General features: G+C 48.6%; 1 protein-coding gene and 2 long non-coding RNA genes across 3 annotated transcripts; all 3 read right to left on the minus strand.

Moving 5' to 3' along the window:
- Positions 1–9,403: 9,403 nt before the first annotated feature.
- LOC144949502 (uncharacterized) lies at positions 9,404–15,536 on the minus strand. The gene is made up of 5 exons (XR_013640283.1): positions 15,512–15,536; positions 14,477–14,516; positions 13,792–13,932; positions 10,517–10,620; positions 9,404–9,612 (listed from the first exon to the last, which is right to left on the minus strand). It is a non-coding gene; the product is annotated as an uncharacterized LOC144949502 (long non-coding RNA).
- A 642-nt stretch (positions 15,537–16,178) lies between these two features.
- On the minus strand, positions 16,179–19,296 carry LOC144949503 (uncharacterized). Its single transcript, XR_013640284.1, has 3 exons — positions 18,850–19,296; positions 17,533–17,625; positions 16,179–16,717 (listed from the first exon to the last, which is right to left on the minus strand). It is a non-coding gene; the product is annotated as an uncharacterized LOC144949503 (long non-coding RNA).
- Positions 19,297–36,046: 16,750 nt separating this feature from the next.
- RABIF (RAB interacting factor) lies at positions 36,047–42,406 on the minus strand. The gene is made up of 2 exons (XM_078879702.1): positions 42,118–42,406; positions 36,047–38,618 (listed from the first exon to the last, which is right to left on the minus strand). The coding sequence occupies exons 1-2, from the start codon at positions 42,238–42,240 to the stop codon at positions 38,358–38,360; spliced, it is 384 nt and encodes a 127-aa protein (XP_078735828.1). The 5' UTR covers positions 42,241–42,406; the 3' UTR covers positions 36,047–38,357.
- Between the last annotated feature and the right edge of the window lie 29,683 nt (positions 42,407–72,089).

Genomic DNA, 72,089 nt, shown 5'->3' on the forward strand with positions numbered 1-72,089 from the left:
CCCATTAGCATAACACTAACCTCTGTGACAAAAGGCGAGGGTCAGCGGAAAGGAATTGATTGGGTGAAGTGAATAGCTGAGGCCGTCCAAAATTGAGTGGTTTTGCTAATGCACACCACCAGATCGGCCCCCAAATGCGTCGTAACACAAACACCCGGACATGTTTAGTGCTCGCACAGCCCTCTTGCCAATCCGCTGCTGGACAAGGGGCCTCCCAATGCCACGCAGGTCACGTGGGATATTTGACCTCACTTTAACCACGCTGGCTATCGTGGTGAGGAGTACCGTAAGGACGTTGGTGCATTCTGCAGTACAACATTGAAAACTAATTTCATTCATCATCATCACGATCCATGGGCAGATAGTCCCGTTGGTGTCCTCTGCAACATTTCGTTATGTTTCCACTTTCCTCTCTGTCTAGTAGTGCCAATATGCTCAAGTAGTGGCCACATCTTTCTGGCACCAACCTCTTACGATGTCGTCGTCAAACCATTCTCTGCTAGGTCTCCCTCTCTTTGTGGTGCCTTCCATTTTTTTCCAAACACATTTGATTTTTTTTCTGTTGTTGTCCATCCTACATATGTGTCCATTTCTTTAGACCTGCTTTTGGTGTATAGTTTGTCCTTACCACGCACCACCGATTATCACGGTTGGTTACGTATGGTGCAAAAGAGGTTCAACATACATACATACATTTGATTTTACTTCACTGTCCTATGATGCCTATCCATCCTTGTGGTTGCAGCCTATAGCGCCTGTGTTGTTATGGATGGTGGTTATTTTATTGTTTTATTTTTATTATTTTATTACTTCCCTTCTACGTGACTTTACCGAAAGAACCAAGAAGTTGGTTCTTTCGGTAAAGAAAAAAAAATCTTTTGGTAAAGTCACGTAGAAGGGAAGTCATCATCAGGTGTGAAATCTTGCTGTGGATTTCACACCTGATGATGATTGCCTGTGTTGCAGTCGAAATGTCGTGAGAATGTTTTATTGTTTTATATTTATATTATTTTATTATTTCCCTTCTACGTGACTTTACCGAAAGAACCAAGAATATGAATCCCTGCAATCACGAAAGCTTTAAATAAAAATGTATTAATTTATGTTTTCACACCCATTGGTATACAAAACATTTAAGTTTTAGAGAATTGGGCGGTCACGAGACATCTGGACCATCCTGTACATGTGTAATAAAGGAATCTCTCTCAGATGTCGATCTCCGTTGTCCTTTATTGGGTTCGTAGAATCTCGATACCACGGCGTCTCGCTCAGGCCCACGTCCCGCTCGACGACCTCTCCACAGCCTCGGCTGCTCCGATATGCAGTCTCCCTGCTGCTCCAATATGCAGTCTCCCTGCTGCTCCGTTAGGCAATCCTTGCAGCCACACCGCTGCTCCGCTATCTAGCGTCACTGCTGCCCCGTACACAGCTAGCCTCTCACAGCCCCGTTAGCTCTCTCCGTCTGACACCGATGGCTGACGGTGTCGACGTCTCCCACCGCGTGGCGACCGCGCCACTCTCTCCGTCTTGCCCAGCGTGGCCTCGTGTTTCACTCCGTCTCAACTCCCCCTTCCCCTTCCGGTTCTCTTCCTAAATCCTCTCACCCACGTGACCCTAACTCCACCCACTCCCCACGTGACCCAGACTCCGCCCCCCCTAAATCCTTGCTCGTGTAATGTAGTAACTTGGCGGGAGACGACTTAACGGGTAGCACACTTTTATTAACACCAACTTAATTACACGTATGGCCAACTGTAGCCTAAACTGCGCGGTTCCCCCGGCTACACACCCACTGGCTCTTCCGCCCCGTAGCTTCTCGGGAACCCACCCCAACTGGGGTATGAGTCTTGCCTCTGGGTCCCACAGCCTCGCCCCACATGGACGTCAGACCGCGGGTCCCACAGTCTCGCCTCTGAGCCGCACAGGGCCCCGGCCCTTACAAGGACAGTGGGACTAGGGGTCTCAGGGCCCTATCTCTCCAACTCCGTCTTCGATCTTCACTGGTTAAACAACTCCCCGAGTGCTCCCGCGCGTCCCCCTTTATAGTCCTCCGCTCCCGGGGAGGCGGAGCCCATGCGGACGTCGCTGAGAGCACCCACCCCACTTGACCAATCACCACGCGCTGCCCCACGATCCTTTTTCCCATCTTGTGTCAGCGCACACAACCACGCACCACGCGCTGCCCCGTGATCCATCACTGTCAGCGCGCGTCACCACTATACCACGCGATGTGGCCACACCCGGCGCGCTCACACACGCGCCCCCCTTGTCAGCGCGTACCGCCACTACACTCGCATTACACGACCCCCCCCCCCCCTAATGAAAACCCAGCCGTCCTCGGCTGCAATAATTACAATAAAATAATGCGAGCAATATTGGAACCATCTGGCATCACTGGACAACGGAGAATATAAGAACGATAACAAGAACAACAAGAACAATAACAATCAACGAAAGGAAAGGGATTTGGAACGCGTGCGGGTCGCCGGCCCGTCCCGAACGGGCGGCGGTCCCCCCACAGACCGAGAACGCGACGGGGTCTTAAGATCAACGGGAGTAGAACCGCCCACCGCTGTTGGAGGCCCGTCAACGCCAAGGTCCCGTTCCCCAGGGAGACCCAAGTCCGGGGTCTCTGGCAACCGTGTCTGTGGTGGGGTTGGAGGGGCAGCGGGGTCAAGTGGCCCCGTCGCCGTGGTAGGCCCACCCAGAGCAGGATTCGCCACATCCACCTGCGTCACGGCTGGTTCGTCTGTCCTGGTGGGTCTTTTCGCGCGACGTCCGTGGTCGAGGCCTCCTGCTGGGGCGGCCCCGGGATGCGAACCCAACAGTCCCTGGCGAAGTGGCCCTTACGGCTGCAGCGGAAACACTCCACGTCGTTCCGACGCGCGGCACCCCCCCTGTCCCAACGCTCCCGCGCCGGCGGCCCGGACCTCGGCCCCGTACCCCCCCGAGCAGGCCACTGGGCAGAGGCGGCCGTCAACTCCTGCGGACCCTTGTCGTCAGGAACGTAGATCGCCTTCGTAGGATCCAACCCCGTAGCACCGCCTTCAACGATGGCCCACCCCGTCCAAGCTGACACCTGCTTCCAGCGTCGGAGATTAAATTGAGCGTCCAAGCACTTAGCCACAGCACGGGACGTCAATTTATCATGGCTGCACACCGGCATGGGGATCCCCAGGTCTCTAGATAATTCGAGCATCTTGCCCAACACGAGGGGCCCCAACAAATCGGGCTCCGTCTCGGGGTATGCCGCCATCGCCAGTTCCAGAACTGCGCCTCTGAAGGCCACCGGCGATTCATCAGGCGCCCGTTGGCGCTGAACAAATCTCCGATGGGCGTCGTCCGGAGGCTCGTACGAATCCGCCATCTCCTCGAAGACACCCTGCAGCGTCTTCTTCTTGTCGGCCTTGATGGAGCGGAAGAACCGGACGGACTCGTCGTCGAGAAGTGTTGGTAAGACTTCCAGGGCCTCCGCGTCCGTCCATTTGGCGGAGCGTACGGCCGCTTGAAAACGGCAGGCGAATGCGCTCCAATCGCCGCCGATTGAGAATTCTTTGACCGTTGTTAAATGACGGCTGCAGGTTCTTGCTCCTCCGTCCTCCTCCAATGGTGACACGCGCGGCAGCGACAAGATGGCGTCGCTCCGCAACGTGTGCAAGATGGCGGCTTCCCGCGGCGGAGGGCGCAAGATGGCGGCTTCCCGCCGTTCCTCCTCGGCCACGCCCAAGATGGCGTCTTCATGCCGCGTGGTCGAGAGGGCTGATGGCGACGGCAAGGCCCCGGCCCGTTGTTCCCCGCCGGGCCTCCCCGAAGTCGTCGCCGGCGTCACAAGGACGCACAATTGCGCCAACACCGTCTTCAGCGCCTCCAGTTGCGCCGCCACCTGTCGCCATCCGTCCTCAGCGTCCAGTCGCGCGGATGGGCCCACCGAGGCGGCCACGTCCTGCACGGCTGGAACCCCGCTCGTCCCCGCTCCGCTTTCCTCCTCCATCGTGGGTAGCTCCACCGCTGGAGGGAGGTCATCGTCGGAAGATGTTGCCGAAGATGGTGCAGGGACGGTCTTCCTCCTGAGCTGTTTTGACATGCCGTTTCACTTCTGACACCAATGTAATAAAGGACTCTCTCTCAGATGTCGATCTCCGTTGTCCTTTATTGGGTTCGTAGAATCTCGATACCACGGCGTCTCGCTCAGGCCCGCGTCCCGCTCGACGACCTCTCCACAGCCTCGGCTGCTCCAATATGCAGTCTCCCTGCTGCTCCAATATGCAGTCTCTCTGCTGCTCCGTTAGGCAATCCTTGCAGCCACACCGCTGCTCCACTATCTAGCGTCACTGCTGCCCCATACACAGCTAGCCTCTCACAGCCCCGTTAGCTCTCTCCGTCTGACACCGATGGCTGACGGTGTCGACGTCTCCCACCGCGTGGCGACCGCGCCACTCTCTCCGTCTTACCCAGCGTGGCCTCCTCGTGTTTCACTCCGTCTCAACTCCCCCTTCCCCTTCTCTCCCTAAATCCTCTCACCCACGTGACCCTAACTCCACCCACTCCCCACGTGACCCAGACTCCGCCCCCCCTCAATTCTTGCTCGCATTACACATGTGTTCAGCGAAAATACGTGAGGCCTTAACTCGCCCGGTGTTGCATTTGTTGGCATTTACAATTGCACAAAGTGGAGGTTGCGATACGCGTTTGAATGCACGGCTTCAAAATGCAAAAGTTATCTATCTGAAAGACCGTTGGCGAAACATTATTAACTCGGTGCACTGAAAAGTTCTATCGCCCCAAGACTTTCAGAGATAAAGCAACAGCACAGATTGGGGCCACCTTGTACATGAATGGGAAAAATAGTACTTGGCAAGAGCAGGTTGTCGGCTTTAACAAATATATTATTAATACATTTATATTTGCATGATTAGGGTGCTTGATAAAACGTCTCGGCATCTCAAAGCGCCGTTCATCTCGTCTCAGTAGTACAGCAGTAGAGGGGCCGTCCATAAATGACGTCACGCGATTTTTGACCCCCCCCCCCCTCGTCACACGGCGTCACAAAAAATCAGACCCCCCCTCAAATATGACGTCACAAAGCTCTGCCCCCTCCCCCGCCCCAAAAAAAAATAAAAAATGCTTCTTTAAACTATTGTCATTGTAGTGCGTATATAATGTGGCGCTGCACTCTGATGTTGTAGGAGAAAACACTTATAAAAAAAGTCTATTTAATTAAGTATATTTATTTAAAGTTGCGCATTTTGATGTGACGTTACATTTCTCAAACTCCCCCCCCCCCCTCGTCACACATCGTCGTCACAAATGTCGGACTCCCCCCCCCCCCCCTCAGGTGCGTGACGTCATTTATGGACGGCCCCAGAGCAAGTAGGATCTCTGACCCATCAGTGTGGTTGCTTGCCGCACACAGCACTGAAAAATAAATTAGAAAATTAAGACAGGAACCTCCAGAAAAAAATATTGCGAATGAGAGGATCTCCTTGGGGTAAAATCCAATTATCCGCAATGCTTAGGAATACAAGGTCGTGGATAAGGAGATTTGCGGGTATGAGGAATTGTGTGCGAATTTAAAATGTGTTGCCCAATGTTTTGGTGAGGTGAAGAATGAGGCTTTCCTGAGCATCGGTCTTTGTTTTTTTGGTTGCATCAGCGTGACCTCGCGTGACCCCACGATGCCGCAGAGGATGAGCAATGTAATCTTCGTCTCAGTTCTGTCGCACGATAGGAACGAGGAAATTGAACCAAGTACAGGTAGTCCCCGACTTACGACGGTCCGACTTACACTATTTAGATCTTACGATGGCGATATGACAAAATTGTAAAATATTTTACATTTCGCGCGGCATAGCAGATAGGATTGTGTCCTGAAAAACTTTCTATTAAATTGCAGTTCATATAGATAGGCTAAGAATTTACCTTGTTTTTTACTTTACATTTTACTGTGCAATACAGTATTGTAATTAATACATACAGTATATAGTTTATACAGTACGGTACTGTGAATTTCTCTGTTTTGCTAAATTACCACCATTCTTTAAGACTCCTGGGTAGGCTAGGCCATCTTCGACTTACGATATTTTCGACTTACGATGGGGTCGTCGTAACACATCTCCATCGTAAGTCGGGGACTACCTGTATATATGCGTGTTGAACTTCTTTCGCACCGCACGTAGCCAACCGTGCTAATCAGAGGTCTGGGGGCAGGACAACTATGGGTGTCTGTGTATATGGGTCTCTGTGAGTCGATCAGTCTCTGTGCTAGTCTATGTAGAACTTCTTTCGCATCGCACGTAGCCAACCGTGATAATCGGAGGTGCCGGGAATCTCCCTCAAAGCGGGATATTAAAAAAAAAAGGAAAATGGGTTGAGGTGTAAAGTGCGAATAGTTCCACGTTCGAATCACTAAATTCAAATGCCACCCTTTCTGCAAATGATGAGGAAAATCCCATCCATCGCTACAGGAAAATACGCCGTACAATGGCAGGCTGGAAAGAGAGATTTCACAACACGCAAAAGATGTGCTGCTCACAAACCGCAGGTCTGACTCATCCGTACGCCCCTTGCTGCATGCCATGAATTCGCCAGTGCTGCTCTCAGCCTTGTCCAGACCACCGGTTCAGTAGAACTGGACACGCAGCTGTATTTGGCTACAGACCCCCGACCCCCCATGCGTTATTGCCATAGGCAGCCCACAAAGCAGCGCGATCATCGAGGTGAGATGGGGTTTTGTGAAGTCTGTGATCCCAATTTGGTGTCCGACAGATTGGGGAGGTGAAGGAAAAAGAAATGTGGATTGCAAAGAACCCATACACAATATAAAGAATTAAAGTATTTATCTCGTAAATAAATTAACAAGGTAATGATTTATTAATACAATTAAATCCACGCATTCACTCACATAAGCAGTGTTATTGTCTATCTTGTAAGTTATTTTTAAACCTTGTGGTAAATTTGTTTCACATTGGCAAGTGTTTTAGTTAAGGAATTTTCTCGAGAAACATCATGAAGCTACCTTAACTATAATTTACTTTGTAGTAAAAAAAAATGTGAAAAGTAGAAATATAATCACAGGGCCCTTAAAAGTTAAACAAATCTGGTAGATTAACACCCGATAGAAAGCCGCATCAATCACAAAGCTCCCCAGTATAGGCTTCGCAGACTGTTGGCGCAAGTGCTGTTAGCAAACACCTATGAAGGCCAGCACGGTACACGAGGGGGTGGGTGGCCAGCACCACACCCGGCCACCTTTGTATCCCAAGTGGCGATTTTAACACACTGTACCAGTTACTGTACTCATTTGAGGCTGAGTCGACCTAGGGGACGCCCAGCACCGGTTCACTGGTGTGTTGGTGGCCGTGAGCAGGACCCGAACTCATGTCGCGGGAGTTGGTAGCACAGCAGACTCACCGCTCCCCACAACCCCGCCTTAAGCTACAGACAAAACCCAGCGTGCGTTCCCAACCTACATCAGCCCATCAGCTGGCTGCCGTAGAAAGCTGTGGCCCCATCTTGTGTTGGTCTCGCCAAAGTGCAGGCAACAAAGCCGTCTCGATCGACTGGTACACTCTCCAGCATTTCCGCGAACGTATGTAGATGTTGCTCACGAACTACTCTACCCCACCGTATGAATAAAGTCGAGGACTTTCACACACCTTCAACATATCAAACCTCGGGCTCGGCAACGATGCTTGTGTGCACACGTGATCAGAGCAGAGTGCCGGGCGGTGATAACGCAGCAAGTTGGTACAATAGGGGGCACAGGTGGTGCATCCTCCAGTCAACCCATGGCACCTGAATCTGTCCCGTGACCTCCTGCCGGCAGCAAGCCTTCAACACTTCACGTGGCCTCACAGTGCACCGAGCCTGGCACAGACACCATGTTGGCGTCACCGCCACTTAGGTGACAAATGGTGATTGTTTTAAGATAAACTTAAATGTTTGTCATGTGAACTCCACTCTTCTACAGCTGTAAATCATCCCCTTCTTGCAGGCAGGATTGGTGGACTACACAGCGATGAGGCCATCGCTTGCGTGAGATGCACACCTCCAGGAGAGTGATGTAGCACAAAGAGTAGGAGGGAGTACAGCAAGTAGGGTTGGATGCACCGTGGGAGGTTTTCCTGCCTAAAAGGACATTTAGAAGGTGCCTTGTCTCAAAGAAAATTGAGATTTTTTTAAGTGCAGTTGGTGGATAGAATTTTAGGTGCTGTCAGGGCAATATCGCACAGCATTACAGTTTTAGGAACCGAGGGAGTTGAATCTCCCAAGCCCCAAAAATATTCAAACACAAAAATGCATACCATGTTATCAATATTCTTGGTTCTTTCGGTAAAGTGACGTAGAAGGGAAATAATCAAATAATAAAAATATAAAACAATAAAAATTATCACGTTTCGACTGCAACACAAGCAATCATCAACAGATTGCTTGTGTTGCAGTCAAAACGTCGTGAGAATTTTTATTGTTTTATATTTTTATTATTTCCCTTCTACGTCACTTTACCGAAAGAACCAAGAATATGAATCCCTGCAGTCACGAAAGCTTTAAATCAAAATGTTATCAATACTTGAAGCAATGATCAAATGGATCAAACGTTTTTACAGAAGGAATGGGGCAGGGTTATTGGAGGATTAATGACACAAAATTAGAAATGACAACTCAGATACATTGTAAAAACCCTTCTAATTTATGTGCAGAAAGCAATATGTATCATACTATGAGAATAACGTTTTGCTGGCTGGCTGGCTGACTTCCCAGCTAGGGTGAGTGGAGGTCACCCACATCCCACAGCGTTGGGGCCGGGTTCGAATATGGCACTGAAGTCGCGCCTCCACCCCACCCACTCTCCACCCTAGCAGTGTCCGACATCATACTAGATGAGAAAAGTTTTGCTGACTGGCTGGCGAGCGGGTCACGTACAAAGGACGTGCAAGGATGCTAGTCTAGTATAAAATAGAAAGATATCTTTCTTCATTTTACGGCAAATTATCAAACACATTTCCTCACACAAGTCTTTTTTCTCAAGATTCACTTCACTCAGTAGTTTGTTTTGCGGTGACGAAACGCGAAATTCCGTGCCTGTGCAAATAAGCAGGGAAATACTTAAAAGTTACAAAATAACGCAGAACACTCACCGGAATGTATGAAACGTACGCTGCAATTGAAACGAGAAAATAATTCTAAACTCAAGCAACGCATGCGGTTTTCACAAGTTTAAATATAAACCATTTATTGTTTTGTCACTTCCATGAGGCATAAAACAATTGTGTTCCAACAAAAAAACACAAAGCAAGAACCACTACCAAAAAACTGTAGCTGTAATACGAAAAAACACGGCACTTTGTATTGCCAAGAAAAATGTAACTGTTGCAGCAAAGCATTCGGCAAACTTACGGTTTCAACAACAACTTCGTACATTTTCAGTTCTAAACTAGGATATGGGATTCGAACTAAACGACAAAAAAACGTGAGTCAATCTTATCCACAAAAAAGCTTCACCTTTACGGGAAAACGTGACAAAGCAAAGCGCCACACCGATGCACACTGGTGTGGACCAAACGGTGCAAGTGTTCAAGAGCTCGAGTCTTTGATCTTCAGTGCATGACCATGCTGTGTTGGAAGACATCATAAAAAAAATATATATACATCAATTACATCAACTTCAAGAAAGCCACACACTCTTATATCAGGAGTAAACTACAGCAAAACACGCTTTGTTATCTGTCACTTTACCATTCGGAACGCTCTAATAACCGGCATGTCATAGACGACAATACAATTCTTCCTTCACGTATCCGTAAAAATTCCAATAGCCATCCGACATCTTGCCGTGCGCTTATTGTAGATCTGTTGTTGTTTACGGGATCTTCAGGATGCTGCAGGAGTGGTGGTGCTAGCGGCAGACAGTGCATACAGTACTGCACTACTGAATACTGCACTTTAAACGGCCCCACTGCTTCTCTGCAATCAACTTAAAATGCTCTACAACTCACCTTTATAAAACAGTAGATTATTATTTCTTATACCATAGTTGAAATGTAGGCTTAGTTTATTTCTTGAAAAGTTGTATGTACTTGGTAAATGTATGTTGAACTTTTTTGCACTGTACGTATCCAACCGCGCTAATCGCAGGTGGGGTGAGGGGAAGGACAACAAATTAAACACAAAAAGCAGTGCTAAAAAAAAATAGTTTTCAATCTAGATTTAAAAGTGCATAGGTCTAGTGGCTTCCTAATATGGGAAGAGCGTTCCAGACGGGCACAGAAGTGCATCTTGAAGCGTGTGCTGCAGCGAATGCCTTTGTTCAATAGCCAAAAGCCGCTGCGAGGCTAACCGGAGTTCGCGTGATGGTTTATGCTCCTTGATGAGATGAGCAAGGTATTGTGGTTAATTTACGGCAAGTACTTTGTGCATAATAAGCGAGACCTCATGTAATGTATTAGTTCGGCAACTGAAAGCCAACGCAGCGCGGCAGCATCATCGCATGACGACGGGACTTGATGACGACGCTCACCGGCTTGTCAAGCACCACGTCGTACTTGGGCAGGGAGCGCTTGACCCAGCAGAGGGGGCTGTACAGATAGTTAAGCAGAAGCTCACGCGAGTAGACGATCCTGCCTTGAGAAGGCAATTGCACACGCACGCAGCAGCAACAGCAGCAGCAATACAGAAGGGTTTCAATAGAGAAGTTCGGTGAAAAATCTCTTTCCGCAGCCTCTTTTGCAAAAGCATAAGGCTCTATGCTGTGAGATTTCCAAATGACATGATGCCAATAACACAACTGGCATAAATTGTGAGAGATGTTAACTACCCCGCCTGGTACTGTCATGGATTCAATCCCGATCCTGACGCCTGTATTATTGGAGTTTGTGCATTCTCCCCGTGGTCGTGTGGGCTTTTCTCCAGGTCCTTCGGTTTTTCTCTCCACATTTAGAATCAATGTGCGCTTAAGAGCATTTGACTGCTGCTATACATTTCCACATGATAAGCCACTTCATTGAGCTATCACTTGTGGCCAGGTTGCTTCTGGAAAAGAGCCATTTAGCGCAGTGGGCCTTACCTGGTAAAATAAAAAAAGTTTTAGTTCATATATTAAAATAATAAGTGATCGCAAGGTCACATTGAAGCACATGCTGCTAGTCATCGCACTGCTTTGTAACACGAATAGACAGTACAGTAAAGTATCACAATTTTTGGCAAGAGCTATTGTTCAGATAACACAGAAAATATTTAGCAAAGTTTAGTTAGTTTTTAAAACATTTTGAAATAATCCTATGCTGTTGTTATTGCGTTGTTTCTAGATTTGAAGCTTTCGTGACTGCAAGGATTCATATTCTTAGGTTTTTTCGGTAAAGTCACGTAGGTAAAACATCAAAATACAAATAAAATAAAATAAAAAATCACGACGTTTCGGAGGCAACACAAGTCTCCGTCATCAGGTGGGACCGTCACAGCCGGATTAGCTGCATCAAGTGAGACAATGATTCAAGATGTAATCCCTTAAAAGCAAGTTGAGGAGGGGAGGAGAGGGGGGGGGGAGCTCATCAGAATGTGGTAGCCAATGAATGGAACGTATCGGGAGGGAGGGGGGCGGGGCTCAAAGGCGGCACGGAGTGCCACGTACAACGCATCGGGAGGGGGAGGGGGGCGGGGCCAAAAGGATGGACTGCGGCTTGGACGCGGTTTCTGCTGCACACGCCAACGCATTGGACAGAGAGGGGGAGGGGAGGCCTGATACACATGATAGAAAAAGAACGAAAATGCCCATGTTTATACCAATGAAGAGAGTACTGTTAAACATTGGGGATGTTAACACTCGGTAAAGTAAAGTAAAATAGTGCCTGTCAGATAACATGGTCCAAAAAAGTGTAATTAAGTCTTTTTTGCGTGGTTGATAACATCTTTCCAATGATTACTAAGTTTGTACCCATCATCACGGTTGAAATTATGTCTGTGTTTGTATATTTGTATGGCTTCGTGTACAAACCTTTGATGGTAGCCGGGAGGTTTGCAGAGAACTTTGGTCTCGGAAAAGACAATTTCATGAGAGCCCACCGAGTTGTAGCAATGATCGGTAACGGCCGAAGAATCAGTTCTGCCGTGTTTCAGATCTGACTTGTGCTCGCGGACACGATCAGAAACATGACGTTTCGTTTCTCCAATGTAGCAATCACCACAAATGCAACTCAATTTGTAGACTCCAGGATACTGTAAGTCAGGAACGACATCCTTCACAGATGGAATCAGATCACGGATTTTATGCACTGTACTGAATCGGACTTGGATCTTATGTTTGTTTAGAATTTTGGAGATCTTTTTGGTCACGCCAGCTATGTATGGTAACGTGATAGTTTTGGTCGGAGTTTCATGTGGCTGTTTCTGTGTGGTGGGAGAGACAGCTTGGCGGATAGTACGGTCAGAGTATCCGTTCATCCTGAGGGCCCGATGTACATGTCTTAATTCACCGGTCAGGTGGTGTTGGTCAGAAATGCCATGGGCTCTGTGGTATAGCGTTTTGATGAGATAATTCTTTTGAGCTGGGTGGTGGTGGGAATCCGGTTTCAAGTAGGAATCCGGATTCCCACCACCACCCAGCTCAAAAGAATTCTCTCATCAAAACGCTATACCACAGAGCCCATGGCATTTCTGACCAACACCACCTGACCGGTGAATTAAGACATGTACATCGGGCCCTCAGGATGAACGGATACTCTGACCGTACTATCCGCCAAGCTGTCTCTCCCACCACACAGAAACAGCCACATGAAACTCCGACCAAAACTATCACGTTACCATACATAGCTGGCGTGACCAAAAAGATCTCCAAAATTCTAAACAAACATAAGATCTAAGTCCGATTCAGTACAGTGCATAAAATCCGTGATCTGATTCCATCTGTGAAGGATGTCGTTCCTGACTTACAGTATCCTGGAGTCTACAAATTGAGTTGCATTTGTGGTGATTGCTACATTGGAGAAACGAAACGTCATGTTTCTGATCGTGTCCGCGAGCACAAGTCAGATCTGAAACACGGCAGAACTGATTCTTCGGCCGTTGCCGATCATTGCTACAACTCGGTGGGCTCTCATGAAATTGTCTTTTCCGAGACCAAGGTTCTCTGCAAACCTCCCGGCTACCATCAAAGGTTTGTACACGAAGCCATACAAATATACAAACACAGACATAATTTCAACCGTGATGATGGGTACAAACTTAGTAATCATTGGAAAGATGTTATCAACCACGCAAAAAAGACTTAATTACACTTTTTTGGACCATCTTATCTGACAGGCACTATTTTACTTTACTTTACCGAGTGTTAACATCCCCAATGTTTAACAGTACTCTCTTCATTGGTATAAACATGGGCATTTTCGTTCTTTTTCTATCATGTGTATCAGGCCTCCCCTCCCCCTCTCTGTCCAATGCGTTGGCGTGTGCAGCAGAAACCGCGTCCAAGCCGCCGTCCATCCTTTTGGCCCCGCCCCCCTCCCCCTCCCGATGCGTTCCATTCATTGGCTACCACATTCTGATGAGCTCCCCCCCCCCTCAACTTGCTTTTAAGGGATTACATCTTGAATCATTGCCTCACTTGATGCAGCTAATCCGGCTGTGACGGTCCCACCTGATGACGGAGACTTGTGTTGCCTCCGAAACGTCGTGATTTTTTATTTTATTTTAATTAATTTTGATGTTTTACCTACGTGACTTTACCGAAAAAACCTAAGAATATTGCGTTGTTCTTTTTGGTGTTGTTAAACACGAGGACCTATAAGGAGGGAACTGTACCATTCTTTGTGGGAATGTCTTCCGGATCTGCAACGTGCACCGGTGCCGTCGCCAGGCTCAAATAGCCGTAAAGGGAGTGCAGCGGCGACGCGAGACCCGGCGTATTGCGGGACGCGCGGTGCTCACTGGGAATCGCAGCTCCTGTACGTCAACACACATTTACGAAACAGTCAAAATAAATAAAATTACAATGAATTCAACAAGGGGGTTCACTGTGCTTTACGTGATATGTAAAAACACACAATACACGTAGAACATGAGAATATATTCAGCATTCGCTCATTATCCCATCAGCCCATCATCAACTCTGGTGATGACTAAACAAGTAACACTTTGTGGGTAGTCAACAGCCACTCTTCTTTACAGTATAATAGGAATAAAGTTAATCATTTTTACAATTAGCATAAGGCCAGCAACAGATATGAAGACAACCGAATGCTTCGAGCTTTACCGATATTGAAAAAACATTGAGACAAATGTGTAAACAAATTCGATCATGTAAAAAGTGTAAAATAAAAACATTCTGATTACTGTCACGCGAAATAAAACCCAATTGAAATATAAAAAGTCACGTTTCAAGCAGAAACGTTAGTTTTTAATAAAATATATGGAACATTAGGAAAGCGTTTTGTAAAATTCAGCAGAGGCTTGTGTGTGTTATTGGCTTCAGATTTGTGTTAATTACCTTCCTGGGCATCTCTGAAGCAGTTATGGAGGACCAAGGCCTGTGAACGAAAAAAGATTCACGTAGTTATGCCGCGAATGTGAATACAACCAATTTTTAACGTACGCTCCACAATTTCCCATAGATGTGGACCGATATTGGGATCCAAACGTACAGATGGAGTCTTAAAGTGTATTTAGTTTAACTTAGGAAAGCCTCATCGCCGAATCAAAAGACTCCTTTAGGAGGGTCCTACCAAGTTTTTTTGCAGCAGGGGAATTACATTGAGGAACACGCAGGTAATTGTTCATCAATGGCAGGCTCCGGCCCTTGCCAGTGTGACACTATGTTGTTCTTTAGCAATGACAGGAAATCCGGAGAAACCCATGCAGAACAGGGGGAGAATGTACACACTCCACACGGAAAGGCACCTATACAGGAATCCCTCGAGTTACGGAATCTTAACGGCTTTTGCCATCCTCAGAGTACTGAAAACTAGGGATGTGTTTCAGACCATTATTCCAACTCTACCCCTTGCCTAAAATTATAGACCTATATCACTTTTCACAACACAAAATTAACAATAATAATGAACATAAATATTAAAACGATTTAATAATAGTTAATACTAAAAATCCTCTTCAGGGAACTCACCAAAAGATCTGCATGTTGAATGACTGGCAAGGTGCTGTGGAGGTGTCGCTGTTGCACCATGGGGACACTGTGACACTGTGGCTGATCGATGCCGCAGCCTCCCAGGTGGTTCATTTAATGATCTCACGGCGCATGGCCGCAGTGAAATTTCGTAAATGCAGAAATTCAATTTCGTTAATCGAAAAGTGTCTGTAATTTGTCAATTCGTTTACGCGAAATTTCCGAAACCCAACGTTCGGGAATCAAAGAATACCTGCATCGGGAATAGAACCCAGGTCCCTTCTGGCCGTGAGGCACATATGTTACCGCCACTACGTCACACTGCCACCCATTGCGTTTCTTAAATGTGTAATGATTTGACATAAGAATATTTTTTTTCACAAGAACAATACTTTCAAGCACCTTAGCTTTTGCCCGCTGATCCATGAATATTTTCAGTCGAATGTCTTGCTTTGTGTAAACACATTCCTCCAAGGCTGTGTCTGTTGATTGGAAAAAAGCAAAATGTCAAAACTAAATTCAAAATACAGACCACCACATTCTTACACACTGTGCTGTGAGATTAGTGCTTGTTGCATGTAACCGTGAAAGTGATATTTTTAATGCTCAGAGCTGGAATTTACCCAACTTAAGCACAGAACCAAATTTGTATGTGTTTTTTTCGTGCAGTCATTCGTGACCCTCAACTTACGACAAATGAGAAGCGCGTTTTAATCACAAGTGGCTGGGACCCATATTTAAAGGCAGAATTTCAGCGCTGTTGGCTGAGCACTGCGAGCCACCTCAGGAAATTACAAATTCCTACCACGGAGACCAGTTTCCATTGGATAACAGCTGTTGTTTTTCCACAAATTGGTAGCTATTTTATCGAAGCCAGAGGGGTTATGAGCGTAGTTGAAACTTTAACCTGTCTGAAATTACAAGTCACATGGTCTCCCACAGCAGCAGTTGATCAGGCACGAACCGGAAGTGTTGTCATGAATTGGAGAACAACATTTTTATCATTCCCAAAGACAATTCAAATGTCGATTGCCACACTCCTACCAGGGGACACTGGTGGTCCCTTGGCGTCTGCTGACGCGTTGTTCTTCACTCGAGAGCCGTCGGCAGACGATGGTGGCTGGCAGCCGCTTGTCTCTGGACGTGAGAGCAGCCGCTGGCGATCATCCGCGAAGTTCCCATTCCGGGGGCGGGAACACGGCAGCCGCTGGCGATCATCCGCGAAGTTCCCATTCCGAGGGCCGGAACACGGCAGCCGCTGGCGATCATCCGCGAAGTTCCCATTCCGGGGGCGGGAACACGGCAGCCGCTGGCGATCATCCGCGAAGTTCCCATTCCGGGGGCCGGAACACGGCAGCGGCTGGCGATCATCCGCGAAGTTCCCATTCCGGGGGCGGGAACATGGCAGCCGCTGGCGATCATCCGCGAAGTTCCCATTCCGTGGGCCGGAACACGGCAGCCGTTGGCGATCATCCACAAAGTTCCCATTCCGGGGGCGGGAACACGCCATCGCCCGACGCAACAGGGACTTCGGCTAGCGCTCCGGCTAGAATTCCACGGATTGTTACTCCCCGATCGAGCGCTGCTGAGTAATTCACGTTAACCGTGCTAGGGACAAAACCAAAACAAAAATTTGTCAGCTGATAACATCTCTTCGCTGATAATATGAGTGGGCTGGTGTCTGTGTCAATTGAACCGGCAATGCAAATATCATGAGTTCTAATACTGGGATAAGTCGACGATTTTAAAGACACTGGCATTATTTTTTTGCTTTGTTCACAATTACAAATACTTAGGGACCCTGCACTTATTGTCTGCAACATTGATATTTGCCTTTGTTTTGTTGTTGTTCTGTTCACAAGGAACCACGGATCTCCTTTGTAAAATAGCCAGGCAAGCTGGCTAAACAGGATCATCCGGCGAACAAATGAAATACAAGTCAAACTAACTCTCTGTCGTCTGCTAAAGTAGGGGGCACTTTCGTAAAGATGATTAAATTTCAACAAAACCTCACCGTGAAATTATGTCGATATTTTGGGGAAAATGGGCCTAATTAATCGATGCGCCCTGTAAATAGCAAGTAAAACGTGGACAAAGGTGAAGATGAAAGGAAGTTAAGAATGGCCAGATAAACTATAAGAATCAGCCGTGACCGCACTGCCAGTGACAATGTCAAGGCTTCACATGCATTGTATAAAATACATCAAACGTTACTTATAAAGACCCTTAAATGATAGGGTTCTTCAATGTTTATTTATGTGCCAATATCTACCTCAATAAAGTAGGCATTCAGTGCACATTCTTAATACGTTCAACGTTGCAGTAGTTTCATAACCGGTTTAAAAACACACGTAAATTAAGGAATAAATAATACTATAAACCGATATCCTGTAATGCCATCGAAGGCACATTGTCCACATCACCCGGAATGTGGCCGATCTCGGAAGCGAAGCTGGGGCCGAGCCTGGACCGCGTGTGGATGTGCCACGCGCGCGCGTCCCAGGTGCTACAGGCTGCTGCGGGAACACGGGGGGGGGGGGGCGGGAACACGTGGGGGGGGGGGGGCGGGAACACGTGGGGGGGGGCGGGAACACGTGGGGGGGGGGGCGGGAACACGTGGGGGGGGGGCGGGAACACGTAGAGGGGGGGGGGCGAGAACACGTAGAGGGGGGGGCGGGAACACGTAGAGGGGGGGGGCGGGAACACGTAGAGGGGGGGGCGGGAACACGTAGAGGGGGGCGCGGGAACACGTGGGGGGGGGGCGGGAACACGGGGGGGGGGGGCGGGAACACGGGGGGGGGGCGGGAACACGGGGGGGGGGCGGGAACACGGGGGGGGGGCGGGAACACGTGGGGGGCACCCACGGGGACAGTGCCGCAAAGCCATCATTCTACTGTACTCAACCTCTTAAAACTACCAACGCCAAAATGCGCCCGCAAATATATATACAGTATTTTAAAAAGATATCACACTCGACACATTCATCAAGAACACTTTGTGTGTGATCTTCAAATAAATGGCGACGTTTCGGGCAATGACACTTCGTAGCACAAATGTTTCGCGGGTTTACTCTCCAACACACCGGTGTGCTAAACTAGTACCTGCCTATGGCGGGTTTAACGACACGTGCATATTTATATTTACCCCCCCCCCCCAAAAAAAACCTCATGAATATTACTCTTTGGTTTTTTCGGTAAAGTCACGTAGGTAAAAAAGAAAATAAATTAAATCACGTTTCGGAGGCAACACAAGCTTCCGTCTTCAGGTTGAACCGTCACAGCAAAATTACTGATACAGTACTGATAGCCATTTTACTGATATAGTACTGATACAGTAATTGTACTGATACAGTAATTTTGCTGGCAGTACTTACAGTAATTGTATTGATACAGTACTGATACAGTAATTTTACCGATACAGTACTGATACAGTAGTTTTACTGATACAGTACTGATACAGTAATTTTACTGATACAGTACTGATACAGTAATTTTACTGATACAGTACTGATACAGTAATTTTACTGATACAATACTGATAGTAATTTTGCAGATACAGTACTGATACAGTAACTTCACAAATACAGTAATTTTACTGATACAGTACCGATACAGTAACTTTACTGATACAGTACTGATACAGAAATTTTACTGATAAAGTACCCATACAGTGATTTTTTAATACATACAAAAAAGTAACGTTTACACGTTTGTTTTGCCACGAGTCGTTTCCTTACTCACACGTTTCACTATTCTCGTCTTCGACGCTAACAGCGAAGTCGTCCAGATGGCGCTGCCACGTGGTCAGCCACGACGGCCGGCGTCGTTTCGCCGTTCCCCCTACGGGAGTTTGCAGGGCCACGGATCGCAGCTCTTGAGGCTCGCCTCGAACGTTTTCTCGACGAACTCATCCGTAAGCGTCTTCAATAATGTTTCCCCTTTGCGAGTTTACGATGCTGGTGCAGAAGTTTGCAACGGTTGCGAGGCCAAAATATTCGCACGAACGCGTCTCGGCTTTTGACGTCTCCGTTGACTTCACTTTACGGCTCCGCTGGTTGGGTTGCGCTGTCACAATTACACGGTAAAAACGTTATTAATTACTTAAAAATTCCGTTCACAATCAACACTCGGGAGGCTAAATTCGGTGCAGGCGGGAGTCTGAAAACTCCGCGCGCCTCCAATTCAATAATGGCGGCAAATGTTTGCCCCCCTTTGGGTGAAGTCGCGTCACGTGATCGTTTTTAAACTTGGGGGAGGGGGAAATAATGGGGGGGGAGGAGAGGGGAGAAATGGCGGCGGCGCGGGGAGGGAGGGGGACAATGGGGGGGAGGAGGGGGAATTGGGGAGGGGTGAGAAATGGCGGCGGAGGGGGGTAATGGGGAGGGGGGCAATAAGGGGGGGAGGAGGGGGTTAAATGGGGGGGAGGAGGGGAAAATCGGGGGGAGGGAGACAATGGGGAGGGGGAAAGGGGGGAGGAGGGTGAATATGGGGGAGGGGTGAGAAATGGCGGCGGAGGGGGGAGAAATGGCGGTGGAGGGGGGCAATGGGGGGGGGGGGCAATTGGGGGGGGAGGGGGGCAATGGGGGGGAGGCAATGGGGGGAGGAGGGCAATGAGGGGGGGGGGAGTTCGATTCCCGGCTCGCGTGCCCAAACACCGGTGAACGATTGTCTGAACAGGTCGTGGGCCTCCCCTAGGTCGACTCAGCCTCAAATGAGCACCTGGTGCGGTGTGTAAACAAAAAAACATCGCCACTTGGGAGACAAAGGTGGTCCGGGCGTGGCTTTCATAGGTGCACTTGCCCAACAGTCTGTGAAGGCTATAACGAACGATCTTTGTCGTGGGAGGGGGGGGGTCGGCACTTCCTTTGCAGCGATTGGATTAACGGCGGCCGATTCTGAGCCAATCAGCGGCACGCACGCGCCGGCTGCACGCGCTGGCGCCCGCTATCAAATGGCGGTCCTGTCCATTTTGGGCTCCCAGACGACGCCTGCGGTTTAGACTTTGGCGGCCAAACTGATCGCGGTAAGTTGGTCCATTGGCTTTAATGGCAATTCTTAATTTTTAGAACTTTCGTGACTGCAGGAATTATTATTTGTTTCTTTCGGTTAAGTCACGTCTAAAGATAAAACAATAAATTAAATTAAATAATAGAATACGACGTTTCGATTGCAACACAAGCAATCATCATCAGGTATAATGAAATAGCGACATAAAATCTAACCAAAATTGCACAAGGTTGTCACTGTGGTAGGGATCGTGGTTGACTGACAGGCTCAAGAGCACGAATTCACTCACCGCGTCCTTCTACCACGTGATCTGGTGATAACCATTATCTATGTTGAACTTGTTTTGCAACGTACGTATAGCCAAACGTGTTAATCGGGGGTGTGGGGCAAGGACAACAAACTAAACTTATGGCTGACCTTGATGTCAGGTAACAAGTTAAAGCTCACCTTTTCTCTATCGCCCATTCTCTTCCCTCCCCTCCCCTCGCCCCTCCACTCCTTCCCATCCCTTCCCTCCCCTTTCATGATCCCTAAGTACCCCTCGATCACAGTCACTCATTCCTCAATCCTTGCACGCCCCTGCCATATAACTGATTTTATTCTGTTACCGTTTTTTAAACTACATCAAGTGCCTTGAGTCAAGGCGCTCTAGATAAATATAAAATGTTAATTTTTTTTGCACCGTACGTAGCCAACCGTGCTAATCGGAGGTGCGGGGAAAGGGCAACAGACTAAACACAAAAAGCAGTTCTAAAAAAATTTGTTTTCAATCGAGATGATTTAAAAGTGCATAGCTCCAGTGGCTTCCTAATATCGGATGGAAGAGCATTCCAGATGACCGCAGAAGCTTATTTGAAAGTGCGCGATGCAGTGACCACCTTTGTTCGATGGTTAGCCAACAGCTGCTGTGCAGATGACCAGAATTTGCATGATGGTTTATGCTCCTTGACGAGATCAGCAATGTATTGTTGTTCGTTTATGGTAAACACTTTGTGTGTAATAAGTGCGACGTTATCATGAATTCGTTCAGCAACTGGAAGCCAATTCAGCTCAGCGAGCACTGGACGGGTTACCATGACAGTGCAGTTTACCATGGAAGTCCAGTTTACCATGTAAGTTCAGTTTACCATGGAAGTGCAGTTTACCATGCACGTCCAGTTTACCATGTAAGTTCAGTTTACCATGTAAGTTCAGTTTACCATGGAAGTGAAGTTTACCATGGAAGTCAAGTTTACCAAGGAAGTGCAGTTTACCATGCACGTCCAGTTTACCATGTAAGTTCAGTTTACCATGTATGTCCAGTTTACCATGGAAGTGTAGTTTAACATGGAAGTCCAGTTTACCATGGAAGTGCAGTTTACCATGGGAGACTAGTTTCCCATGAAAGTCCAGTTCACCACGTCCAGTTTAGCATGGAAGTCCAGTTTACCATGGAAGTGCAGTTTACCATGGAAATGCAGTTTCCCATGGAAGTGTAGCTTACCATGGAAGTCCACTTTACCATGGAAATGCAGTTTACCATAGAAGTCCAGGTTACCATGGAAGTACAGTTTCATCATGCACGTCCAGTTTACCATGCAAGTGTAATAACAGCCATAGAGGGTTCACGTGGGGATTGGCTTGCCTGTCCTGCTTTGTAGCCAATAAGGGATGAGCCAGGGAGCATGGCCTCGGCGTGATCTTGGCATGTCAGCAGGGGTGATTGGCCTGGCCATTCGGGTCAGCAGGGGTGATTGGCCTGGCCATTCGGGGCCCCAGCTAATGGGGAGCCGGATCAGAGGCGTGGTCCCGGGATTGACAGGGAACCATCGGGAATGGTCAATGCTGTCTATGGAGGATTGGCTGGGGGGTACCACGTGACGAAGGGATTAAGAGAGAGAGAGAACAATCGAGAGCAGACTTGGGAACGACAAGAGCAGGGTCACGCGCATACGGGGGCTCTGGGTGCCACGTGCGCGGTGGGGACTTGGTGTGAAGTCTGCCCTCTCTCCGTTGTCTGCCAGCAACGGAGAGTGTGTGAGTAAAGTGTAATTGTGGAAGTGGAAATAAAAAGGACTGATTCCAAAGCCGTCTCAAGAAGGATTATTACATTGGTGTCAGAAGTGCTTCTGCGACTGTTTGGACGATCGTCAAGATGTCCAAACACCCCAGAAAAAAGAACCTGCCCGTGCCTCCATCGGAGGAAGAGGTCGAGACGGATGAAGATGAGCTGTTGGGAGCTACAGCCCCTCTGCCGCCTGCTGATAATACTCTCCTCGACGCCTCTCAGCGTCGACCGGGGGGAAGATGTGACCACCGCAGGAACAAAAGACGAATGGCGGCTGATGGCGGAGCAGATCGAGTCATTACGCGCCATTCTGCTAAGCCTGGTGACGTCCTTACCAGCCGTGGGTCGCCAGACCGCCGATCAGCTGGACGCCGCAGGAAGGGGTCCTGCAAAGGAATCTGAGTCCGCCATTGCTCCTGCCACGCGGGAGGACGCCGTCGTTTTGGGTGGGGCGGCTGCGCCGGAGCCGTCGGCCACCATTTTGGGCGCGCCTACCGCCACGCGGCTGCCGGACGCCATTTTGCCTGCAACGGGTGGAGAGCGGGAACGGCAGTCGGAGACGCCCGCGGCGCGCGTTTGCCACCGCGGACATCGCCTTCCACAAATTAAAGAATTTATCGCCGGGGGCAATTGGAGTGTTTTTACGTGGCGCTTCGAGTCAGCTTTTAGATCCGTGAACTGGACGGAGGATGAAGCGCTGGGAGCGCTACCTACACTGCTTGATGATGTTTCTCTGGGGGTCTTCCGCTCCATCCCGGCGTCCAAGAAGAAGACACTGCGGGATGCGTTCGCAGAGATGGCGGAATTTTATGACCCACCGACGTCAGCCACCAGAAAATTTATGTCGCGTCGCCGAGCATCGGAGGAGTCGCCGTTGGCTTATCGGGGGGCGTTGATGGCGCTGGCCATGGCTGCCTACCCTGACGCGACGGCCGATCATTTGGATCCTCTCATCCTTTCCCGTATGCTGGAGTTGTCTCAGGAGCTCAACATTTCTCTACCAGTGTGCGGCCACGAACCGCTTACATCGCGATGGGTGGCGTGCTGCCTGGACGCTAAGTTTAATATCAAGCGTTGGGACCAAATGGCGGCGTGGACGGGGAAACCCGAAATCGATGGGCCGCCTTTGGGGTGGTCTCCGTGGCTGGTTGTCCACTGCTCCGACAACTCGGGCGACGACGACATGCTGGCTGCTGCTGTTCCGCATAGGATTCCGGGACGGCGGCTGCGCGACCAGCGTGGCGACTACACGGCCCGTCCACATGCAAGGGCCGGGTCGTCCGACCGCCGGCCGACGACGGCCGCGTGTTTCAAGTGCGGCAGACGGGGCCATTTCGCCCGTGACTGCCGCTGCCGGCCTCTGCTGTCGCCTCTTCCGCCAAGGGGACCTCCATCTCCTCCACCTGCTGCGGAGCTGCAACAACCTCGGACGAGTCGGCACAAATCGGACACCCGGCAGGTCTTGTCACATCACTCATCCACTCGCACTCATTCTTACACTCCTAAGGATAATTTTACTTCTCCTGCTCCATTAACACGCTCTGCTACACAGTGGAAGAAATTGGCTCGCAGGGTTGTGGCTGCGGCGTCGGGCTCGTCGACGGTACGGGGTACCATCGACGGCATTGACGTCCGTATCTTGGTAGACACGGGCACGTCTGCTACCATCATTTCAGATGTTATTTTTCATTTGTTGTCCATTCCTATGTCGCGGATACGCAGGGTTAATGATGCGTGTGTTGCCGCAAATGGGGGAAGCATGGGTATCTGTGGTCAAGTAGATGTGAGCATCGCTATCGGAAATATTACCGCCGCAGGACCTGTGTTAATCTCTCGCTCGCTAGCTGTTCCATGCTTGCTTGGTACTGATTTCCTGCGCCGGATGCCGCTGAGAATACGGGTCGACAAGGACTGTTTGGAAATGCCGGGGGGTCGTAGGATGGCGTTCCTGCCTTCCCTGCTGGCCAATGCGCCTACAGGTAACGCAGTTACTGCCGTAGTTGCTGCTACGGTGGAGGTTCCGTCGGGAGCGCAAATGCTCATTCCGCTGCGTTACCGAAAACCCCTTCAAATGGGACGGGATGCGAAGGGCGTGCTATTATCCCCATCGAATTCGGTATCTAAATCTTTTTCTTTAGCAGCGGCACAAACGATCGTGCGACCAGGTCAGGCACCTTTCATACAGGTGTTGAATGGGGGACCTGACCGCGTTGTTGTTCCGGAGGGATCGGTGCTGGCTCACGCCACTACCGATTTCGCCTCTTGTGACAAAACGCCACGCGCCCGGATGCCCGCGGGTGGGCCTCCGCACGATCGTTCACAAGAACGCTGGATCGCAGATTTATGCGGAGAGAATTCTTCCTTGTCAAATGAACAAAGGAACGCCCTGCGTTCACTATTGCTACGGTACGCTGATGTTTTCAGCAGAAATGATTTGGACCTCGGCCGCACGTCGCTTTTGTCGCACCATATTGACACCGGTGCGGCACCTCCCATCTGTATGCACCCTCATCGCATGAGCCCGGCGGAAAGGGAACACGTGCGCGGAGCAGTAGATGAATTGCTGGCGGCGGATATTATTTCGCCGTCCAACAGCCCTTGGGGCGCGCCCGCCGTTCTGGTTAAGAAAAAAGATGGTGGTACGCGGTTTTGCGTTGATTTCCGCCGGTTGAACAAAATTTCGGTGGCGGACGCGTACCCCTTACCGAGGATGGATGACTCGTTGGATGCTTTATCGGGTGCTAAATTCTTTTCCACCCTTGACCTGTCCTCGGGCTTCTGGCAGCTTCCCCTCGATGACGAGTCGAAAGCCAAAACGGCATTCCGCACGCCGCAAGGTCTTTTTGAATTTAATCGGTTGCCTATGGGCTTGAATGCAGCTCCGGCGACGTTTCAGCGGCTCATGGAATTGGTGTTGGCTGGACTACAGTGGGAAACGTGCCTCATATATCTAGACGATATAATTGTCTTCAGCCACACGTTCGAGGAACACCTCCAATGCCTAGAGACAGTTTTTCAAAGAATGCGCGTGGCTGACCTTAAGTTTAAACCTAAGAAATGCCACCTTCTGCAACACTCCGTCCGTTACTTGGGTCATATTGTCAGTTCAGACGGCGTGTCCACTGACCCTCTGAAATCTAAATGTGTACGAGAGTGGCCCACACCCACTTCAGTGGGTGATGTTCGGCGATTTATTGGATTCGCTTCCTATTATCGCGCTTCGTTAAGAACTTTGCGACGTTGGCAAAACCATTACACGTTCTAACTGGCAAAAATCAAAGATTTAAATGGGGAGCGGAGGAAGAAAGTTCTTTTAGGGCACTTCGGGACCACCTCGCCACGGCGCCTACGCTAGATTACCCAGACTTCTCACAGCCGTTCCTCCTTGATACGGATGCTAGTGATATCAGCATTGGGGCCGTTTTGTCGCAACGTAAGGACGGGGTTGAGCGAGTGGTGGCGTACGGCAGCAGGGTTCTATCCCCTGCGGAAACGCGATATTGCGTGACAAGGCGGGAACTTTTGGCAATTGTCCATTTTGTTCGATTGTACCGGCCGTATCTGTATGGACGGAAATTCCTGGTTCGCACTGATCATGCGGCTTTGCAATACTCCTTGAAATTGGATCAGCCGTCAGGTCAACTGGCTCCGTGGTTGGAGTCGTTACAGGAATTTTCCTTCGATATTACATACCGAAAGGGGGCCCGTCACGCGAACGCTGACGTGCTCTCAAGGCTGCCGCCCGTTCCTCCGTGCACTTGCCTGACGGGCACGCACCGCTGTGCGGCACCGCCCACCTCGCCCTGCCCGGTTATGGGGGCGATAGCAAATGAGGACGACGCAGGGGCGAAAGCGAAGGAGGACGACCAGCAGGTGTCGGTGGACACCAATGATACCTTGCGGCTGCCGCACGCGGTCTGGTTGCGTGAGCAGGAGGCCGATGCCTCGCTGTCTCCGCTACGGAAATTGGTAGGGAAACAAAAATCTCAATTGGCGGGATGGAAGTGGCAGATGTTCCGAGGCAAGTCGGGATTGTTAATGTGTACCGACGGGTTGTCTGACCGACCACGCTTGGTAGTGCCTACTTCGCTTTGTTACGACCTGCTCCGTGCTCTGCACGCTGATAAATTGATGCACCTCGGCGTCCAAAAGACTTTGGCCGCGATGCAAAAGGATTTTTTCTGGGCCGGTATGACGGCAGACGTCAATGACTTTGTCCGCTCATGCCATGATTGTGCAAAGAGGAAGCCGCCTCGGAACCACTATGTACCACCGTTACGTTCCATTGAAGTGTCCCGTATCAACGAATTAGTTGCTCTCGACATTCTGGGCCCGTTTCCCCCGTCGGCTAGGGGCAATAAATACCTTCTGGTCGGGGTGGAATATTTTTCTCGATGGCCGATGGCCTGGCCTCTACCCGACCAAACGGCAGCGTCCATCACCGACGCTTTCTTGAACGGGTATGTCATGGACAAGGGGGCACCTGAGAGGCTGCTCACAGATCAAGGGCGGAATTTCTCCTCTAAATTGCTTAGGGAAGTTTGTGACGCGCTGGGTACAAAGAAAGTTCGCACCTCCCCATACCATCCACAAACAGATGGTATGGTGGAACGATTCAACCGTACCCTCTCGGCTATGCTTTATCACACGGTCAGTGAAAAGCAAACCGATTGGGACCTGCACATACCAGGCGTCTTAGCGGCATACCGCATGGTTCCGCACACGTCCACAGGATACTTACCATTTTTTTTTATGTATGGCCGTGAAAATGTTCCACCCATCGATGTGCAACTGGGTAAGCCGAGTAAACGACCGTCCCGCTCCTTGCCTGACCACGTGCGTGACTCGCTTGAACGAGTAACGAAGGCGCGAGATGCTGCCCGGTGTGCGACGGCCCGTGCCCAGGCAAGGAACGAACGGTATGCGCGTCGATCGCATACTCGCATGCCTTGGTCAGTGGGAGACCTGGCGTGGCTCCACTGCCCCCAGGTACCGGCGGGCACATCCCCCAAACTGCACAGGCCGTGGCGGGGGCCAGTGACGCTGGTAGATGTTCGGAACTCGCAAAGTATCCGCGTTCAGTACGGAAAACGTCGGTGGTATGTTCATTCCTCGCGACTTAAACCCTATGTTGACGCGCGTGTCGGTCTTTCATCCCCACAAGCTGACCTGCCGGGTTCTGCCGAGCCGACTACGCCGAGTGCCACACCCGTTGATCCCAAGCGGGACTGTGTTGTGCCTCCTACAGATGAACAGGTTCTGAGGGCTGAGGAAGCCCCCGCTGCCCCCCCTCCAACGGGGCCTGCCCTGGACGTGACCAAGCACCAACAACCCACTTCTTCTTCGAGCCTACTACCTCCTGTCCATCCGGAAGCGAAGCGACCATGCGCTGAGAGCGGAGAGGGTCCCACGTCGCGTACGCGGTCGAAATCTCTCCCGTTTCGTTAACGTTTGATCGTTTGGCTATTTTCCCTGTCGTTATTGCGCTGCAGGGGCGCCCTAATGTATGTCGGGTTTTTCATGGGTGACTGTTTTAAGTGTTGTTAGGCGCGGGGGCGCCGTTTCACCCTCTACTGTTAAATGCACCTTGGTGCCCTAATAAGATATTTTACGGAATTGGTTCATCACCTTTTTCCCAGCCGAGACGGCTAAATTTTTTCACCGGGGGGGGGTGATGTAATAACAGCCATAGAGGGTTCACGTGGGGATTGGCTTGCCGGTCCTGCTTTGTAGCCAATAAGGGATGAGCCAGGGAGCATGGCCTCGGCGTGATCTCGGCATGTCAGCAGGGGTGATTGGCCTGGCCATTCGGGGCCCCAGCTAATGGGGAGCCGGATCAGAGTCATGGTCCCGGGATTGACAGGGAACCATCGGGAACGGTCAATGCTGTCTATGGAGGATTGGCTGGGGGGTACCACGTGACGAAGGGATTAAGAGAGAGAGAGAGAGAACGATCGAGAGCAGACTTGGGAACGACAAGAGCAGGGTCACGCGCGTACGGGGGCTCTGGGTGCCACGTGCGCGGTGGGGACTTGGTGTGAAGTCTGCCCTCTCTCCGTTATCTGCCAGCAACGGAGAGTGTGTGAGTAAAGTGTAATTGTGGAAGTGGAAATAAAAAGGACTGATTCCGAAGCCGTCTCAAGAAGGATTATTACACAAGTATAGTTTACCATGAAAGTGAAGTTTACCATAGGACTCCAGTTTACCATGGAAGTCAAGTTTACCATTAAAGTCCAGTTTACAATGGGGGTCCATATTCTTTGGGTCTTTCGGTAAAGCCACGGAGATAGAAAAAATAATAAAAACATGACGTTTCGATCGCAACACAAGCAATCGTCATCAGGTGAACAAACAAAGTGGGAGCGCTGCTGAGGCAGGGTGTTATAAAGGTTTGAGATGGATGTAGCCCAAGGGTCATAAGCGAAGTGGGTGGGGCTAGTGATGAAATTTGCATGTCAATGTAAGATCGGGTAAATCGGAGAGCCACCTCCACAACGACGAAGCTACGGAGGTGGCCATTGTATTGTGAGAGATTAGCATGTCAATGTAGGATCGTAGAGCCACAGAAGTAGCTCTCCGATCGTCAAACACAAGTTGTCGTGTTGAAACAAGAGTGTACATATGGTGGCCGCGAGTAATGATTGCAGTGATGAGGACAGGCAGGGTCAAGTGAGGTAACTGAGTGAGGAGTCACCACGGGGGGAGGGAGGAACCTGCGAGGCGCTAGCGAGGCGAGGAAAAACTCCGACACGACAGAAGAGGGTTCGGGAGATGGGGGCGTGGCCCAGCCTAAGTGAGATATAAGGGAGCGCGTAGCGGGGCTCGGGGCTGCCGTGGGGGATTCGGGGTCCGGGCCGTCGTCACCGTCATCGCTGGAGATCGCCCTCAGCGTCTTGGAAGGCTGGGAAGGGAGTTGTAGATCTTCGCCGTAGCTACTACATCGACGGCTCCCCTATAGGGAGTCGGCTATATAGTCAACGTCGTGTAGCAGCTACGTAGTCACCCAGTTGTATATAGTCAACCTGCATCCACCTGATAACATGTCATCGAGTTGGATGGACAACTTATATAATAAATATATATAACTTAAGCAAGACTGCGTCTCTGAGTGCTACACTACACATACATCACCCCATGCAGAGTCTTCGAGATTGGAGTGTTAAGTACGGTGCACGAAACAGTGTAACTTTTTACAGTAGGATATGTATTGTTGTCTATTTGTATGTTCATGCTAATTTCATATAGTAAACAATTTTAAAACATACACAGCACCTAAAAAGATAACGTTATACAAGAATATGCAAAATAAGCTATTTTAAATAATGTAGTGATTATCCGGCGTTTTTGAAAATCCGGCAATCCCTTCCCTCCAAACCCACCGGATAATCGATGATCTGTATTTTTATTTTACCTAGTAAGGCCCACTGAGCTATACAGCCATTTTTCATAAATGACCAGGCTACACGTGATAGCTCAACAAAGTGGCTTATCATGTGGAAATTTATAGCAGCTTCGGGGCCACTTCCTGGAATCGTGGAGTTTTGCCATTACTCGTACGGTACATTTCATTAAAGCGTGTTTAAAAAAAGTATTTTTAAATATAACTTTTTGTGTGTTTAGCTTGTTGTCCTTCTCCCGCACCTCCGATTAGCGCGGTTAGTCACGTACGGCGCAAAAGAAGTTTAACATACCATTGGAACCTCATTTGCCAGTAGCAAAATATGATAATTGTTTTTTTACCCTTTTATCTGGAAACAAAACTGACACCTTTTTTACAAGGAGTCATGTTTGCATTGACCACAATACCTGCAGTTGGAATGCAAACAAAAAACATAACTCTGATCATGTATGCACTGTCCTTGACATACACCCGTACAAGTGAAGCGAGTTGCTGGTCTCAGCCCCATCACGAGTGATTGCACTCAATAAAAAAACCATCACATTCAATTTTGTTCCGGCTTAATTCTGAATCAACTCTTAACAATCAAAATATCTAATTGTCATGTGAGGAGCCCTCCCTCTCGTGTACAGGGCAAGTGCTGCCCTCTACTGTGTGCGGACCAGAGTGTCACCGGAATAAGGGATCTGAGATGGAGCTCAGTTCAGTTTCAGTTTCATTTATTTGGTACAGCCCTGTGAGCCATTCGGCTCTTGAATCGGGTACAAGCGCAACAAACAAAAACATAAACAAGAAACATCTTAAAGTGACTATGCGCAAACAGAAAAATCCAGGAAATAACAGCAAAGTCTTCCAGAAAAAGCACCATATATCAATGCTGTGTGCAAAAATCCCAGTGGAATGCAAGCCAAACAATAACAACCATAGGACATTTTGATTTAAAGCTTTCGTGACTGATGATGATTGCTTGTGTTGCAGTCGAAACGTGAGAATTTTTTATTGTTGAATCTTTTATTATTTTATTATTTCCCTTCTACGTGACGTTACCGAAAGAACCAATAACAACCATAACTACCTCACTTGGTATGCAGGAGGTCGTGAAGTCGATCCCGATCTTGATGTGTGGATTCGCCACTGGGGAGACAAAGGCGGTCGGACGTGGTGCTGGCTACCCACCCTCTTGTGTGCCGTTGCCGGCTTTCATGAAGTGCTGCTCGCTAATAGCACTTTCCCCAAGTCTGTCAAAGCTATATGGGGGATCTTTGAGTGTGTGTGGAAGTGTAAGAGTTCACTGATAATAAGTAGTGCTCTGCTCATCATAAAATCCTCGCGTTCGTTCCGCGGGTTCCTGACAGTAAATACATATTCTGACATTCTGATTCCTCACCTTGTTACACGAAATCAATCTGAGACTTGAACTCACTCATGAGCTCATTCAATGCTGTACTCGAACTTACCCAGTTACCCACCATCTCACTTGTTCATTCACTCACCATCTCATTCACCCACTCACGCACCCGCGCATCCACTCACCATCTCATTCACCCACTCACTCATTCACTCACCATCTCATTCACCCACTCACTCATCCACTCACCATCTCATTCACCCACTCACTCATCCACTCACCATCTCATTCACCCACTCACGCACCCGCGCATCCACTCACTCATTCACTCACCATCTCATTCACCCACCCGCTCAGCCACTCATCATCTCATTCACCCACCCGCTCAGCCACTCATCATCTCATTACCCACTCACTCATCCACTCACCATCTCATTCACCCACTCACTCATCCACTCACCATCTCATTCACCCACTCACTCATCCACTCATCATCTCATTCACCCACTCACTCATCCACTCACCATCTCATTCACCCACTCACCCACACGCTCAGCCACTTATCATCTCATTACCCACTCACTCATCCACTCACCATCTAATTCACCCACTCACTCATCCACTCACCATCTCATTCACCCACTCACTCATCCACTCACCATCTCATTCACCCACTCACTAATCCACTCACCATCTCATTCACCCACTCACCATCTCATTCACCCATTCGCCCACCCACTCATCCACTCACCGTCTCATTCACCCACTCACCCAACCGTGGTGGACATTTCACGATCCTCTGACAGGATCGAGTCCGCCTATCGGACAAGCACCGTTGACTTCCCCACAAAGTGGTACATATTTGATCGACCCCGGAGGAATGGTATTTTTTTTTAAACAAGAACTGCACATTTAGTCCTTGGGCCAGACCAGATATCGGTACCACACAAGGTGGCAACACTTCAATGGTGCCATTTTATTTGTGACACCAACAGAAGTAAAATAATACACGAAAACCTTTCCAAATGAGAAGCTGTTTAATTTTTCTCGCAGGAAACCTGTTTTTGCACCTTTTGCAATCACGCCTATTTGCCCGGACGTTACAAATAAAACATTCCAACACCTCTGCTGTTAATTAAGGCAATGAATAATTTACTAAATGGATGTGTATCCCTAAGGCATGTATTTCATACATATTCATGCATTTATTCACACTTGTTCTTCAATTTCAGTGACTTAGTGAAGTCTGGAATAGATTGGCGCTCTCTGTTTTCCTTCCGTTTCTAGCAGCTTGTTTGCTCATGATCATTTGCTGGCAGGTGAGGCAAGTACTGGTAGTTCTGTATATTTTCTGTTCAGCAAAGATAGCTAAAGTGATAACTTTACCCTCAATGTATTGTTAATGTACCTGTTGAGATTATTAGTTAAGGCCAGCTACTACAGGCAAATATAATGATTTTTGTTAAGTTTGTCAATTTTTATATTTTGTTATATTTGCTTCTATAAATTGTAAACTTTCGTTACATTCACACAATTATTAATTGATGATTAAAATAATAAAAACTAACTATTAATATTTTATAAATAGTTAGTTTTTACGATTTTATACAGATTTCGCCAAGTAAACAAAGCCTTAAATTAGCATTTTTTTGCATCTTTCAGCGCAATTTGTCTCCGCATCTTAAGAAATAACCGAGTTGAATTGCCTATCATTGACAAGCTTATTCTCTGGAGCAGATGCCTAGCTGAGTCATACATGGCTATTTACTTTGCTGTCATGGCAATAAGAGGGGGAACACACAGGTAGACCTCTCCAATCTCATTGCTACGAGCATCACAATGCCAGAACTGGCATTGCGATATTCTCAAACTGACATTTTGCATGCCGAGTTTGACAACTCATGTTTCATAATAAGTAAAGACACATAATTCTACATGCTGCTTCCTACTTGGAATATCTCAGAGGGATTTTTTTGTCATTAAAATTTTAAGTGGTATTATATAAAAAAAAAAAATTGGCGAAAATCTGTTTTTAACATCTGTCAAATGTCCATAATCAACGTTTTTGGGTTTAGATCGCGTTATTTATAAATGTGTCGTAACCCTCCACCACCCGACACGGCCAATCAGTAAAAAGTGTCACGTTGACAAAAGACAAATAGTTCACTGTTTTAGCCGACCGGTGTGTTGAAGCGTGAAACCACAACATTTACAATTTGAGTACGACGTTTCGCTGGTAATTGCATCCAGCATCATCGGGCAATTCGCCAGGTAGAAACCTGTTCAGCCACATGATCCTGGTGACTGAAAGCAGGAAGGTGAATATGAAGGATGTCCTTGCCCACCCACTGGGCCCACTGCCATGGGCACTGGCAAATGCTGACGGGTCCCTACGAAAAACAAACAAGACTGTACTTGCCAGAGAGCTTGAAGAGAATGTGTCTCCTGCAGAAGACATCCCAACCCCATCTACTTCCATCATTGATGGGATGAGCCTGGTCCAAAAAAATGAATGGCAACAACAAAACCTTTGCACAGGTGGCAGAGTCAGCCTTGACCCAGGTCCTCCACGAGGGGGCACAGAGTGAGATTGATGTTGTTTTGATGTCTACCTACAGACTTTGATCAAATATGCTGAACGACCGAACCGGGGTGCAGACACCACTCTCCAGTACAAGAACCTTGCAGGGGGACACCACGTCCAGCAGTGGAGAAAATTCCTGTGCAGTCCCTCCAACAAGACCAGTCTCATCAAGTTTCTGGTGGAAGAGTGGAAACTCCCACGAGACAGAGAGATGCTGCATGGCAAAGGTGTTGTACATGACCTGTGAGGAAACCTGCTACAAGTTGACAGAAGATGAGTGTGAGGAAGTATCAGAGCTGCACTCCACGCATGAAGAAGCTGACACCCGTCTGCTCCTGCATGCATTGCATGCAGCAAATGTGGGCTCAAAGGCAGTTATCATCACAGCTGAGGACACTGATGTCATGGTGCTTTGTCTTGGCTTCCAGAAGGACATCACCTGTCCGATCTACCAGAAGTGTGGGACACAGAACCGCATACGATTTGTCGATATCAGCAAACTGGCAAGGTCACTTGGAGACAGCATCTGTGACAGCCAAATTGCCTTACACGCCTTCACAGGCTGCGACACTGTCAGTGCATTTGCCGGTCGAGAGAAGCTGAATGCCCTCAAGATGGTGAGAAAGGACACTTCCTGCCAAGGGACACTTAGTCGACTGGGGTAGTCATGGAATGTGAGTGATGAGTTGTTCCAGCAAATTGAACAGTTCACCTGTCGCATGTATGTTGCTAATAGCAGCACTGGTGAGGTGAACCAACTGCGCTACCAGCTCTTCTGCACCAAAAGGGGAGAAGTCGAGTCCAGCCAGCTGCCACCATGTAGAGACTGCCTCTTCACGCATGTTCAACGAGCAAACTATCAGGCAGCAATCTGGAAGTGCTGTCTGCAGGCTAACCCTGTGGTGCCAAGCCCTACCGAGTATGGATGGACAGACGATGATGGCAAGCTGGCCATTTACTGGATGCGCTCCCCACCGCAACCAGATGTGGTCTGGCAACGGCTAGCATGCAAGTGTGTGCGTTCATGCAAAATGCCAAGCTGCACGAGCCTGTTACCCTGTGCAGGTTACAGACCTGCAGTAACCAAAAACTGCAGGATGATCCAGAACCTGACTTTGAACTCGGTGAGTCAGATGGCGGGATAGACGAGCAGTTTGATGAGTGACACAGGGTGGGAGATTCTAATGGTATTACTATCTACTTAGTCAATGATACATGTAATCCATATATATCGTTAGTGATGGGTATATGTGAAGATTACATTATTGTTATCAAGCTCTGTGTGCACTTATATGGTGTTAACAAGGGTAACCAAGTCCAGAATCACCACACTGTGCATCAATTGTATAGCAGCTCCCAAGGTCGGTAGTTGATACAGTACACGTGTGTGCAGTGCCCTGTGCAGAAATATGTAAAGTGCTTAACTAAATGTTTTATTTTGACCGGGCAAAGCCCACTGAGCTGTAGACCATTCACAAGCGACCTGGCCTCGAAGGATGCCTCGACGAATTGTCGGCTTGTAATGTAGAGATTTAGAGCAGCCACAAACTCCAAACGCAAGTTGATTCTAAATGTGGAGAAAAATCCACGCGACCACAGGGAGAGAGAGACACCGCAAACTCCAAATACACATATACAGCAGCAGCAGGCGTCAGGGTCGGGATCGAACCCACGACCTCCTGCACACCAGGCGAGGTAGTCAACATCTCGCCATCGTTATCAATGCCAGCATCGTGGACACGCGCAGTGCAATCACTCCCCTCTTGTCCCACACTGCATTTAGACTCTTACTATGCACCGACATACTTCACCACGCCGGTCACGAGTGCGGCGGGTTGGTGAAGGGGGGGGGCACACACGAGTACAGTACAACAACGCGTCTCGCGAGGAGCTACGCGGCGAGGGGCTTGAGGCTTGGCAGGGCGATCTGGTGGGCGAAAGACGCCGACTGGCGCCGCGGTCAGCGACGATTTCCGCCACCCCAACGTGGCCAACCAGCGGCCAGGTCACGGCCAACCATCACCCACGGCCTGCAAGGCGCGGTGTGGGGTTGGGGGAAGAGGGCCCCTCATCCAGCAGTGGATTGACCAAAACAAACAAAACAATGAAAACCACCTTGGCAGTGTCACCGGCGTGCGTCCTTTGCAAGAGTCATAACCTGCGTATGGCTCTTAATCTGTGGGCTGTGCCAAACCCAAGCTCTCATTGTTACTGCCCCAGCTTGGGTCACTCAGCCAACACTGCCATCGTCACAACAACCACCACCACCAAACCAGCGGCCACACCTCGCTAGCAAGTGTAATTATTTTCTTCTGAGTAGTTTTTTTCGACAGTGTTACATGCAAATGTACATTATTCGTATTTACGTGTTTAACAATGCTTTCCCTTCGTCGTTGAACCGTAACATTTCAATAACACTGGGAATTTAAATACAGTATTGTTCGTCAACAAGTAAAGCAGTCACCACCGATATCATAAATAAATCTTTGCCGTATAAACGTGCACCGACATCGAAACAATTTACTCAAACACAAAGGCGTATATTTGTGTTTTTATTCAGCTTCGCTTAACTCACCGTTGGACTCTTACACGGTCAAGTTGGTGGCACGACTGTTTTCGCCGACAGGATTGAACTTCTCGCCTTTACGGGTGACCACCATGCGATCAAACAGGTGTTATAGGCTGCTTGCAGGGCTACGTCAACAGAGGGCAGTGCATAAATATTCATTGTTGTATCGTACTATGCTCCAACGTCTATGCACCCTCCCACCACGCATTAACCAGCGTGGTGATGTATGGTCAAATGACCGCCGCTGCCCGCGTGACATGGGCCAAGCCCATGCCAATCTCCCACAGTGTCACCCAGTTGTATAACAGAAGGGATTACATATCAATAATATTGGGTATGTGTACACCTTTAAGATTCTGTTTTCAAAACAGTTTTAACTGTCCTTCATATACAGCATTATCATAAACACACCAGATTTCTTTAATACCGTGGTTTGCTCAGTGGGTAACGAAAAAGTACAAAACATTAATATATACCCTACTGTTTCAAATGAATACTGCAGAAGTTTCATTTATTATGTAAAACAGCAGTCAGCTTTGTTAGTGCGCTCCAAAAAGTGGAAAGGGACTCCCCCCATTACACTCTGATGAACATCCCAGCCTGGGTTTTCCTTATAGTACCCACATTAATTAATGAATCAACTGACGTGGCAGATGAAAAATGTGTCACTGGCAACAATCATGCCGTTGGAGGAGTTGCCAAGCCATACAAACCCCACATTACCCAAACTCCAGTTCTCACACGCCGACCTAAACAGAATGCAGGGTAAGCAATGTGTGCGTAAAATAAAGACGTCCCAGTCTCCACTAATCTAACCAAGGGGAAGACCTGAGCAGATGGTGGGTGACAAGAAGGGCAGATCTTTGAGATTGCGTGTCCACTGCGGTTCAGCAGCTGCGGTATCTGGTAGAGGGTAGAAAGCATTTGCTGTGGCATCAATGGCTTTGGCCTTGATGACATCTTGAAGCTTGAACGGAGATAAGAGCACTTTGCTACATACATCAACCATTTCCCCGTACACACGTTGAACTTCTTTCACACCGTGCGTGTGCAAGGGTCGTTCCACGCTGCAGGTGCAGCGCGATTTGGTAAACACGGCAGTGTGCGTCGAGATGGGGAGGAGCGACTGGAGTTACTGGAAGACCTGCCACACAATCCTACGCGTCTTAGATGTTCCGTTTCAAAAATGCACACAACCAAGAAAAAGTTAAATAACCGCCCTTCATGTACGAGTCGGCGAATCTTCCCTTTAAGAAGGGATAGTCAACTCCAACGGGGTGTTTTTCACGGTTAAATGAAAGCCGACGCAGATTCTAACTGGCGGGGAGGGGGTGGAAGATGAATTTGCATGAATGTGTTGGGCGCAGATATGCTCACACATGCGCATCTTTAAAAATTTAAAACATTATCACGAACATTCATGTTCTTCTTGTCATGTGTCACGTTGTTACACTTCATCTGAAACTCTCACAGCACGTCGTCTTAACATTACATCGTGCCAGGAAATGGCCCCAGAGGATGAGGTGTCAGTCACTGCAGTCTCCCTCCCACATATCGTAAGAGCGCTCTTGTATGCCCTTTTCAATGATGCAACAATAAAACTTCACTTTCAGTCTCCAGCTCGGGAATATGATGACGTGAAACCCCATTTTTTATTCCCCCCATGCCAATATATCCTTTTCGTGCTCTCGGCACAACGTTACAAGACAAAGTATCCATTGGAATTTCATACAAAGCAATGCCACCCTTCATTTTGGGAGAAAGGCCCGTGGAAGCGGATACCACAGAACTATTTCCAAGATCCCTTCAAGTGGACCTTTGGTCAGCACTTTTCCCCACCCACCCTGCTACAAAGAGCATTGTTTGTTTCATGAGTTAATATTAAACTTTAATCTTCAGGAAATGTAGTCAAATTGAGTACGGAACCAATTTAGGCTTTTTTTTTCCCGTACAGTCACTCATGCCTGGGCAGAGCCCATCAACTCACTGCACTTGAGAAGAATGTGGTTTAACCACAGCCAGCTGCCCGGATTGGAACCCGAGATCTCAGTGGTGCCAGCTCAGCCTCTAACCTCTGACATCTGAGCCACTCCACCAAAATGGAATCACTGGTGGCCGTGCCATCGCATGTTACTGGGCTGAAGCCATCGACTCAATAAACCCCCGAGGACCAGCAAGTGGCAAGCTAATCAGACTCAAACCCCCGCAGACTTTCAGCTCAAGAGTCTCTGACGGGCTGTTTAGAATCTTCCCCCACCGCCGCCCTCCCCCCATCCCGAGCCGCGCATCGCGTCGTCACGCGTGTTTGACGCGCCCCAGCGCGACGTAGTAGCTGCTGCAGTCGTCCAGGCAGTGCCAGCCGATGGGACCGGCCTCGCAGTCGGCGCACGCCAGGTACTTGACGTTGGCCCCGGCGAGCGTGTGCGTGAAGCCAACGTTCTCGAAGGCGTACATGTCGTTCACCACCCAGTGCTGGTTCAGGAGCTCCGGTTCTGGCGCCACACCTGCCTCCGCCGCTGCCACCACTGCCGACTTCTTCATGCTTGGCAGCGTCATCTGATAATAATAACAATGATGATAATAATCTTTGCATTCATACAGCGCTTCGATACACTCCGCATATCAAAACCGCTTTATGTAAATTGCTGCAAGTAGATGTATTAATGGTAGAGCGCGCGAGACGCGCGCTTCGGGGGTGGGCGTTTAAATACCTCCCCGCTACGGCGTCCGAAAAGAGACAAAATTTTGCATAGGGGCGTCTTGGCCCAAAATTTGAAAATGACAAGATCCTGCAAAAATATCTAACTGGGATTACACAGCAATATCAGCAGCCCTACTGTGAAGCAACTGGAGACGATGTCTGTTAAACGGCACCTTGTGCTCTACGAATTACGTGAATTAAGAAACATGCCCTATTATCACCTCATATGAACGAAAAAAAGGATAAAGATGGTGATTACCCATCAAGGTGCGGAGTGTCTCGTAAAGCTGTAGAAATCATGGAAACCAGTGAAGAATCAACAATACTGGATTTCAATAACTTGATCAAAAAAAACACTCAGCACAAATAAGTAAGCAACCTCCTTGCTGCCTTCTAACTTATTCTGAATGAAACTAAATAATGTTCAGTGTGTTAGGGAGGGGCACCGCAAAGGAAAGTGTCTTCATGCTCAAACAGCCAAGAAGTCAGAGGTGGTGCTCATCTATTTACAGCCGTAAGCCAGTGGTGGAAATTCCACGGTAATGTGGCAGGACCGAGTCTATCTATAGGACAACCACGGTTGACTTTCCCACAACGGGGTACTCAGAAGTTACATTGACCCCGGAGGTCGATGCAATGATCAGTCGATTCAAAGCCCTCAACCCCCCCCCACAACGAGGATTTTAACCCGCAACCTTCAGATTGCGAGCCGCTGACAATCTCGCAGTGGAGATCTTGCAATCTATCAGTGGAGAGCTACAATCTCACGGTGGAGAGTGACAATCTTGTGGTGTAGAGTGACAATCTTGTGGTGTAGAGTGACAATCTTGTGGTGGAGAGTGACAATCTTGTGGTGGAGAGTGACAATCTTGTGGTGTAGAGTGACAATCTCGTGGTGGAGAGTGACAATCTCGTGGTGGAGAGTGACAATCTCGTGGTGGAGAGTGACAATCTCGTGGTGGAGAGTGACAATCTCGTGGTGGAGAGTGACAATCTTGTGGTGGAGAGCGACAATCTCGTGGTGGAGAGTGACAATCTCGTGGTGGAGAGTGACAATCTCGTGGTGGAGAGCGACAATCTCGTGGTGGAGAGTGACAATCTCGTGGTGGAGTGACAATCTCGTGGTGGAGAGTGACAATCTCGTGGTGGAGAGTGACAATCTCGTGGTGGAGAGTGACAATCTCGTGGTGGAGAGTGACAATCTCGTGGTGGAGAGTGACAATGTCGTGGTGGAGAGTGACAATCTCGTGGTGGAGTGACAATCTCGTGGTGGAGAGCGACAATCACGTGGTGGAGAGTGACAATCTCGTGGTGGAGTGACAATCTCGTGGTGGAGAGTGACAATCTCGTGGTGAAGAGTGACAATCTCGTGGTGGAGAGTGACAATCTCACGGTGTAGAGTGACAATCTCGTGGTGGAGAGTGACAATCTCGTGGTGGAGAGTGACAATCTCGTGGTGTAGAGTGACAATCTCACGGTGTAGAGTGACAATCTCGTGGTGGAGAGTGACAATCTCGTGGTGGAGAGTGACAATCTCGTGGTGGAGAGTGACAATCTCGTGGTGGAGAGTGACAATCTCGTGGTGGAGAGTGACAATCTCGTGGTGGAGAGTGACAATGTCGTGGTGGAGAGTGACAATCTCGTGGTGGAGTGACAATCTCGTGGTGGAGAGCGACAATCACGTGGTGGAGAGTGACAATCTCGTGGTGGAGTGACAATCTCGTGGTGGAGAGTGACAATCTCGTGGTGAAGAGTGACAATCTCGTGGTGTAGAGTGACAATCTCACGGTGTAGAGTGACAATCTCGTGGTGGAGAGTGACAATCTCGTGGTGGAGAGTGACAATCTCGTGGTGTAGAGTGACAATCTCACGGTGTAGAGTGACAATCTCGTGGTGGAGAGTGACAATCTCGTGGTGTAGAGTGACAATCTCGTGGTGGAGAGTGACAATCTCGTGGTGGAGAGCGACAATCTCGTGGTGGAGAGTGACAATCTCGTGGTGGAGATTGACAATCACGTGGTGGAGAGTGACAATCTCGTGGTGGAGAGCGACAATCTCGTGGTGGAGAGTGACAATCTCGTGGTGGAGAGTGACAATCTCACGGTGTAGAGTGACAATCTCACGGTGTAGAGTGACAATCTCGTGGTGGAGAGTGACAATCTCGTGGTGGAGAGTGACAATGTCACAGTGGAGAGTGACAATCTCGTGGTGGAGAGCGACAATCTCGTGGTGGAGAGTGACAATGTCACAGTGGAGAGTGACAATCTCGTGGTGGAGAGTGACAATCTCGTGGTGGAGAGTGACAATCTCACAGTGGAGAGTGACAATCTCGTGGTGGAGAGCGACAATCTCGTGGTGGAGAGTGACAATCTCGTGGTGGAGAGTGACAATCTCACGGTGTAGAGTGACAATCTCACGGTGTAGAGTGACAATCTCGTGGTGGAGAGTGACAATCTCACAGTGGAGAGTGACAATCTCGTGGTGGAGAGTGACAATCTCGTGGTGGAGAGTGACAATCTCACAGAGTGACAATCTCACGGTGGAGAGTGACAATCTCGTGGTGGAGAGTGACAATCTCACAGTGGAGAGTGACAATCTCGTGGTGGAGAGTGACAATCTCGTGGTGGAGAGTGACAATCTCACAGAGTGACAATCTCACGGTGGAGAGTGACAATCTCGTGGTGGAGAGTGACAATCTCACGGTGTAGAGTGACAATCTCACGGTGTAGAGTGACAATCTCGTGGTGTAGAGTGACAATCTCGTGGTGGAGAGTGACAATCTCGTGGTGGAGAGTGACAATCTCACAGTGGAGAGTGACAATCTCGTGGTGGAGAGTGACAATCTCGTGGTGGAGAGTGACAATCTCACAGTGACAATCTCACGGTGGAGAGTGACAATCTCGTGGTGGAGAGTGACAATCTCGTGGTGGAGAGTGACAATCTCACAGAGTGACAATCTCACAGTGGAGAGTGACAATCTCACAGTGGAGAGTGACAATCTCGTGGTGGAGAGTGACAATCTCGTGGTGGAGAGTGACAATCTCACAGTGGAGAGTGACAATCTCACAGTGGAGAGCTGACAATCTCGTGATGGAGAGCTACAATCTAGCAGTAGAGAACTGACAATCTCGTGGAGAGTGACAATCTCGTGGTGGAGTGACAATCTAGCGGTGTAGAGTGACAATCTAGCAGTAGAGAACTGACAATCTCGTGGTGTAGAGCTGCAATCTAGCAGTAGAGAACTGACAATCTCGTGGTAGAGAGTGACAATCTCGTGGTGTAGAGCTGCAATCTAGCAGTAGAGAACTGACAATCTCGTGGTGGTGTCGCGCCGGGGGAGCGTCACTCGTCAACCTGCTTGTGGACGATGGTGGCGGCGCGCGGCCTCAGCACTTGCGAGTCGCACCGCGGACACAGCACCGCCTTCGCGTTCTTGCCGTCCTCCGTGAGCACGCCGCTCAGATCTTCCGCGTCCATCGCTCGTACGCGACTGGCACACGCAACTGTGCGAATGGCTCCCTTCAAAACGTCGTCGTCTTCGTCTGCGGGGGAGTAAATGGGGAGACGAGCGAGAGACGGACACGGCAGGGCCCAGCTGTCAACCCAGCAACGCTCACAGCCACAACCACATTCCCTACAACGCATAAGGCCGCGCCCACCCCCCCCCCCTCCACGGCACCCTCTTGATTGGTTGCCTCCGCGCGCGCCCTCTTATGTGGACTACGGAATCCGTGGGTGTCGTGATCCCCCCCACCTCCAGTGCGCGGAAGCTACGGGTCGCCGCGAGGCGGCGCGCGCAAAGAACGCGTTTTTTTTTACCCCGAGGGCCCAATATCGTCACACCGTTAACGGCCGTGGTCGAATCCACTGCTGGATGAAGACATCCCCCCTCCCCACCAAGCCGTCGCCTTTAAATCGGTCTATTTATTTTTAAATCGTCAAGTTAGCTGTAAGTAATAATAATCCCGATTTAAAGCTTTCGTGACTGCAGGGATTCATCTTCTTGGTTCTAGATTTGAAGCTTTCGTGACTGCAAGGAATCATATTCTTAGGTTTTTTCGGTAAAGTCACGTAGGTAAAACATCAAAATTAATGAAAATAAAATAAAACAAAAAATCACGACGTTTCGGAGGCAACACAAGTCTCCGTCATCAGGTGGGACCGTCACAGCCGAATTAGCTGCATCAAGGTGCAGCTAATTCGGCTGTGACGGTCCCACCTGATGACGGAGACTTGTGTTGCCTCCGAAACGTCGTGATTTTTTGTTTTATTTTATTTTCATTAATTTTGATGTTTTACCTACTTGACTTTACCGAAAAAACCTAAGAATATCTTCTTGGTTCTTTCGGTAAAGTCACGTAGAATGGAGATAATAAAATAATAAAAATTAAACATAATAAAATAATTGTATTATATTATATGGTTATTATTTTATTATATAATAATAATATAATGGTATGTTTTATTTTTATTATTTCCATTCTACGTGACTTTACCGAAAGAACCAAGAAGATAATGATCCGTTCAGCATTGCGGAAAAGCATCGCCGTCCATGGCCTATCCACTGCTGGATGAAGGCATCGCCGCCACGTGCTCCGCCACGTGTTGTGTGTTATCGCATGGCACCTGCATTCCCACTGTAGCTGGCTCCGTTGTCATAATCGGGTGTTTCACCACACACGTACTTCTTATTCTCAGGTTTTTTCGGTAAAGTCACGTAGGTAAAACATTAAAAGTAATGAAAGTAAAATAAAACAAAACAAAAATAAAATTCACGACGTTTCGGAGGCAACACAAGTCTCCGTCATCAGGTGGGACCGTCACAGCCAGATTAGCTGCATCAAGTGAAGCAATGATTCAAGATGTAATCCCTTATAAGCAAGTTGAAGGGGGGGAGGAGAGGGGGGGGGGAGTTCATCAGAATGTGGTGGCCAATGAATGGAAACGTATCGGGAGGGAGGGGGGTGGGAGGGGGAGGGAGCCAACAAAAAATTTGGCGACGGCTTGGACGCGGCTGCTGCGCACGCCAACACAATGGACAGAGAGGGGGGAGGGGAGGTCTGATACACATGATAGAACAAAGGAACGAAAATGCCCATGTTTATACCAATGCAGGCTGAAAAATGAAGAGAGTACTGTTAAAAATAACTGGGGATGTTAACACTCGGTGAAGTAAATTAAAATAGTGCCTGTCAGATAATATGGTCCAAAAAGTGTAATTAAGTCTTTTTTGCGTGGTTAATAACATCTTTCCAGTGATTACTGAGTTTGTACCCATCATCACGGTTGAAATTATGTCTGTGTTTGTATATTTGTATGGCTTCGTGTACAAACCTTTGATGGTAGCCAGGAGGCTTGCAGAGAACCTTGGTCTCGGAAAAGACAATTTCATGAGAGCCCGCCGAGTTGTAGCAATGATCGGCAACGGCCGAAGAATCAGTTCTGCCGTGTTTCAGATCTGACTTGTGCTCGCGGACACGATCAGCAACATGACGTTTTGTTTCTCCAATGTAGCAATCACCACAAATGCAACTCAATTTGTAGACTCCAGGATACTGTAAGTCAGGAACGACATCCTTCACAGATGGAATCAGATCACGGATTTTATGCACTGTGCTGAATCGGACTTGGATCTTATGTTTGTTTAGAATTTTGGAGATCTTTTTGGTCACGCCTGCTATGTATGGTAACGTGATAGTTTTGGTCGGAGTTTCATGTGGTTGTTTCTGTGTGGTGGGAGAGACAGCTTGGCGGATAGTACGGTCAGAGTATCCGTTCATCCTGAGGGCCCGATGTACATGTCTTAATTCATCAGTCAGGTGGTGTTGGTCAGAAATGCCATGGGCTCTGTGGTATAGCGTTTTGATGAGAGAATTCTTTTGAGATGGGTGGTGGTGGGAATCCGGTTTCAGGTAGGAATCTGTGTGGGTGGCTTTCCTGTAGACATAATGTCCCAAGGATCCGTCAAGCCTCCTCTTAAACAGAATATCCAAGAATGGTAGTTTACCGTCTTTCTCCACTTCCATGGTGAATCTGATAGATGGGTGTCTAGAATTGATGTGGTCCAAGAAGTGGTTCAATGCTGGGAGGCCATGTGGCCAGATGACGAAAGTGTCATCCACATATCTCTTCCACAGGGAAGGACGCAGGGTGGATGTCTGGATGGCGTCTGATTCAAACTTTTCCATGAAAATGTTGGCTATAACTGGTGACAAGGGGGAGCCCATAGGGGTACCCTCATTCTGTTTGTAGAAGGTGCCATTCCAGGTAAAATAGGTGTTGGTGAGGCAATGCCTAACCAGCGCAGGTACATCAGAATTCAATCCCTGTTGGACTAAGTCCTCAATTATTGTTAGGGTGTCCGGTACTGGGACTTTGGTAAACAAAGATACTACATCAAAGCTGACGAGAATGTCATCAGGAGATAGTACCATGTCCTTAACCATAGAGACTAATTGGGTTGAGTTGAGTACTGCCGAAGAGGTCTTGCCTGTGAAGGGGAGCAGAGTATCTGATAGAAAACGGGCTAGTTTGTACGTCGGAGAGTTTATCGTCGACACGATGGGTCGTAGCGGGGTGCCTTCTTTATGGATTTTAGGAAGACCATAGAGTCTGGGAGGTCTTGCCGCCGATGGTTTTAGAGAGGGACGTTTGCTTGGTTCGATTAGGGAAGTCGAACTCGTGATGATACTGTTGGTTTTTGTCGTTAGGCTTTTAGTGGGATCGTTTTTAATTTTGGAGTAACTCCCATCATTAAGAAGGTCCAGGATTTTGTTGTTGTATGAATCTTTATCCATGATGACAGTGGCATTGCCCTTGTCTGCCGAGAGGATGACTATATCATCTCTCTTTTTTAAATTCGCGAGTTCAGAGCGTTCGTTTTTGCTGATGTTACTAGTGGGTTTCTTAGCATTCTTAAGAATAGTAGCTATTTCAGCTCTTGCTACATCAGCATGGATGTGTCCTATGCCTCTGAGGGCTACATCAATCTGAGAAATCATATCCTCTACTGGTATATATTTAGGGGTGACGGCGAAATTTAGTCCTTTGGCCAGTACCGTTTTTAGATTGTCAGAGATTGGAATGTTACTCTGATTAATCACGGTCTTGTTAACATCCAGCTTTGCGATGTGTGGCTCTGGTTTCTTTTTAGATAGGAGGTTGAATTTAGAAATCAGGTTAGCTTTGCATTTGTCAGCCAAATGCAAAGCTAACCTGATTTCTAAATTCAGAGGCATAGGACACATCCATGCTGATGTAGCAAGAGCTGAAATAGCTACTATTCTTAAGAATGCTAAGAAACCCACTAGTAACATCAGCAAAAACGAACGCTCTGAACTCGCGAATTTAAAAAAGAGAGATGATATAGTCATCCTCTCGGCAGACAAGGGCAATGCCACTGTCATCATGGATAAAGATTCATACAACAACAAAATCCTGGACCTTCTTAATGATGGGAGTTACTCCAAAATTAAAAACGATCCCACTAAAAGCCTAACGACAAAAACCAACAGTATCATCACGAGTTCGACTTCCCTAATCGAACCAAGCAAACGTCCCTCTCTAAAACCATCGGCGGCAAGACCTCCCAGACTCTATGGTCTTCCTAAAATCCATAAAGAAGGCACCCCGCTACGACCCATCGTGTCGACGATAAACTCTCCGACGTACAAACTAGCCCGTTTTCTATCAGATACTCTGCTCCCCTTCACAGGCAAGACCTCTTCGGCAGTACTCAACTCAACCCAATTAGTCTCTATGGTTAAGGACATGGTACTATCTCCTGATGACATTCTCGTCAGCTTTGATGTAGTATCTTTGTTTACCAAAGTCCCAGTACCGGACACCCTAACAATAATTGAGGACTTAGTCCAACAGGGATTGAATTCTGATGTACCTGCGCTGGTTAGGCATTGCCTCACCAACACCTATTTTACCTGGAATGGCACCTTCTACAAACAGAATGAGGGTACCCCTATGGGCTCCCCCTTGTCACCAGTTATAGCCAACATTTTCATGGAAAAGTTTGAATCAGACGCCATCCAGACATCCACCCTGCGTCCTTCCCTGTGGAAGAGATATGTGGATGACACTTTCGTCATCTGGCCACATGGCCTCCCAGCATTGAACCACTTCTTGGACCACATCAATTCTAGACACCCATCTATCAGATTCACCATGGAAGTGGAGAAAGACGGTAAACTACCATTCTTGGATATTCTGTTTAAGAGGAGGCTTGACGGATCCTTGGGACATTCTGTCTACAGGAAAGCCACCCACACAGATTCCTACCTGAAACCGGATTCCCACCACCACCCATCTCAAAAGAATTCTCTCATCAAAACGCTATACCACAGAGCCCATGGCATTTCTGACCAACACCACCTGACTGATGAATTAAGACATGTACATCGGGCCCTCAGGATGAACGGATACTCTGACCGTACTATCCGCCAAGCTGTCTCTCCCACCACACAGAAACAACCACATGAAACTCCGACCAAAACTATCACGTTACCATACATAGCAGGCGTGACCAAAAAGATCTCCAAAATTCTAAACAAACATAAGATCCAAGTCCGATTCAGCACAGTGCATAAAATCCGTGATCTGATTCCATCTGTGAAGGATGTCGTTCCTGACTTACAGTATCCTGGAGTCTACAAATTGAGTTGCATTTGTGGTGATTGCTACATTGGAGAAACAAAACGTCATGTTGCTGATCGTGTCCGCGAGCACAAGTCAGATCTGAAACACGGCAGAACTGATTCTTCGGCCGTTGCCGATCATTGCTACAACTCGGCGGGCTCTCATGAAATTGTCTTTTCCGAGACCAAGGTTCTCTGCAAGCCTCCTGGCTACCATCAAAGGTTTGTACACGAAGCCATACAAATATACAAACACAGACATAATTTCAACCGTGATGATGGGTACAAACTCAGTAATCACTGGAAAGATGTTATTAACCACGCAAAAAAGACTTAATTACACTTTTTGGACCATATTATCTGACAGGCACTATTTTAATTTACTTCACCGAGTGTTAACATCCCCAGTTATTTTTAACAGTACTCTCTTCATTTTTCAGCCTGCATTGGTATAAACATGGGCATTTTCGTTCCTTTGTTCTATCATGTGTATCAGACCTCCCCTCCCCCCTCTCTGTCCATTGTGTTGGCGTGCGCAGCAGCCGCGTCCAAGCCGTCGCCAAATTTTTTGTTGGCTCCCTCCCCCTCCCACCCCCCTCCCTCCCGATACGTTTCCATTCATTGGCAACCACATTCTGATGAACTCCCCCCCCCTCTCCTCCCCCCCTTCAACTTGCTTATAAGGGATTACATCTTGAATCATTGCTTCACTTGATGCAGCTAATCTGGCTGTGACGGTCCCACCTGATGACGGAGACTTGTGTTGCCTCCGAAACGTCGTGAATTTTATTTTTGTTTTGTTTTATTTTACTTTCATTACTTTTAATGTTTTACCTACGTGACTTTACCGAAAAAACCTGAGAATATGAATCATTGCAGTCACGAAAGCTTCAAATCTAGAAACACGTACTTCTGTTTGTGCCAAGGCCGTAGCCACGGAGTCAACATTGGGGGGGATCAAATCTTCCAGGGTGTCTTGGGGGTCCCAACCCAGAAAAAATTAACCCGTAAAAACAAAGTTTTTCACTCTAAATCCTTTATATGCGTGGCGGCTAGAGTCCTCTCGTCCTCTGGCTTGAGATGGCTGCCACCTATGGGTCAGATGATTGTCTGCCAGCATTAAGCAATTGGTAATTAAATATTTAAAAATGTTTCCCTAAAAAGTGTTAAATTTTGGGAAAAAATGTTCACGAAAATTAATTGTCACGCACAACGAGTCTGTGTGGAAAATGTCAGCTCGATTGGATCACGGGAAGTGTGTTAAAAAACGACCGAAAGATTTGCACGGTCGTATGCAAGCAAGCACGCAAGCACGCAAGCAAGCAAGCGAACTTAATATAAAGGATTTAAAAATATCTACATTTGAAAACGAATTTCCTGTACATCGGGCCCTCAGGATGAACGGATACTCTGACCGCACCATCCGCCAAGCTGTTTCTCCCACCATACAGAAACAGCCACATGAAACTCCGATCAAAACTATCACGTTACCATACATAGCAGGCGTGACCAAAAAGATCTCCAAAATTCTAAACAAACATAAGATTCAAGTCCGATTCAGTACAGTACATAAAATCCATGACCTAATTCCATCTGTGAAAGATGTCATTCCTGACTTACAATACCCTGGAGTCTACAAACTGAGTTGCAGCTGTGGTGATTGCTACATTGGAGAAACGAAACGTCATATCTCTGATCGTGTCCGCGAGCACAAGTCAGATCTGAAACACGGCAAAACTGATTCTTCCGCCGTTGCCGATCATTGCTACAACGCTGTGGGCTCTAATGAAATTGTCTTTTCCGAGACTAAGGTGCTCTGCAAGCCTCCTGGCTACCATCAAAGGTTTGTACACGAGGCCATCCAAATATACAAACACATACATAATTTCAACCGTGATGATGGGTACAAACTTAGTAATCATTGGAAAGATGTTATTAATCATGCAAAAAAGATTTAACTACACATATTTGGAGCATTCCTTGCAGCGATTTCAGCCGCACCATCCCTACATAATAATAGGCTCAGTCAACCATTCTACACAACAAAGACTCATTTCTTGGCAGCGAGTTAAGCCGCACCACCTCTACATAATAATAGGCTCAGTCAACCATTCTACACAACAAAGACTCATTTCCTGACAGCCAGTTAAGCCGCACCACCTCTACATAATAATAGGCTCAGTCAACCATTCTACACAGCAAAGACTCATTTCCTGACAGCGATTTAAGCCGCAACACCTCTACATAATAATAGGCTCAGTCAACCATTCTACACAACAAAGGCCCATTCCTAACAGCGTACTTCAGCCGCACCGAACCTCACAAAAATAATATTCAGGGCCTACCTTGGCTCCTCCCACCCTCAACCGGGTATATATACAAATACTGTGTTCTTGGAATTTCTCTCACTTGATACAGCTATCGTGCTGTGACGGTTCCACCTGAAGACGGAAGCTTGTGTTGCCTCCGAAACGTCGTGATTTTTATTTTATTATTATTTTACTTTTATTAATTTTAATTTTTTACCTACGTGACTTTACCGAAAAAACCTAAGAATTTGAATCCTTGCAGTCACAATAGCTTCAAATCTAGAATTCCTGCCTAAAATATAAAAAAACATTCACTAACATTCTAGATTTGAAGTTGTCGTGACTGCAAGGATCCATACTTTTTGTTTTTTTCGGTAAAGTCACGTAGATATGAAATAATAAAAGCTAAAAGTTATTACCCATTCCAACAGTTGATTCTGTCTGTGGTGATCCCACCGAGCGCTTGTGTTGCGCCCGAAACGTCGTGATTTAAACTTTTTTTTTTACTTTTATTGTTTTTGACTACATGACTTTATCGAAAGAACCAAAGAGTATAATTCACTAACACATGGGATGGGCTTTTTATTTATTATTACAAAAATGTCTAATAGTGTATTGTATTACATTGCTCTGTTTTAACATTTTTACCATTTCTTATTTCATTGTATGTGTAATAAACGACTGGACCACGATGTCTGGCTCAGTGTCCTTTATTCGGTTCGTGCTGTACACCCACACGGCTGTCTTTACTCTGTAGCTTCTCCACGGTGCTGACTCCAATGTCGGCCCGATCCACAACAGCAGCCCCGCTGCTGTTTCTCTCACACAGCCCCCCTTGGCTGTACTCGCTGCAACTCCTCTCTCTCTCTCCGCAGCTCTGACAGCCTCGTGCTGTCTCCCTCTCTCCCTCCGCAGCTCTGACAGCCTCGTGCTGTCTCTCTCTCTCTCTCCGCAGCTCCACCTGGCAGCCACACCGCTGCCTCTAACACGCAGCCCTTCTGGCTGTCTCCTCTGCAGCTGCACACCACTCCGCAGCTTCCTCTTGTCTTCGGGGTTGGCTCCCGATGGCCGTCGGTGCCCCCCCCTCTTCTCACTCGCCCGCGTGGCCTCACTCTTTTCCGCTCACACCCCGACTGACTTCCCCTTCCGGTTTACCCGCTTAAGGACCCGAACCTTCCACCCACGTCACATGACTCCACCCCCCGTGACGTCACATCCGGAAGGTCGCTTACGCCCGCATTACACCACCCTCCCCCGTAGAAAAATCCCAGCCGACCTCGGCTGACCAATAGCAAATCGTAATGCGGCGAACCGAGCTTCCCCCCCTAAAGGACACTAAGCATAAAATGTAACAGCAAGAACAACAACGCAATTAACATCAACGAACGTACAAAAAGCATGCAATAAATACAACTGTAAGAAAAAAAAATAACACAGCAACAATCAACGAAACGTAAGCGATTTGGAACGTGTGCGGGTCGCCGGCCCGTCCCGGACGGTCGGCGGCCCACTCGCAGAACGGGAACGCGATGAAAGTCGAGGAATGACAGGGGGTAATCCCCCTGTCGCAGCTGGAAGTCCACCGACGTCCCGTGTCCCTAAAGAGTTAGTCTTGGGCTTGTCCTGTGACCGTGCCCGCAGCTGGGTCGGAAGGGCTGCAGGGCTCGAAGGTCCCGCAGACCTGGCAGGCGTCCTCCGAGCAGGGCCCCTCGTCCCCCGCAATGTCACGGCCGGCCTGTCTGGAACAGGTACGACAGGCGCTCTAGCAAGATCAATGGACGCAGGCAGGGGAGAGTCAGCAGCAACAGACCCCGGCAAGGCAACATTGGGGGATGACGCATCATGTAAGGGAGCAACATATGGTTTCAAGCGCGACGTATGCACAACCCAGCGACGAGACCCAATCTGGACGCATGCTGACTGTGGGTTGGGAACCGCAATGAGGCGTACGGGACCATGCCAGGGTTTGTGCAATTTCGGCGAGGTCCCCGGACGTACCTGTGGACAATGAAGCCAGGCTAGGTCCCCAACCTTCCAAGGGCACTCCCCCTCGGACCGTCGCGCATATCGCTCGTTCCGGGCCTGGGCTTTGGCCGTAGCCACGCGGGCATTCTCCCGCGCCTCCGTGACTCGGCGAACCGTGTCCTGAATGTATTCAGGAAGTGGTTTACGAGGTCCCTTCACCCCAGTTCCCAATTGCACATCCACCGGCGGCACGTTTTCCCGACCATACATAAGGTAAAACGGCGAATATCCTGTAGCCGCATGAGGCGTCATCCTGTACGCCGAAAGCACCCCGGGGATGTGCAGATCCCAATCTGATTGTTGTTCACTCACGGTATGGCAAAGCATGGCAGACAATGTCCTGTTCAGCCGTTCAACCATACCATCCGTCTGCGGATGGTATGGGGATGTCCGTACTTTCTTAGTCCCAAGGCCCGCGCACACTTCCGCCAATAATTTAGAAGAGAAATTCCTGCCCTGGTCCGTGAGGAGTCTCTCAGGCGCCCCCTTATCCATAATATACCCAAACAAAAAGGCGTCGGTAATGGCCGCGGCTGACTGATCGGGCAACGGCCAGGTCATCGGCCAACGGGAGAGGTACTCAACCCCTACCAGCAAATATTTATTACCCCTCGCCGATGGTGGAAAAGGTCCCAATATGTCCAGTGCCACCAATTCATTGACTCGAGACACCTGAATCGACTGGAGAGGCGGCACGTAAGGATTTTTCGGCGGCTTACGTCGTGCACACGCAGGGCACGCGCGCACGTGCCCTACGACATCTGTCGCCATGCCGTGCCAAAAATAATGACGTTGCAACGTCAACAAGGTCTTCTGCACCCCTAAATGTAAGAGAGTGTCACAATGGAGGGTTCTAATCAATTCGAATCGCAAGGACGTTGGTACCATCAGGCGCCAACGTTCCTGGAACCCCTCCCGCCACATAAGCAGACCATCTCGGAGAGCGGTTTGCGGCCCCATAGCCGTACTCGGACTCCCATTGTCCCTAGCAGACCGCTTCCGCAAGGACACCAACGACTCATCCATCATCTGTTCCCGGATCCAGACAGACCGCGGCAGGTTCAAAACCCCGTCAGCCGGTCCCGGTTCCATCGGAGTGTCCGACTTCTCGACGGCCAACGTAAGCGGCTGAGGGGGGTTTGGAATCGGCGAACACCTATGCGTCCCCGACTCACATTTACAAGGGGCGCGCCGCGGTAATCTGGAAAGTGCGTCAGCGTTCGCATGGCGCACTCCCTTCCGATGTTGAATTTGGAAGGAAAATTCCTGTAGCGTGTCCAACCAACGTGCCAACTGTCCGGATGGCTGGTCAATTTTAAGGGCATATTGCAAGGCCGCATGATCCGTACGCACAATAAAAGAACGACCGTAGAGGTATGGTCGAAATTGCCGTAGGAAAAAAACAACCGCCAATAGTTCTCTGCGAGTGACACAGTAGCGGGTTTCCGCAGGAGACAAGACTCGGCTACCATACGCCACGACACGCTCTACACCCCCTTTAGACTGTGATAATACCGCCCCAATACCTGTGTCACTCGCGTCCGTATCAAGAATGAATGGGTGATCGAAATCGGGATAATCCAATGTTGGGGCCGTGGCCAATAGATCACGCAGACTCCGAAAGGCCGCCTCCTCCGGCTGTCCCCAAACAAACTTCCGTCCTTTACCCGTAAGGAGATGCAAGGGCCTCGCAATCGTCGCAAAACCCGGCACAAATCTTCGGTAATACGAGGCAAATCCCAAAAACCGCCGAACATCCCCCACGGTGGCCGGAGTCGGCCAATCCCGGACGCACGCCGTCTTTTCCGGATCCGTGGACACTCCCTCAGCACTCACAATGTGCCCCAAATAGCGGACGGACCGTTGCAGTAGGTGACATTTCTTTGGTTTGAATTTCAATTTGGCAGAATGCATCCTCGTGAACACTGTCTCCAGCCGCGTCAAATGTTCATCAAATGTGCGGCTGAAGACAATAATATCGTCCAAATATATAAGACACGTCTCCCACTGCAACCCCGTCAAAACGAGCTCCATCAATCTTTGAAATGTAGCAGGGGCCGCATTCAATCCCATCGGGAGACAGTTGAATTGAAATAACCCTTGCGGCGTACGGAATGCGGTTTTCTCCCGTGAGGACTCGTCAAGGGGAAGCTGCCAAAATCCCGAAGAGAGGTCCAGTGTGGAAAAGAACTTAGCCCCCGACAATGCGTCGAGGGAGTCATCCATACGCGGCAGGGGGTACGCATCTGCCACCGATATCTTATTCAATTTGCGGAAATCAACACAAAATCGCAATTTGCCATCCTTCTTCTTAACCAAGACGACCGGAGCGCCCCATGGGCTGTTAGATGGCGATATAATGTCCGCAGCCAACATGTCTTCCACTGCCCCCCGTACGTGTTCTCGCTCCGCAGGACTCATCCGATGCGAATTTAATCGAATAGGGGCAGCATTGCCCGTCTCAATGTGATGGTAAAGCAACGAAGTGCGGCCCAAATCCAAATCATCGGAGCTGAACACATCGGAATATGTCAACAACAATTTACGCAGCGCACCACGTTGCTCCATGGACAGGGAAGAATTTCCGTCACATAAATCAGCAACCCAACGATCATCCGAACTCCTTGGCTCGGAAACCCCAGCAACAACTCCCCGGCTATGCGGACAATCATGGGTCGCAAACGCCGTAGTGGCATGTGCCACAACCGTACCGGCCGGGACACGGACGTTTTCTCCCCCCGCATTAAGCACCTGTAAAAACGGTAATTGATCCGGCCGGACGATGGTCTGTGCCCCCACTAACGCCAACCCGGTTGTTATCGTGGCGGACGGTGACAACAAGACCCCTACTGCTCCTAGCCGATCAGGCAGGGGCTTCCGATACCGCAAGGGTATAAGCATCTGTGTATCAGGTGGGATGTCCACAGATGCGACGGACAGCGCCTGCACTTGTACGGCCGAAGCAGGTCGCCCCCAGGGCGACGGCAGAAACGAGATTTGACGGCCCCCCGGCAGTTCAATACAATTCTCATTGATTTTGATCAAAATGGGCATCTTAGCCAAAAAATCGGTGCCTAACAAACAAGGAACCGCCAAAGATCTCGATATCAACACAACATCCGAGGCCGACACATCCCCAATAGATATCTTAGCATCCACCTGACCCACGATACCCATGCTACCCCCGTTCGCAGCGACGCACGACCCATAAACCGGACGCACAGCCCCCGGCGGGATGCCCAACAGATGGAAAATGACATCCGAAATAATAGTCGCAGACGCGCCGGAGTCGACCAAAATGCGTACATCCACCCCTTGTATAGACCCCGGTACAGTGGACGAGCCCGTAGCGGCCGCGACGACTCTCCGTGCCAACTTGCGCCACTGCGTGACCGAGCGACAAGGCCCCGTCGAAGGGCATGCTTTAACCACAACGTTAGGATGGCGCAACGACGGTGATGGGTGAGGTGTAAAGCCTTGCCGAGTGTCTGGTGCGTGCCGACATGCCTGTTTCGGAGGATCTTTAGCCGACTTGTCCGGTGCCGAGGCCTCCTGCTGCGGCGGAGCCGGGAAGCGGCCCAGCAGTCTCTGGCGTAGTGGCCCCTACGCCCGCAGCGGAAACATTCGGCCTCGTTGCGCCGAAGCGCAGGCCTTGCCTCCTGACGGCCCCGTTCTGGTAGCGCCGCGCGCGGTCTCGGCCCGCCGCGTCCCGTCCATGGAGCGGAGGCGGCCGTCAGCTGTTGAGGGCCCCGGTCATCCGGAACATAGACAGCCTGCGCAGGGTTCCACCCCAGCGCATCCCCTTCTTTGACGGGCCCCCCCGTCCACGCCGTCACTTGTTTCCAGCGACGGAGGTTGAATTGCGCATCGAGACACTTAGCAGCCGTCCAGGAAGTTAGCTTCTCATGCCCACACACAGGCTTGGGGATCCCTAGATCCCGAGACAGCTCCAACATTTTCCCTAATATGAGAGGCTCGAGCAGGTCCTGTGGCGTCTCAGGATAAGCTGCCATGGCCAGCTCCAGCACCGCACCCCTGAACGCCACGGGCGACTCCTCTGGTGCTCGTTGTCGTTAAGCGAATCGCCGATGCGCATCATCTGGTGGCTCATAAGCATCGGCCATTTCTTGAAAAACACCATGTAAAGTTGCCTTCTTATCGGTCGTTATGGAACGGAAGAATCGGACAGATTCGTCGTCCAGGAGAGTCGGCAACACCTCCAAAGCCTCCGCATCGGTCCATCTTGCTGTGCGTACTGCCGCCAAGAAGCGGCAGGCGAACGCGCTCCAGTCCCCACCGACGGAAAATTCTTTAACCGTTGTAAGGTGGCGACTCCGACTCCTCTTCCCGCCGTCTTCCAATGGTGGTGGTTGTGGTGGCAAATTCAAAATGGCGTCGGCCCGCGGCGTGGCCAAGATGGCGGTTTGGCGCCGCGGAGCGCGCAAAATGGCGGCCTCTTGCCGCGTGGACAATGGCGGCGGCAGGACAGGCAACGTGGCGGCCCGCGGAGCACCAACTGCGTCCTCCATCGTCCCTGGCGCGACGAGATGGCACAGATGCGCCAGGACGTCCTTAAGTGCCTCCAGTTATACCGCCATCGCTTGCCATCGTTGATCCGCGTCTGATGATGTCGACGGACCCGCCACCGCGCCAACATCCTCCACTCCCGTTCCCGTGGTCGCCTCAGCCGGGCTCTCCTCCACCACCCCAACAGGATCCGTGGTTGGAGGGAGTTCGTCGTCGTCGGACGAAGAAGCCGATGCAGGCGCCGGATTAACTTTCTTCCTCACTTGTTTCGACATGCCGTTGCACTTCCGACACCAGTGTAATAAACGACTGGACCACGATGTCTGGCTCAGTGTCCTTTATTCGGTTCGTGCTGTACACCCACACGGCTGTCTTTACTCTGTAGCTTCTCCACGGTGCTGACTCCAATGTCGGCCCGATCCACAACAGCAGCCCCGCTGCTGTTTCTCTCACACAGCCCCCCTTGGCTGTACTCGCTGCAACTCCTCTCTCTCTCTCCGCAGCTCTGACAGCCTCGTGCTGTCTCCCTCTCTCCCTCCGCAGCTCTGACAGCCTCGTGCTGTCTCTCTCTCTCTCTCCGCAGCTCCACCTGGCAGCCACACCGCTGCCTCTAACACGCAGCCCTTCTGGCTGTCTCCTCTGCAGCTGCACACCACTCCGCAGCTTCCTCTTGTCTTCGGGGTTGGCTCCCAATGGCCGTCGGTGCCCCCCCCTCTTCTCACTCGCCCGCGTGGCCTCACTCTTTTCCGCTCACACCCCGACTGACTTCCCCTTCCGGTTTACCCGCTTAAGGACCCGAACCTTCCACCCACGTCACATGACTCCACCCCCCGTGACGTCACATCCGGAAGGTCGCTTACGCCCGCATTACATATGTAATGGCAGAGATTTGGGGTTAATAAAGTACAACCATAACCACAATCATATAAACAGAAATCTATGCGTTGATTTATATGAAGTCAAGTCCAGATATTGTGGCCAAGGTTTAGCGAATTGTTTTTATTTACATAACATAGCAATTTTTTTAATATATAGCAATATATTGGGGGGGACATTTTGAGCATATTTAATATAATTACGGCCTTGGTTTGTGCGTGTGGTTTACATGAAAGATTTGGGTTGTGAGGGCTTCTTAATTTATATGACTGCATGCCGTGTCGACCTGGACGGTTAACCCCGTATTCTTGCACAGTACAGGGAAATTGAGTTTGCAGGTCCTTACGGCGGACAGCCGTTTCAATGCGGACAAAACATTGTGTTTCTCTCTTATGATGGGACTTTGTAGGATGAACGTTGAGATTGATAAGGGGTCTACATCGGTCTGTAATAAGGTAGGGCACTGATAAGGGGTTGACAGGTATGCGTTTACACGGAATCAAATGCTGGGTGTCTCGTGGTAGTTTATATAAAAGGCTGTATCGTTGTATTTGATATCGATTCGTGGTTTCTGGGATCTGATACGTTCCTGGTAAAATGGTAGTTGGCGTCAAAATTGTCAATGATGCGATTCCCTCTGAAATTCTCTACCAGGGTCGAATGAGGCCCTCGGTCGCCTGGGACGCCCACGTTTAAGTGGGGGCGTCAATTTCGGGGGGGGGGGACAAATTAAATAACGAAGATTTCATTGTTTCAATTCCTTCTGTGCGCGTACAGAATGAATATGAATTGTAATTAATTTCTCAACATTTATGAGAATGTATTGGTGGGACAGACGCACGGACAACCAGAATAATTATTAGCCGTCTGTTTAAAAACAAAAATACGCTTACAAAAACATTAAACGGAAAATAGGGCCAAAATGTTTCCATACCTGTCAACCCCTTATCAGTGCCTACCTTATAGACATATTCAGACCTTACTAAGATCACCCCATGCCCCTTATCAATCTCAACGTTCATCCTACAAAGTTCCATCACAAGGGAGAAACACAATGTTTTGCCCGTATTGAAATAGCTGTACGCTGTAATGACCGGTAAACTCAATTTTCGTGTACAAGAATACCGGGTTAACCGTATGGGTTGACAGGTACGTATTCAGGTACGTGTTTCCCAATTTACCAAAGAATCTCAGCCCAGAGTTGGCCTTGGGGTGTGGGGGTGGGGGAGCTGTAATACGATACAATTGTATCCGCTAATATCAACCAGATAGGTGATTTTGTCGCAGTCCACTTTGTAGCCATAGCGCCAGTTGCTGACAACTAGTCTCGGGCCGCCCCTGCGAATTCTCTCCCCCACTTTATTCTTAACGCATCTGCTGTTGACCAAAATCAGCCGCCCGCAAATTAGGTTGCCCACTCTGAAGGTATTGCGGGAGATTTTAGTTTGATTGATTTCATAGCTAATTTATTTTCTTAAATATCCTGTTATTATAAATGTACCGGATTTGCTCTTCAATGAGTCTTCGGGAGACAGATCGATGCCAATTCCGGAATAAATGTTTGGGCAGGTGGCAGATTTGGAGCTTGGATTTGTGGCCAGGTCGCTTATTTTTGACCAGGTAAAGGCTCAGTGGGCCTTTACCTGGTCAAATGAGCAAAAGTTTATTTGTATTTAGTTATTTCCTTACCTTTCCTATACTTTGCACTTCAAAAGTTTTTCATTAAAATTATTTGTTGTAAAATTCTGACCCGCCCCGACTAGACATCTGTGAAAAAGCGCTTTATAAACTAAACTATGAACTTTTATTTTACCATGTAGGGCTCACTGAGCTACGTAGCTCTTTTTTCAGACGCGACCTGGCCACAAATGATAGCTGAACGAAGCGGCTTGTCATATGGCTATTTATAGCAGCCATGTAATATAAATCATCTAAACGAATGTTTCTAAATGTTGAGGGAATAACCGGAGGAACCAGATACAAAATCCACGCGACTATGGGGAGAGAGACATGCAATCATGGGTAAATGTATAGCAGCCAAATACTCTAAACGCATGTTTCTATAGCTCATCGGATTCCTCCAGTGTAAATAAAGATGATAATTATTGATAACTGATTGGAGAGGCTGCCACCATCGTGCCATAGATGGCGCGAGACCGGGCTACATGGTAATGAGCAGCAGAGAGCACTGGCAGCAACATCCATTGTTGTACGGTACGTCAATGATCTTTACACATGCCCCCCCCCCCCGCGCATTGAACCGCGTGGTGAAGTATGGACAAATGACTGCCACACGAGCTGCGCAGCGTAGGGCGACCTTCATCCAGCAGTGGATTTTCAGAAGGGCTGTGCGGGTTACTGCACTTCCTAAATGGGTTTGAGCATTTCGATTTAAAGTTTTCGTGACTGCAGGGATTCATCTTCTTGGTTCTTTCGGTAGTCACGTAGAATGGAAATAATAAAATAATAATAAAATAAAATATAATAAAATATTATAAAGTCCCGTAGAATGGAAATAATAAAATAAAAACGTAATAAAATATATACATTTATTATGCTTTATTTTTTTATTTAAAAAATTATTAGGTTTTATTTTTTTATTTAAAAAAACAAACAATAAAATATGATATTATTTTATTGTTTTATTTTTATTTTATTATTTCCATTCTACGTGACTTTATCGAAAGAACCAAGAAGGTGGGTTTGAGCAGTCCCATCGCAACCCGGATGCCGAGGCAATGCTCGTCTCGAGCCCCCCTCACAACCTCCTGTATTATTTACGTCAAACAATGTCCCCTTCCCATATTTTTTCCCCTCCACATGAAGCACTGCATACACGTATTTTTCACACAACTCATTCTGCGTTCTGGGAGTGCGTCTCATCAACAGTATTAGTTCCAACGCAAGCAAAACCCAGGATCCGTTTTGCCATTCGGCGTGTCATCACCGATGCCAAAGAACTGCCCATTGTTTAAAGGCAAGGGCCCCTTTCTATATAAATTGGGTCCTAATTCATGACCACTTAAATTCACAAAGACGCCCACTTACCTCCTCCACATTCCCACTGGCATCGGTGATAAAAAAAAAAAGAAAACATTCAGGAACCCCGTGTCGAAACCATTGCTGCCAACTTCGTTTTAGCACAGTTCACCTGAATCCTCGGCTCGGTGTATTAACATTGCCAAAAGCTACAACACTGCGCCAAGGTCACAGCTAACAAGCCTGAATCATCACCGCTCGCCAATAGTTCGGAGCATATTGCTATGAGCCGTGGATTTGTGTTATTTTTGTGATACTGTGTTAATGTTCGCAAGCACAAATTACAAACACTCGCCACATTATTTGATGGCAGAGGAACAACTGCCCCATAGGTGAGCTAGGTTTTTTGTTTTTACTTTCAATGGAGGCATTACTGTTGACAAAAGTGTTGAGTTTTTGCATTTATTTTGTCTATGCTTTTTAGTAGGTTCCGTATGCATTGGACGCTTTGCTCTTAACCAGCCTGAGCTTCTGTTACAATAATATCCTCCTTCAAATGTGCTCTTCGAATCACCTTTACATATATAAATACACTGTAAATCAAAGCAATCATTTTAAAATCAAATTATGTTATGCTGCTGTTGCATTGGTAGGGGTGCAGAAGCACAATTGACGAACTGTAACACACTCAACAACAATGTCTGAAAACCAAAAATCAAGTAAATGTTTTCTTAGTAATTAATGTGGTGGCTATCTGGCATCTGCCATCCAAGGCGCGCATGTGCAATGGCCATTGCCACCTAAAATTAATGGGTCGGAACATGAACGTATTGGTGGTACACTAGTGCGCGATAATAAAAAAAAAACACATTTGTTTTTTTCTCGCGATTCGCAAATCCGGTCAGATGTGTGCATCAAAATCAGCCGAAGCGGTCAGAAGACGAATGTTTATGAGCGGCCGAACACGAAGTTTCACAGTCCATTCCCGCATGGAAGCACCCAACCCTGATGACGATTGGCTTCTCCGTGTTCCAAAGTCAGATTTGACTCCTCAAGCCCGAGTCGGACGGTTCCTCGATTCATTTCCTAAATAATTTCTTGGCGGACATTGACATCAGAGGATAACCTCCCTGTTCCTGATGACGACCGCTTGTGTTGCGATCGAAACGTCGTGATATTTATATTATTTTTTATTCACTTTATTTTCATTATTTTTTATTTTTTTATTTTTCTATCTGCGTGACTTTAGCGAAAGAACCATAGAATATGAATTCCTGCAGTCACGAAATTTTAAAGTCAAAATTATTACTCATGTCACACTTTCGAATGGGAAATCGAAGGCAACTTGTAATGGAGAGTCCTGCAGCTCACTCAAGGATGCAACAGCGACGTCGTCAGACTGTTTTACGAGGATCAGTGTGTTGTTATGCTGCACCGGTGTGCCGCCAATACGTCCATATGCTCAGTAAAAGTAATCAGATTACTCGGATTGACGTTTACTACCTCGGACAATCTCGTTACAACGCGTTACTCCCAAAAGTTGCACAGAGCGGATATTATTATGAATCACGCAGTAAAATTGTACAACATGCAATGCATGCGGGTTTAGTCTATTTGTAGAAAAGAATACATTAATTAACAGACGTGTATTTTATTTCGATTTAAAGCTTTCGTGACTGCAGGGATTCATCTTCTTGGTTCTTTCGGTAAAGTCACGTAGAAGGGAAATAATAAAATAATAAAAATAAAACATCATAAAATAATTCTCAAGACGTTTCGGCCACAACGCAAGCAGCCGTCCTCAGGTGACGACATGCTCTGGATGATGACCGGTCACGCTCACATTATGATGGGCCACGCCAAGCTGAGGGTCATCCGCACAGTGGGCACGTGATTATCTCAAGTTTGGTAAGTTTATGGTCTCAGGCAAATCACCAATGACCGCACAAATAATTACCCATCACATCAACTCTGGTTGTGCACTTGATTGAGCAACATTCCAGCTCCATTGATCGCACACTCGGGTTGAAATTGGGGGAATAATAATGACGATGGTAGTAACATTTGTTTTGATGTATGTGTTAGCTGCTGAAACAGACCCGTGTGTGTCCCTTACGTATTATTATCAGCGCGGGTGTTTCTTCCCCTGCATCTTACGCTCCGTGTACACACGTACAGCACTCTACATACACACACACACGGTGCGTGGGCGCGTAGCTTGGCCTGCGGGTGTCTTCTCTCCCTATCCACACCCCACACCACACTGAGTCATGTCCTCTAGGCTGTGATATTGACGCTTCGCCGTTTCGTCTCTGCCGGCGTCCCAGAGGCTCGTGACAGTGGCGCGTCGCGTGGAATAGAAACGACGCTGCCACCCTCCCCCATCGCCACACTCTGGCAGAGCGAGAGGAGATTTGTATCCGCACGGAGGCGGAGTTGAGTCTTCTCTCGCTTGCAACCGTGGGCATCCGAGACGCGGGCATTGCTGCATTAGATTCACAATGGCCTGCTCTTACCTATTAAACTACATTTTAATTTGACTAGGTAAGGGCCCACTGCGCTATATATCTCCTTTTCAGATAATAGCTCAATGAAGTGGCTTATCACGTGGAAATGTATAGCAGCCAAATACTCCAAATGCACGTTGATTCTAAACGTGGAAGGAAAAACCGGAGGACAAAAATCCACAACGACCACGGGGAGAACACGCAAACTCCAAATATACAGCAGCAGGCGTCGGGTTTGGGATCCAATCCACGACCTCCTGCGTACCAGGCGAGGGAGTTAACATCTCCTGGCCACAGCGACGCCCTCCACCCACCGCCTGCGGCCACGTCGCCCGCAATGCGCCCAATCTCGTGAGCAAATCAGGGATGAGCCTTGGGCAGTGCCCGGATGGGCGACCACTGTGCATGAGACAGTTGCTATAGACTTGACTACACACTATGGGTGGGTCACCACTGTGCATGAGCCAGTTGCTATAGACTTGACTACACACTACGGGTGGGTCACCACTGTGCATGAGACAGTTGCTATAGACTTGACTACACACTACGGGTGGGTCACCACTGTGCATGAGCCAGTTGCTATAGACTTGACTACACACTACGGGTGGGTCACCACTGTGCATGAGACAGTTGTTATAGACTTGGCTACACACTATGGGTGGGTCACCACTGTGCATGAGCCAGTTGCTATAGACTTGACTACACACTATGGGTGGGTCATCACTGTGAATGAGACAGTTGTTATAGACTTGACTACACACTATGGGTGGGTCACCACTATGCATGAGCCAGTTGCTATAGACTTGACTACACACTACGGGTGGGTCACCACTATGCATGAGCCAGTTGCTATAGACTTGACTATACACTACGGTTGGGTCACCACTGTGCATGAGACAGTTGCTATAGACTTGGCTATAGAGTCCACTGCGTTCTGGGCAGCAGAGGGCAATGCTGTACTGTATTTCTCTGCTGACACATCTATGCTCCCCGCCTTCAACCCGTGTTGACCAACCGTGGTCAAGTCAAGTATGACCCTCGCCACCCAAGGCTTAAGAGGGGCTCTCATCCAGCAGTGGATTGAATAAAGAGCTGTGCGTGCCCCGTGTCTTTTTAGGTGTACGCAGCCATGCGGCATTGTGGTTCGACGGCTCATCTCACAGTCGGAAGGTTTTTGAGTTGAAATCCCGGTCAGGGGGGTCTGGTCTGCCCATCACACATCTGGAGTCCATTGGGCGTTGCTTTGCTGGCCGTCAACAGTGGTCAGCCTATGGAGAGACTGGCCCCGGCAGTGGGAATGTGGAATTTCCACCGCTGTTTTAGTAGGGGTGCTGTTGCAGACAGGAGTGGAAATCCCGTTGCACATTTGAGTAGAGAAACACATTTCCTCTGTCCTGTCCGTCCCACAGACGTAGAACCTTATTCCTCCGTTCATTCATTTACAATAAGTGTTCACGGCAGTACAGAAAGTAAGTTGCCAATCTATTTGAGTGTGTTTTTATTTGTTTGTCAACTAAAATGTAGTGCCGTGTTTTGTTAAAGTATTTTCTTCCCATGGTATTCACAGCGCTACGGCTAAGGCGGTCACGGTACAGGCGCAGCGCTGCAATAGCTCACTCACGCCACTGTTCACGGACAGGGTCCTGTGCTCGACAGAGCTCTCGACAGCCCCACCTAGAAGATACGTTGGCCTACTCTTCCACCCGGACTATACGTCTCGGAGCAGGGGGTGAGCTACCCGCACTTTAGCCCACCACAAGGGACCTCCCGATCGACTAACGGTGGTTAACACATTTTTTTTTACTGCTGAGTGGACAGGTGGAGGTAGTGGGAGGGGGGTGAGTGCAAGGCTGGATTATGGACTGGGCCAGTGGGGCCAGTGCCCCGGGGCCTCGGACTGCCAGGGGGCCTCCAAGCCTCAGGCCGCATGCGGTGCGTGGCCCAAGACTTCAGAAGGAAGTTGAACGCCAGGGCCCTCAGTGCGCACAGCGCAAGCTGACCACGAGGCCCCTGGGTGCTTATAGCGTGAGATAACCACTAGGGCACCCCAGACCCCGCAGTGCTTACATTATGAGGGTCCCCCAGACCTCTGTTTTTGAAACGCGAGCTGACCACTATGGACCCTGGGCCCCTAAGCACTTACAGTGAAAGGGCCCCTTGGTGTTTAAAGAGTGAGCTGACCACAAGGGCTCCTAGGCCCTTGGGGCTTAAAGCGCGATCTGGCCACTCGGGCCCCTGGGCCCCGCAGTGCTTACAATGTGAGGCCCCTTGGTGCTTACAGTGTGAGCTGACCACTAGGGCTCCCGGGCCCCTGGGTGCACACATCGATCGTAACACCTGGGGGCCTCTTGGTACATACAGTGCATGCTTAAAACGAGAGCCTCTCAGAGAGTACAGTGCTTCTGTACAACTGAGCCACTGGTCGGCACGCTGCAACATGCTGTGACACGACAACAAATTCACCTACAAGTCAGGGCATTTGAAGGGCGTCATATTATGGCAAGCCGTTCGTTATTTCACTTACCGTAACTAGCTATCCCTTTTTTTTGGCAAGCTGCCCATTTCTCCTAGCTAGCTGTCCACATGATTCAGCTTGTTAACAAATTAATTAGCTAGTTGCCATTTTTGCCAGCTAGCTGCCCTTACAACCAAATTGGCTGCACTAAAAAGCCAGCTCGTGAGACCGAGGGCTCGTCGTTTGTTGAGAGCTTAGCCGTTGACAAATCAATTATTAACAATACACCGCCGTTTTGTGAAACATAAAAAATATATATACCAAAAGCTATATTTTTTCATACACTAACGCATATATAAGAGACCCAATCTATACTCAAGATTAAGGAAACCCCCATTCGTTTTTTCCATAGACCGTCTGTTTCTAGAACCACGGAAGTAGATAATGCTAACGTTGAAATGTAAATTGTCGACAGCTCTTACGAGGTCTTTTTTCCCCCTCCCCATCGATGGGGTGCGGTCTATGTACATCGTCTCCACCAACTCATTTCGCTGACTCATCAGAAACCTTTGTTGGTTGTTCAGCCAATGAAAACAAGTTATCTTTTGAATTTCAAGCAACATAATTATCTCTGTGCCAGGCAGGTATATAAGACATTTCTTGGTAGGAAAAGCCACAGACAGAGATGCCTGTTGTCTTGTGTGATACGGCACAGTAATATATTCAGATACTTTTAAAAAAAATTCGAAAACAACCTTTTTAAGGGCTATTTCAACAATCCCTCCTAAGAGTTATTTTCTAAAAGCCTTTTTAAAGCGTTATGGTTATTTTATTTACGTGCTTTTCTATTTTTTTATTTTATCTACTGAAAGCTGCCTTTAGGTACATATATAGACTATAAAATACTACCACTTGATTGTATTTTCCAACAACAATATTTGAAGGGTGTTGTCATTAATATGTATTAATTCAATAAGTATCGAGATATGCTATGAATAAATTAATATAAATAGCATACTAGTTCTGAAATATGGACCACAAACGTTGGAATAGTGGTGCTTCCAAAAGGAAAAACAAAAATAAAAGGAGGCAAGAGAGGCAGTTTTGCTTCAAAGTGTTCCACTCATTGCCAACTTCTTTAAAAAAAAACCTCTGATAGTAATAATGATGACAGCAGCACTATTGTCAGCTGTGAGGAAGGAGGTAGCACTAGTTCAGTTTGCAGTAATGTTGTCACTCCCCCAGAGCCATCCTTTTGTAGTCACGCTCACGACTCGTTCACACCGGAGTTGGAGGCACACTTGTTTATTTAACACCAACGTTGTGACATACACATTTGAGGGGGTATCGGCCCCCTCACCCGTCTATCTGAGGACACACCTCTCTAGCTAACCCTAGCCTGCCTCTGAGTCCTCCACTAATGGGCTAGGGGAGGCTATCTTGGCCCGACACTGGTCAGTCGGGCCCGGTACCCAGAGTCCAGACCAGCACTGGCTCTGGCCCTGGTACCACGCCACTGGCTCGAGCCTGCGCGGTCCTGATAAGGACGGCGTACCAGGGGGAGTCCAGGGCTCTCTCTAAGACGTCTTCCGTCTTCTCTCCTTTAGCTAAACATCACTCCCGAGCCCTTCGATACATTCCCCTTTTATACCCAACCCCTCCCTGAGGGGTGGGGCCCCGGGGGATCATAACGACCGAATCGACCCCCCAGGGTGTCTGGCGCGGACGTCGCAGAGGGCACCTGCTCGTGCACTCATGTAGCCCCGCCTACTGTGTTTGTTTACCATAGGCTGCCATGCATAACGGGCTCTCTCTCTAACACCCCTACACTTTGAAGGCGAACCCTCAACAGCTAATAATGGTATACAAGAACCATAATTTCTGCCTCGGGAGCAGTTGGGCAGTTCACAAGAATCAAAGCCAACCAAGCCATTCCTGGTGCTATGAGGTCACTGGACCCTGCATTATGGCAAAACACTTCCAGTGACATTGTTAAGTCGGTGCTTATTGTAAGAGGAGCAGTCCCCTTCCAAAACCGCCTTGAAAAATACCCAGCTTCAGTCCGAGATAGAGCGCTTGGTGGAAAGACTTAAAGTTTCAACAATTAACTTCTGAACTGTATATTGACACATGGGCAGGTTTCTAGACAGTGTCTACTGTACTCACCCTCAACAGGTTGTGTGTTCTGTTTTGCATGCGACTGTTCTCCAGCAAGCTCTGTGGCTTTAGTCGGGGGTTTAGTAACTGGAAGGACTCTGAAAGAACAGGGGAACACGAAAAGAGTGCAGAACACAGATCATGCATTCTTGCCTTGCACCAGCGGACAAAGGGCAGTGCTTTAGATGCAGATCTCATGCAGCAAGTTGATGGGGAATGTAAATACTGGAGGGAAATTTTGTAAAAGAGTTGTAGCAGTTATCAAGTTTTTGCGTGAAAGAGGACTTGCGTTTAGGGGAGATGATGAACGGTTTGGGTCAACCCATAATGGTAATTTCCTTGGCATCCTAGAATTGCTATCACAATTTGACCCATTCTTAGCTGAACATATAAAAAAAAGTTTGGTGGAAAAGGAAGAGGCACGGTGTCCTATTTGTCATCGACAATATGTGAAGAACTCATTGACCTGATGGGTCAGGAAACTCGCCAAACAATAGCAGATGAGATTCGGGATGCCACATATTTTTCAATAATTGTTGACTCCACCCCAGACCTGTCACATGTGGACCAATTTACGTTCATATTCCGGTTTGTTAACAGCAGGGGGGGTGTGGTGGAGCGATTCCTGGGCTTTGGGCCAATTGAGAGCCACACTGGTAAAAGTTTAGCAGACTGTGACTTTGATGGTGGAGGGCCTTAGGTTGGACCTCTCAAACTGTAGAGGTCAGTCATATGACAATGCAAGCAACATGTCAGGAAAATACATTGGGCGACAGGCCCACCTGAAACAAAAAAACCTTCTGATAGAGTTTGTGCCTTGCGCAGTGCATTCACTTAACTTAGTTGGTGTTAACACCTTAGACGGCAGTAGCCCAGAGGCTGACGAGTTTTTTTAACATGTTGCAGTCACTGGACACATTTTGCTCTTTATCCACACACAGATGGGGTAAAGTCTTTCAGAAGACAGATGTCAGAATGGCATTGAAATCGTTGTCCAGTACTCGGTGGAGTGCTCGGGCAGAGTCAACCAAAGCACTATGGAGAAATTGCACCCACATTAGAGAGGCCTTCATGGGTATGTCCAATGATGATAATGAGAAAAGAGATACTTGAATTGAGGCCGCTGGACTATGTGCTAAATTGGACACCTTAGAGATGGTGTTCATGGCACATTTCTGGGACGTCATACTTGACCAGTTCCACGCGACAAGCGTGCACCTACAGACAAGTGGCATTGACATCTCTGTAGCAGCACAGCTTTTGTCTTCGTTGGGGGATTGTGTGGCGGGACAGCGGGACCAGTTTGAGGCTTTTGAAAGGGCAGCCTTAAATGTGACAGGTGTCTCTAAATCATATAAGCACGATCTTCAGCGAAAGAGGAAACGCAAAACATTTGCAGATAAGAGCTCAGAGCCATGTGTGACACTTGAGGGGAGGGAGAAGTTTAAAATATAAACATTTGATGTGGTCATTGATAAGCTAGTGGCATGCCTTGAACATCGCTTGGACGCTTACAAGCGTTTGACCAGTCTCTTTGAAGATTTTGTTTATGTCAGATCAGGTGTCTAACAGTGATGTCATAGTGGAAAAGGTAAATGCACTCTCCGCTGAATATCCATCAAAAGACATGTGCCCAGGGGCCTCATGGGACCATGATCCGGCCCTGGGTGAGTGGGTCCGGGGCTGACCGCTGTGCATCTCCCAGCTACGGCAAGGCGATCGCCCAGGACGATTCTAGCTGTGTGCGTGATGTGTGTTTGTTCGTGTTGGGAGCACATAGCCTGGCACAAACGTCATGGTGATGTCACCGCTACTTAGTAGCGAATAGCGGTTGTTGTGTATTCACTGGAGAAACACTCCCATTGTTCCCAACTGGCTAGTCGATGATAGTTAAACAAATCTGGATTAGATAGTGCACGGTGTCTCCCCAAGCAATATCCACATAATACCACCCACTCAATTCCCACTCCCCCGTATGCCCTCACTTCGGACAAACACCTGGACGGGCTCCAGAGTGATCGGATTTGCAAGGGCAGCAGCAAACGGTAGAGTTTTCCTCGGCGAGTTCCCAAATTGAACGGCTGAGGGGGAAAAAAACGTGATTATTTTTATTTTGCCGTTCCCGTTCCAGGTTTTCTTCGCCAAGTGAGACTCAGCAGAAAAATCCAAAAAGATTTTTGGTCGCCACTGAGCTGCCGAGTGGATTTCTGGCGCTCTCTCTCTGTGTGTCTCTCTCTCTCCGTCTCTCTCTTTTGCCTCCTCACTCGTGAGCCCCATCGATCGTTCCGCCGCTGAAAGGTGCTCACTCATCTGTTGTGAGCGGCGTCTCTGCGTTGCTCTGAGCCCCCCCCCGCCGCCCCCACCGCCCCCACCGCCGCTGGGGAGATGCGTGCTGGGCGTTTAGTCGGCACAGGCAGAAACGATCGCTCGCTTTGCTGAGACGAGAGAGAGAGAGCTCATGGGGAGAGTGCCTGCGATTATTCTCTTGGAGGTGGGGGGGTAACCCACATGGAAAAAGAGCTTAATAGCTCATCGGATTCCTCCAGTATAAAACAAATATTCTGATTCTGTAAGGATCTTGTTTTAATGTAACTCGTGCTTTGATCATTCGTGATCACCGATTTCAGTTTCCGCTGCAGCAGCAGCATTGTTGTTATTGTTATCATGAGCATTTTACATAGCATCACTGCCGCGCTATGTATATCATCTTCGGTAGCAACAGCCGCAGCGTGATTATTATCAACGCAATCGTCAGCAGGCGAAGCGGTGGCGCAGTTATCTGGCGCATTGCACTATGAACCCGGCAACCCGAGATCAACTCCCCACCCAGGAAGGGAAATATGCGCTTCTGCGGCTGTCTGGAACGCTCTTCCTACCGATATTAGGAAGCTTCTGGAGCTACGCACTTTTAAATCATCTAGATTGAAAACTCATTTCTTTAGAACTGATTTTTGTGTTTAGTTTATTGTCTTTCCCCCACACCTCCAATTATCGCAGTTGGCTACGTACGGTGTGAAAGAAGTTCAACATAGGTACATATAGTGACCAAGGGGAAGAGAAGAGCTAAGGCCAGATGGTGGTGGGACACTGTCAGGGCAGATCTTGGAGGTCGCACCGTGTCTATGATGCGGCAGCTGGGTAAAAAGCGTTGCAGAGGTGCGGAGGTGGTGGCAAACAAGGGCTTAGCCCTGATGACGCTACGGTCTTACCTGAATTGATTTCGACAGTCTCGGATCTCATTAGTAGGCTGTGGCCTGTTAGGCAAGTGCTGCTGTGTTTTCCACTGTTGTGGACGAGAGCCCATTGCACGAACACCACGCGACCCAGTGAGCACAGTACAGCAAGATCGTACAACATATACTATGCGCTTGGTGCACTGTGGGTAAGAAAGAATATCTTAATATTTTCATCATCATAATCAGCTGTGGTTACTCCACTGCTGGATGAAGGCCTCCCAAAGCCACTGCTGATCCTGCGATGCAATAATCCACCGAGCAACTGTAATTTTTTTTATTTGCATTTCACATTTTTTGTATTGTATGTATGTTGAACTTCTTTCGCGCCGTACTTAGCCAAACGCGCTAATCGGAGGTGTGGGGGAAGGAAAACAAACTAAACACAAAAGGCAGTTCTAAAGAAAATAGTTTTCAATTTAGATTAAAGCAGTGCAAGGCTCCAATGACTCCTGATGATATCAGAAGGAAGAGCATTCCAGACGGCCGCAGAAGCACATCTGAAAGCGCCCGATGCAATGGCCGTCTTTGTTCAATGGTTAGCCAAAAGCCATTGCTGTAAGGATGATATATTGGCACAGAGCACTGACTCACTGTGGCGTGCTCTTATAAACCACATCACAGGATCTTTACTGAGCACGTGGCACGCTTTCGTTACGCCCCACATAAATTACTTAGCGGCAGCATCAGGAGCCGAACTGCCACATTCGTGGACACTGGCTCAGTACGAGCTCCCTGGACATCGTTGGGCCCAGAGGTTCCTGGAGGCCCCCGGAGGAGAATGCCAACCACGTGGGTCGCCTTATCCATTAGTGACAAGAAAACGGGCCTGATTTGGAGCCCTCTTTTGTGTGAAGCCCTGCGAAAATGTCTCCTTTGGCTGCCCCCCCCCAACTCCCCGACCCCCCCACCCCCTCAAGGGCCCTGCTGAACATCGGTCGACTATTGATACTGGGTGGACAAAGGCGGAAGGCAAAATTTAAGGAACTTGCTCCGTTGTTTAAAATGCATTTAAAACGCCATGGCCTGGGAAGGCCTTCACTCAGCAGTGGATAGACAGTTGCTGATGACGACGATCATAATACAGTCTGGGTATTTAACGCATATTTATCAGCGGCAATATAACAGGCTCATTGTGGGGGGCTCTGTCTTGTGTGAGGCTCAGGGTACATTTCCCCTATGCCCCCCCACCACCACCCTCCCCTGGGCTGCGCCACTGACCATCGCTGGGCCCAGCGCCAATAACATTCTGCTCTTAACGGCAGAAAATAAGCACTCAGTTGCAGGCACTCTCCCGTAATGGACTGGAGTTTAATGTCCGAAAATGAGACTGCAATATCCGGTGTATTTCGAGTGTGCGTGCGCGCGCACGTGCATGCGTGCGTGCATCTTTGTGAGTTGAGTGGTGGTGCAGCGGTTAGCGTACTGCACAACAAACTCTTATCACCCGAGTTTGATTTCTGACCACGGTTAAGATCCGGTGTGGATCTCCCGTAAAAAAAGAACTCTGCCTCAAATCAGTGCCTGGTTGCAGTGTGTAGCATCAGCACTGGGTAGGCGGTGGCTGGGCGTGGTTCTGGGCATGCCAACCTCGTGCGCCGTGCCGGCCT

Source organism: Lampetra fluviatilis, chromosome 54 (genome assembly GCF_964198595.1).
Source record: "Lampetra fluviatilis chromosome 54, kcLamFluv1.1, whole genome shotgun sequence".
NCBI lineage: Eukaryota > Metazoa > Chordata > Hyperoartia > Petromyzontiformes > Petromyzontidae > Lampetra > Lampetra fluviatilis.

What these genes read in the sequence shown, in the direction of transcription:
- RABIF (XM_078879702.1), bottom strand. Translation starts at nt 42,240, where the DNA reads ATGGACGCGGAAGATCTGAGCGGCGTGCTCACGGAGGACGGCAAGAAC. An exon ending in CCACCATCGTCCACAAGCAG is followed by an intron (nt 38,619 to 42,117) that starts GTTGACGAGTGA and finishes TATTATTATCAG; the next exon opens with ATGACGCTGCCAAGCATGAA.